Raw genomic sequence first — 72089 nt, 5'->3', positions numbered from 1 at the left:
AATCAAAATTAGTATGCTGATTTAAATAATCTATCAATTAAAACCAAGCCTATAAAGGACAGGCAGTTTAGAGATAAGGACCTCGATTCATGCCCTCAGCTATAAGCCAAAAATAGCCTTGGTTCTGTTCTGACTGGAGGCCAGAAATGCCAATGGTGTTTGGAGGCTCTGATCACAGGTCTGGCTGAGAACTGCTTTTAGCGTTTCCTCCTCAGCCTGAGGGGAGGTGAGGAGAGCCCAGTGAATCTGGTAACACAAGGCAGGGACCTCAAAACAGCAGACTTGAGAATGAATGTTCATGTAGGAGTCCAGGAATGTCTGCAGAGGGTTCTGGTCTTTGTGTTTTTCTTGTCTTCGAAAGATGTCCTCCTACCTAGAGGCTATGCACGGCCATGTGACTGAAACAAAGGAGCAGACAGCTCCTGAGGGTCCTGCAATTACACAGTCCGAATAACCAGCTCAGTCCTCTTCCAATGCTTTGCCACAGTTTCTGGTACCAATCCTATAAAATTTCCCGGGTTAGCAGCTACATGCTGTCCTGTCTCCTCGGACCCCTCCTGCCAGAAGGGAGGAGCTCTGATCACTAGCTCTGCCTCTTAAGATACCTCCTATGAATGAACAGCAAATGTCTCTCTAAAACTAAAAGCAGCATGTTAGTAAATGTTAACAATTTCTGTATAGGGAATAAAAAAGGCAAAGGAGCGGGCTTATGCGCTTTGTAAAACTGTGTTGGAGGCTGGAGAGATAAGAAAGAGAAAGCACAGGCATAAGGGGCCTTGCTTAGATCCTGGAACTACTTACAAAACAAAAACAAAGACAACAATAACAAACAAAACAACAACAAAAACAACAACAACAACAAAAAACCCAAAACCATCACCTGGCAAGACCTAACCTCACAGCTGCATCCACAGTAGCAGGACTGGGTTTGGAGGCAGGAGGATCACTGGGGTTAGCTGACCACCAGCTAGTTCCAAGTTTAACAAAAGACCCTGTCTCAAGGATAGTAACCGAGTAAGATACTGGACACAGTCCTCTAGCCTCTACCTCTGTGCACATATATGCAGACATCATACCTACTACCCCCGCCCCCTTATCTCCCCCATACTAAATGAGTAAGTAAACAGACTGTTTTAAACCATGAGTGTCTGGGACTGGAATGAGAGTGAAGAACAGCCACACCCGCACTTGCTTCTCTGTTCCTATTAGCAGGTCACTAATCCTATTTTGCAAGTTGGCCACCACCTAGAACTGCTTCTCTAAGACATAATGGACCTGCCATTACTTGTCAGCACCTGAGGCTGCATGAAATCGGGTTCCGCAAACCAGAGACAATTTCCTAAAATCCTTGTAGTCGGTATTTTTGCTACAATTTGTATTCTCTGGACTTAATGCTATCTCATCTTTATACACATTCTCTGCAGGACCACCACCCACATACCAGTTTTTATCCAGGGCAAAGTTCCCCAGTGTGACAGCTGGATGACTGTCACTTCTAGGACACTGACAAGGAATATAGATAATCCTCCTTCCTCCACTTGCTTTTTTTTTTCTGTCAATGATGCAATTTTTTTTTTAACAAAATGCAATTTGAAAAAAGCTTTGCTAATGCTATTTCATGTTTTGAGTTGAGTATTTACTGTGCTTGTGTTGATATCTGTATTCCAAATTCAGAGGCAGGGAGAAGTAATTTCAAAGAATTATCCAAATATTTTATAGACACCAATTGCAGAAGTTTGGTCCTAAATTCCAATGTTCTATCCACTAAGTCATAATGTGACTTCAGGTCTGATATTTTCACTGTATAAGGCAATTCAAGCATAGTTTACATAGTAAAGGAGTATGAATCCACAGTGATCTTTTATGATGAATCTAACATTAAGTGTGCAGGAAGGCCAAGTTGGCAAAGGATGCACCCACTACAAACCTTAGTATATTAGATCTTCTATGTTCACATACAACAGTTCATTCATTGGGTTTACAATTCTTTCTCCGAAGTTAGGAAAACACGGCCATATTTGACACAAACATCATATTGCCAAAGTTTCTTTCATGATGAAGAATACAAAACTTCATATAAAATCTTCAGAACCCACGAAGAGGTAAACACTTCATTTCCCAAATGGCTATGATGCTGAACATCACTAAAGGTGTGTATCAGCCACTTCTATCTATTCTTTTGAGCATTCTCTTCTCACACCTGCATTCCATCTTTACTAGTTACCTGTTTTCTTGAACTTATATGTCAGTTCTTTGTAGAGTCTAGACAGTAATCCTCCGATGACTGGATAGGTAGCAAAGATTTCTCTCCCATTTCGAAGGTTGCTTCTCCACTTAATTTACTGTTGCCTTTGCTGTACAGACATGTTTTCATTCCATGAGATCCCATCCAGTTCTTGCCTTACTTCCTGAGCATCTTATTTAGTCTTTCCTTATAAGTCATATAAATTCCCTGCCTTTTCCTCTGACAGGAATTATAATAAAATCATAAACAATATGATTTTAAATAAAGCCCTTTTCCCATTCAGAGTTGATGTTTGTGCAGGGTAAGAACTAAATATCTAGCTTCATTCTTCTACATGTAGACATCCAGGTTTCCCAATTCCACTTGTTAAGGATGCTCTCTTTGCTTCTGTGAGTATTTTTGGCATCTTTATCATAACTCAGTTGGTTGTATTTGTGTGGGTCTTCTAGTCAGTACCAATGATCTCTGAGACTGTTTTGTACTAATATCATGGTCTTTGTGATGGTTAACTTTGGTTGTCAACTTTTTTTTATTGAAAAACTTTATTTTAAAACACAAAAATAAATGTACAAATTTTAAAGCATTTTTGCATAGAAGTATATGAATACATTTTTAAGGTTGTAATTAAGTATTTGTGGGTACATATACATACACATGTATATATGTAACAATAATATAGGAAAAGAGGGTATTAATTTGAGGGAATAGGAGAGAAACTGGGAGGGACTGTAGGAAGGAAAGGGGGATGTGATACAGTTCTATTTTAATTAAAATATATTCTTTTTTTTTTTTCTTGAACTTCACACAGTCTGTGAGTTGTTTCTGGGGTGTTCAGAGCTTTTTGGGGTTAGTATCCCATTATCAGTGACTGCATATTATGTCTGTTCTTTTGTGACTGGGTTACCTCACTCAGGATGATATTCTCTAGATGCATCCATTTTCTTAAGAATTTCATTAAGGCATTGTTTCTGATAGCTGAGTAGTATTCCATTGTGTAAATGTACCACAATTTTTGTATCCATTCATCTACTGAAGGACATCTGGGTTCTTTCCGGCTTCTGGCTATTATAAATAGAGCTGCAATGAACATTGTGGTGCATGTGTCTTTGTTGTATGTGGGAGCGTCTCTGGGGTAAATGCTCAGAAGTGGAATAACTGGGTTCACCGCTCAGTTGTCAATTTAACACAACCTAGAATCATGCCACACATGGCCCTCCTCTTCTATTCCTGAGATACAGGCAAAGGATGATACTTCAAAGATACTTGCTCATCCATGTTTACAGCTGTCCTATTCCCTACAGATGGGAAATGAACCAAGCTTAAATGGCTAAATGAAGAAAGAATGAAAATGGAGGGGGGGCATACACACAATGGAACTGTATTCAAATGTTAAAAAATGAAAGTTTCAGGTAAGTGACAGGAACTGGAAAAAGTATGTTGAGCGGGGTAACCCAGGCACAGGGGGGAAAAGGTGCTTCTTTCTCTCCCTGCTACATGAATCCTACTCTTAAATACCTAACACTGGGTGTAGAGGCCAGAGAACTGGAAAGGGGCCTTAAGAAGCGGAAACATAGTAGGATGTAGGGAGTATGAAAGCAGAAAGTGGGATGCTGAGGGTGAAGAACATTAAGCAATGTGGAGGGTAGAGGAGACGGGGGGATGGTTAACTAAAAACAAACAATCTGGAAAAATCCACATAGGAAGCTCGTAACTAAAATTTTAAAAATGATTTATTATATTCAAACAATTTTAAGGGAGATACTGTGCATTGGCTGGGAAAAACTCACTGCACCCAGAAACCACGGGTTATTAAACAATCTCATTTCTATGTATGTGCTGGTTAGTTTTATGTCAACTTAATAAAGTAATCTGAGAGAGGAGGGAGCCTCAATTGAGAAAATGCCTTCTTAAGATCCAGTTGGAAGCAAGCCCGCAGGATATTTTCTTAATTAGTGATTAATGGGGGAGGGTCTGTTCATTGTGAGCAGTGCTACAGGCCGAGCCAGCCTGGAGGAGCAAGCCAGTAAGTAGCACTCCTCCATGGCCTCTGCATCACCTCCTGCCTGGAGGTTCCCACCCTGTTTGAGTTCCTGCCTTGCCTTCCCTCAATGGACTATGACTTGGAATATGTAAGGCGAATACACCCTTTCCTTCTCAGGTTGCTTTTGGTCACGGTGTTTCATCACAGCGATATCAGCCCTAGCTAAGATGTGTGCAACACCCCTCTATGAGTTGTTGGTCAGACAGGCTCCAGAGGCTCCTCTTAAAATAAAACTTCTCACCATTCGTTGTCCTTTCCCCTTCCAGAACCAGATAAGACTCTATTGCTGAAGATACCACAAAACAAGCGGGTACTGATCTGGAAACCTGCCGGCAAGCCGTCATAGCTCTGGAGGATGCTACGCAGGCTGCTAGGGAGAAAGGACATCAGTGGTCCTGCTCAGCTGTGAATCTTAGGAACTTCAGTAAAAACCTGCCAGGCAAGATGTGCCCATTTGTGAAATAGGGTTATTACCCTTACATAGTTACCCAGCTGTAAGAGTTAAGTTTCTGTTGCTGGGGCAAACGATGCAACCAAAACCAACTGGGGAGGAAAGGATTTGTTTGGCTTAAAGGGTACTTACAAGCACGCCACCAGGGGAAGTCAAAGCTGGGGCTCAGGGCAAAAACCTAGAAGCAGAGACTGTGGAGGAATGCTGCTTACTGGTTTAGTTCCCAGACCTGCTTGGTTTGCTGGTTTGCTTTCTCACACATTCTAAGGACCGCCTTCCCCGCAGTGGGCCCGCCCACAATGGGCGGGGTCCTCCACATCAATCATTAATGAAGAAAAGCCTTACCTGTGGAGGCATTTTTTTTCCTCTCTATTGAGTTTCTCTTTTCCTCAGATGACTCTAGCTTGCATCAAGTCAAGTTGACAAGACAAAACAAAACAAAAACCTAACCAGGACAAAAATTGTTCTTGGATTGGGTTTTATGCCTACTTCATATGCATGATTCGGTCAACCTGGTCAAAATCCCACGTCAGGGGAGATTATACGCCCTGGTGGGAAACTTCATATTGTTAGTTAGCTAAGTTGGCAACGGCAAGCTGCCATCTATAAATATATTTATTTTAATTTATTATTATTTTTTAGGGGGGGAGCAGGGTTGCTGCTGCTTTCTCTGAGCTCACTCTGTAGACCAGGCTGGCTTTGAACTCAGAGATCTGCCTGTCTTCGCCTGCAAAGTAATGGGATCACAGGCGTGTGCCACCATACCTGTAATACACATGGATTCTCATCCTTAATCAGAGAAGTGTCTCCTTCCAGTAAATAGTGGGGATGCGGGAACTTGTGGTTGCACAGGGCATTACGAATGAATGACAGATGAATGTACAGCCCTGAAGAAGCCATTTATGCCATCCCCTCTGAGGCTTAGGGAATATTGCAAAAGAAGGGGCAGAAAGAATGTAAACGCGGGAAGATAGGGAGCAAGGCTGGGTCTTGGCATCTTCTGGACAGGGTGCGGCCATTATTGCAGTCGGCCCTGCATCGATGGATGCCTGAATACCTACAAAGGAACAGCCAGTGAGCAGGAAGGCCCACGGGGAGGATGCGCTCAAGGCTTACAACTGATAGGCCTAGAGAGCAGGGCAATCGTGTTGCTTTATTTCTGTACCCATTGATGACCTCTTCAGACCCCAGTGAACAGGTGACACAGATGGCCCTAGTTAAGCTAAATTTGTCACAAAGCAAAACCGGAAGTCATAAACCTGGGAAAGGGACTGGGAGAAGATAAGTCTAATTGATAGGGATGAGAGAGAGATAGAAGGGTGTAGGGGAGAAAGTAATTTAAATTCTCTCTCTCTCTCTCTATATATATATAAATTATATATGTGTGTGTGTGAAATAGAGAAGACAAGAAAAATAAAACAAATTACTTTTTTCTTCCATTTAATTACATAGGATCAGATGTACATTCAAAAGTAATTATATGGTGTGTCTTAATGATCCTCTACAGTTTCTAATTAGATAGTCCAAACATCTTCCCTGTGAGGTAGGATGAGTAATATCCTCCTTGCCTTGCTTGCCTCTGAGGAAATAAAACACAGAATGACACCAGGACACACCCAGAGTCTTCTGGTGAGTCACGGTGAACTGATCAGAATCTACAGATCTGATTATGAGGCTTCTACAACCCAGTACTCTTCTTCCCCCATTTTATGCTAAAACATCACTTTTGTGATTTATAATTATTATTTTTTGGTTAAAGTTTTTTTTTTAATTAAAATCACTCAGTTGTATTTGTTTGCTGTTTTAATGGGTTGTGAAGGCATACATTAGAAAAGCTATGGTTTTATTTCCTTTTATTATTATGACCATTTTGTGACAGGCATGACCAAGGATAAAAAAAGAAAAATTACAGGTAAAATCTAGACTAAAAATAAAGTTTGCACTGTAGAATATATACCTGTGTGTGCGTGTGTGCACTAGTATTCTAGACTGTGAACACATGTATATATTCCTAACAGAGGTAGCCTATGCAGTATTCCACAATGTACTAATGGTTACTTTGATTTAAAATGATTAGAGACTGAAATGTAAAAACAAACTAATAAGAACTGGCCAACTACCTCTGTCCGAATGACACACCACTGTAAAAGCAGTTGTGTTTTGGTTTCAGTGTTGACATACTCTGGTAGCCTAGCAAACAGTAGAATGCCTAGCTACAGGAAGAGGTATTGCTTCTTTTAAGAACAATGCAACTGATAGATTCCATTATAGTCAGAGAAATGGCATTTATTGTCCTGCAGGGGAAACTCCTTAACTTCTTACTTTCCTCACTAAGGGACATATATAGTGTACTTGTCTTGCATAGTCTATGAAATCATCTCACCAAGGGAGCGGAAAGATTATTAGACTCCAAGGCAGTGGATGACAATAAACAGCTTTCCAGACACAGCAGCCCAGCTGGACATAGGCATGCCGGTGTTTGTAACAGAGTGTACAAGACCTATACAAGGCCAAGCCACTCCAGCTTGGAGAAGGAAGGTGGTAACAATGTTGCTATCTGTGGAGCTATCGGCAGTTGATAACCACTGGGAGAGGGAGAAGCTGCTTTCTTCAGGGAGTTGGAACCTGAGAGGCTATGTGTGTTCCAGTGCATACTCCTAAAACTTACACACACGGACAACACAAAGTAGATTCAGTGCATTTGAGAAACCAGACTTCATGAAATTGGAAGGGGGAGGTGGCAGAGCAGGAAATGGGGTGGATTTGATCAAAACACATATGAAACATACAAGCATGTGTGAGATTCCCAATCAATGGAAAAGAATAAAATAAAACAATAAAAATATGGAAATAAAACAGGCAGGAGGTTAATACACAGAATGGATAAGAAACGCAAATGTAAAACACCACAAAGTAAAATTCCCAATCCGCAATGACACGGATAATTGAATGAAATGGGTCTCATAGAAAGAAATGTAAATGCCGATGACCACTGTAATATGCAGTCAGCCTCCTGAGCCGCCCGGGAAGTGAAAGTTAAAACTACCTTGAGGGTTCTAGTGGGACCCATCACGCAGGTAAAAGTATTTGCTCCATGACCGTGTTGACATGATTAGCATGATCCTGTGGGCCTGGCATCTTCGTGCACAGAGGATGACGAAGACGATGATGAAGAAGAAGATGATGATCAAGACAATGAATGCATTATTAAAGTTAAAAACATCTCTTTGAGATTCTATCTCACCCCTGTCAGAATCCTTTGGGACCCGTTTTATTTAGTTATCTAGGTCATCTGTTGATTGGGAAATTTAGTTTGCAGTGTTTACCTCTGCATTTCCTATACATCCTGGCTACCAATCTCCTGTCCTGTATTTGACAAAGATTTTGCCTCATTCTTTGAACCACTCTTTGTGCTGAGATGCATTTTATTTTCCTACCATCCCATATACATGTTCTTGAGATTATTCCTTGTGCTACTGGAGCCTAATTCAGAAAATCCTTGCTTATGTCTTCCAGTGTGTTTTCCTGTTTGCAATGTAGTGCTTTCAAAGTTGAAGGAGACACATTAGGATCACCAATTTGATTTCAACAGATTTGTGTGCAGAAAGAGAGGCAGGGAGCTAGTTCTCTACTTCCATCTGTAGAAATCTACCATCTGCTTAAGAGGCTGCTTTCTCTGCCAAGTTATGTTTCTGAAGGATTTGTTTTGATTTTTTAAAATCAGGTAGCTGTGGCTGTGTGGGTACATTTCCGGGTCTTTATTCCATTGTGTACACTTCTAGCTCTGTGTCTGAATTGTGCTGTTCTTGTTGCTATGGTTCTAAAATACAAGTTGAAGTTAGGAATTCTGATGCCCACGGTGTTGCTCCTTCTTATCAGGGTTCCTTTGGATCTTTGAAACCTTTTGTGCTTTTATTTGAAATTCAGGATTGCCTTTTATAGGTCTGTGACTAGTGTCGCTGAAGCTTACGTACAATAGTTAATGTCTACCAGTTCCTTTCTTGGTGTCTTAAGGTTTTCACCACAGAAGTCTTTTATCTCCTTGTTGAACTTGGTTCCTGGAACTTTTAAAGCTAAAATAAATGTGAATTTAATAAAAAAAAAAAAAAAAAAAAACTTTATCGGCAAAATGAAAATCTTTCTTGGAGAATTCATCTCTGATATATAGGAAAACTCTTGATTGTTGTGTTCATTTTATATCCTGATACTTTTTGCTAGATGTATATATTACATTTTAGAGCTGCCCTGTGATGAAGACACCTGGTGGCCATAAGCTGTCGCGGTAAATATTAAGGGATTTCTTTGTCTTCTATAGCCAAGTCATAGTACATCGCTTGAGGGAAGCCAGCCCAGGTGATCAAGGCAAGAATTTATGTCTGAAAAATTCCATAAGTATAGCAAGTCATCTGGCTTTCAATATTCGAATTACTATTTAGAGATTTCTTTTAAAAAAATTAAAAGAACTGTTTATCTTTGTTTTACGAATATGAGTGTTCTGCCTGTCTGTACGCATGTGAACCACGTGTGCGCCTGTGCCCGTGGAGGCCAGAAGAGGGGGTCAGACTCACTGGAGCCGGAGAGTTTAGATAGTTGTGAGTTGCTTTGCAGGTGCTGAAAGCTGAACTGGGCTCCTCTGCAAGAACAGCAAGAGAGCTTAGTCACTGAACCATCTTTCCAGGCCCCATTACTGGGTGGGCATTCCCTTTTGCAGTGCATCGAAAACACGCCAATCAAAACACGTGCAGAAAAAACATGGAGCCCCTTTTGTGCTGGCCAACAAATCCCAGTTGGAGCCTCTAGAGTATGGTTGATTTATACAATGGCACTGCATTAAAGAAAACTGATTATCCCTTTCCCAGCAGGTATCAACTGCAAACAGCTTCTTAGTTAGGGATAAGAGCTCATGGCTGCTTCCCCTTCATTGCTGGGACCTGTGCTTGAACATGTGCAGGTCTTAGGTATACTCTTACTCCAGACTGCTCTATCAGCTTTGTTGTCTCTCGAAGAGGCTTTCTCCTTGGAATCATCCAGGACCTCTGGCTCTTACAATCTTTCTGAATAAACCCATGTGCCTTGAAGGAAGGAAGGAAGGAAGGGGTGTGATAAAGAATCGCCATTTAGGGTTGGATGCTCCAAAGTCTCTCACTCTCTGCATACCGTGAGTTTGTGAGTCTCTCTGTTAATTATTATATACTTCAAGAAGCTTCTTTGATGAAGGCTGAGCAATACTCTGACATGTGGGTACAGAAATATGTCATTAGGAGTAATTTTATTACTGTTTTCCTTTGGCAGAGTAATAGCAACAGGTTCTCCCCCTAGGCTAATGACCTATATAGTCTCAGGTTCACACCCACATCATCAGCATCACATATGGGTTCCATCTCTTGGAGCGAACCTGAGATCCAACAAAGTAGTGCTTCACTATTCCCATAACACTATGCCGTTATTGCATTAGTACATCTTGCAGGCAGGCCTCTGTTGTAAGATTTGTAGCTGGGGCATACTTGGGATAACTTTTTTCCCTCCAGTCACGTGCAAAAGTAACTTCTAAGACCATGAATACTAGTCAGTAGGAATAAAACTTCTATTTGGACACCAGTTCAATCTCTCAGTGTTTAGTGACATAAGGAAGTGGTGTTCTTTGCAATAGGGCTTTACCATCAGGGTTTGGAGAGTAGCCAATAGCCTTGAATGTAGCTTGTGATGTTTGGGGAGGTCTATGGGACCCTTTTTGGCGAATGACTCAACAAGATTTAACCAATTTCCAACACCAAAGGATTTATTGGTAGAATAAGTTATCTATCTGAGGCACAGGTTTGTATACTTCTTACCAATTCTATCAATGATGTCCAGATTTAATCTTTGGTGGTCAGATAGGATGTGTGGTGTTATCTTAATTCTCTTATAGCTTTGTGTCCAAATATGTGGCCAATCTTGGAGAAAGTTCCATGAGCCGTTGAGAAGAAAATATATTTTGGAGTGTTTGAGTGTAATGTTCTGTAGACGTCTGTTAGGGCCAATTGATTTATGTTGTTACTTAGTTTTTGTCTAGATAACTTGTCTAGTAGTGAGAGGGGAATAATCAGTTTGCCCATTTTTACAATGTTAGAATCAATTATGATTTTAGATTTATTAGTGTTTATTTTATGAAATTAGATGTGCTTGTGTTTGATGCATAAATGTTTAGAATTATAATATCCTCTCAGTGAATTTTTTCCTTCGATTTTTTTCCTTTTGTCCTTTCTTATGTCTTTAGATTACTTTTGATTTGTAGTCTATTTTGTCAAATATTAAAATAACTATACCTATTTGCTTCTTGAGTATATTTGATTGGAATCCCCTTTGCTGTCCTTTTATTCTAAGGTGATATCTGTTCTTGATGGTTCAGTGTGCTTTTTAGAAGCAGCAGAAAGCTGATCCTATTTTTTAATTAAATTTGTTACTCTGTGTCTTTTTAATGGATTTGAGACCATTGGTATTAAGAGTTATTAACAAACAATACTTATTGGTTTCTGTTACTTTGTTCTTGCGGTTTGGGGATTCCCCTCTCTTTTGATTAACTCTTCTGGGGTGATTTATTTCTTGAGTCCTTGTGTGTTCCATTCAGGTTGAAGCTCTCCTTCTAGTGCCTTCTGTGGGACAGAATTGGTGGCTATACCTTGCTTTAATTATTTACATCTTGAAATGTTTTTCTATCTCTGTTAATTTGATAGTTTTTCTGGGTACAATAGTCTGGCTTGCCCTCTGTAGTCTCTCAAAGCTTGTAGAACATCCACCTAGAACTTCTTGGTTTTCAGAGTCTCCATTGACAAGTCATATATTATTATAGCATGCCTGCCTTTATATGTTACTTGGTCTTTTTTTCTTGTACATCTTAATATCTTTTTGTTGTTCTTTGTTTTGGTTTTAAAAAATTTCTATTCTGTTCTTATTTGGTGTTTTGTCTGCTTGTGACTTTGTAGATATGTATTTCTTTAAATTAGAGAAACTTCTTTCTATGATTTTGTCAAAATATTTTTCTATAGCCAGGAATGGTGGTGGGAGCAGGTAGATCTCTATGAGTTCAACAAATGCACAATACACAACTAACACAAAAAGGGGTGAGAGGACAAGCCACCGTGTCACCACCACAAGCCACCAGTTCCACCATAACTGAAGCCAAAGACACAAAAGTAGCAGCACACTAGAGGGAAAGTCCAGGACGCTCTCTTTAAAGGCTCAACCCAACAGTGATGGTAATGGATGAGATCAGAAAATCCATTCAGGTTGTACACGGGAACGCTAGCAAAGTGGAAGAAATGTCCATGGTGTTGTAAGAAATACCAAATAGACTTTTCCTCTCAAATAACATACAACCTGTGTTTAGGACAAGGAATTAAAATTTTTTAAATCTCCCCTACCTTGTAAGATTTTTAGCATACATGTTTTAATCATCCTCACCAGAAAAACCTTTGTTTCCACAAAAGCCTACCTCTTTATTCTAGAAATTTGATGGCCTGGAGTAGTGACCTTTGTCTCCTTGGAGAAGTGACCTGTTTCCCTCCCTCTTTCATTTCCTGTCCTCCGTATCTTCTCAGACTAGCCAACTAAATAAGATTTTGAGGTTGGTCCCCAGCCAACAGGGAGAACCATACAGCCAGCCTCATACCTCTGAGTTGGAGTAAAAGGCCAACGCTCATCCTGCCTCAATGTTGGCTCTTCCCGAGCACACCCACCTTATCAAATGAAGTTTGCTTTGCTCAGACACTTCAGTTGCAACGGTGGTCTCCTTTTTTAATGTCCGGGAATGTATTTAACAACGTGGGGGAGACGTTTTAACCACGTAGAAAAACATCAGTGTGGAAATTGGGTAAAAAAAAAAAAAAAAAAAAAAAAAAAGCAAAGATCGGTGAGAAGTGAAATAGGTGACTCCCTGGAGCAGATTGTCTTGTAGAAACAAGACTAACGAATATAACAACTTCTCACAGAAGCTGGCATAATGATGGATGTGACAACACCTTGACCAGGACTGACTAATTATACTTATCTCTTGTCCTAATTCTTCTACTTATACCTAGCTCTTATCAGTACCCACACCCCACCCCAACACACACACACACACACACACACACACACACACACACATCCATGTACACAGCAAGACTAACCTGGAGTTTCTGGTCGCTTTATTTGCTCTTCTTCCAAGTGTGGTTGAATAAATCTCTGCTTTTCCCTAGGTGGGTGGTTGTCAAGGGCCAAGGCTTGTATCCTAAAAGCTCAAATATAAACACTGTTATGTCATGCATTTCCTCATGTTCTTGCATGGCCTGGGAACAGTGGGGTTGGCTTGCAGTGCAGGAAATACAACAGGGTGTATTTCTTTAGCCATACTGCCTGCAAGCTCACCAAGGCATCCTACCTATCTTCCCCAACACCCAGCACTGGGAGGCATTTTTATCTTTTGTTTCACTCCCATTTGTGATTTTAAAATTTACTTTCTTGATTGACAGGTTAGACCTTCTCACCCCTTGACTGAACATAATGAATCTTCACGCTCTCTTCTGTTACCTCTCTCCTTTACATTCGCTCTTCTACCTTCTTGGTAACTACCACCGCTGGGGCATGTTTTAAATTTACCACAGCTACGGTTAGAAGAACAACATCAGAATAGAAGCTACTGATAAATGGGTGGAGAAATGGAAAATGGCTCAGCCACCATGAGGCACAACAGTAAGGTTCCTCCAATAAATGAATAAATACAGTATTGTATGAGCCAGCAATTCTATCTTTGGGTGACAGGAGGCAAAGTCTCAGGAGATAAGTATGCACTTGCTTTGATGGCATCACGGTTCAAAAAGTTAACATGTGGAAGAGAGACCTTTAGTAAATGAGTAAGGAGAATGTGGTAAATACATCGAATTTACAGTAGTCACCCTTGAAAGGAAAATGATTCACCATGGATGCTTCCAAATGAACGAATCAACTCTCACTGCTCTGTGCTAAATGAAACAGCCAGGCACAAAAACAGAGATTTTTTTTCCCATCCCCAACTTGTCATCTAAATCAGTGGGAGCACAGGAAGTGTTGGCACAGGAAGAGAGAGGGAGATAATGTAACACACAGAGAGGGAGGGAGATGATGTAACACACGGAGAGGGAGGGAGATGATGTAACACATGGAGAGGGAGGGAGATGATGTAACACATGGAGAGAGAGGGAGATGATGTAACACACAGAGAGGGAGGGAGATGATGTAACACATGGAGAGGGAGGGAGATGATGTAACACATGGAGAGGGAGGGAGATGATGTAACAAACACATGGAGAGGGAGGGAGATGATGTAACACATGGAGAGAGAGGGAGATGATGTAACACACAGAGAGGGAGGGAGATGATGTAACACCTGGAGAGGGAGGGAGATGATGTAACACACAGAGAGGGAGGGAGATGATGTAACACCTGGAGAGGGAGGGAGATGATGTAACACACAGAGAGGGAGGGAGATGATGTAACACCTGGAGAGGGAGGGAGATGATGTAACACACGGAGAGGGAGGGAGATGATGTAACACATGGAGAGAGAGGGAGATGATGTAACACACAGAGAGGGAGGAAGATGATGTAACACATGGAGAGGGAGGGAGATGATGTAACACACGGAGAGGGAGGGAGATGATGTAACACACGGAGAGAGAGGGAGATGATGTAACACACAGAGAGGGAGGGAGATGATGTAACACCTGGAGAGGGAGGGAGATGATGTAACACACGGAGAGGGAGGGAGATGATGTAACACATGGAGAGGGAGGGAGATGATGTAACACAGAGAGAGGGAGGGAGATGACGTGACACATGGAGGCCATTAAGAGGACCTTGAAAACAACTCTACCAACTTTGAGAAGAATAAGAGGAAAGGAGCCCTCACAATGTTTGCTGGTTTTTTTTTCATATTGATACAGTTCTTATGAAGAACAAATATCTCATTAAACCCTGCCAAGATTGCTACAGAATCGAAACTCAAGTCCAGCTTAAACTCTACCCAATCTTCCATGAAAAGAAAAAAAAAAAGGCCTTCCTTAACAAGTTTCTCTAGGCCCAGTACGAAATGGAAGAAGGCATTTGTGATGAACTGTGATCATCTATTTCAGATTTAAGTTAGGATGTTTTGGGAAAATAACCCTGGATTTGATGATGTCTCTTGTAACACTCCCGATCTCCGTGGCTCTAAGCATATCTGGAATCCCGTGGTTATTGTGTTTATGCTGAAGTAGACTTTGTTAAGAACAGTTTCCTGACTACAGCAGAGAGATTAATATGGGGAGGCCCAGAATCTGTGAGGTGCTGCTGACCAGCTTTGGGTGGTACATAGTTCAGACAGAGGGTTGTAGGATGGGCTTCAGCCTGTCTATGGGACCTCTGAGCTATAGACCTCCTTCCTGTTTTGACCGGATTATTTAAAAGACCCCACATTTACTGTTGGGGGGTGTATGTGAATCTTTGTGTACACCTTGGGTTTTACCAGCCATGCATTCTGAGAAGTCTGAACATTAAATGCAGTCCGGGCCTTCTTAGTCTACCTGACAACCCAGCATGACTCCCATATTCCCAGATGGTGACTGGGGCCACTTAGATATCACACAGTCCCAGAGATGATCAGGAAGCATCACTCTCCAAAGCTTTGACTAGCTTATTTGGGGAAGATTGTTAACGGGTATGAGGGAGCAGATGGGATTGGAGACCTCAGGAAGTTGGATTAATAGGTGTCCCAGGAACATTTAGGGGGAAAGAAGCAAGAGTAGAAAAAATGGTGTTAGAAGAAAAAAAGGATGTTAGAAGAAATAGAAATTCAGAAGTGCAAAAAATTCCATCTAGAGGAAGAAAGTTTAGGAGTGTGTGACTGACACCTTAGTAAAGAAGTCAAGGAACCAAGGACTGTATGGTGAGAAGGCTCAGCATAGTGGCAGGCCTTGAGATGGAGGGGAAAGCATAGCCAATGGAACTTTCCAGAATGAATCAGCGGGAAAGCCCTTCTCTCATTCATTCAGGCCACGCATTCCGTTGCTGGCACAGAGCGACAACAAGCAAAACTAACAAACTTGACATTTGAAAGCGTGTTCTGCTTCCCCAAGAGTCAGAGAAAGACAAAGTAAAGTGATGTTAGGTGTGGTGGTGTATTTGCTTCTAAGCCCAGCTTCGGGAGGAGCTGGGTGTGTGAAGGAGGCGGTTGAGTACAGGGGTTTTGAGCTAGTGCAAGCAACTCAAGAGGAAACTCCATCTGGGAAAAAAAAAATAGTAACGACAACAACAGCTGGGTCTCATATTAGTTACTCTTCTTTTGCCGCGATAAAACATCATGACCCAAAGAGACTTATTTTAACTTTACTTAAGAAGTGAAAAAAAAAAAAAAAAAAAAAAAAAGATCTGGATTCCAGAAAAACAAGAGTTCATCGGGGAAGGAAGGCATGGCAGCAAGCGATCAACACAACAGCAAGATCAAGACGCTCAGAGCTCACCTTATTCATCACGTGTAAGAGAGAGAGTAACTGAGAGTAGGGAAAGCCTATGAACGTTAAAAGCTCACCGCCAATGGTGTACTCCCTCCACCAAGGCCACGCCCCCTAGGCCTTTCCAAACAGCGGCACCAACTGGGGACCAAGTGTTCAAATGTTTGAGCCTGTGTGGGGGCATTTCTCATTAAAATCACCACAAGTACCAGAGGTGCAGTCCCAGAAGGAATGCTCTGGAAAGAGACTTGGCAATACACGTTAGTGCTCTGATAGTAAAACTTTCCGTAGGCAGTAACCGTGTTGAAGCACAAAGATGTCTATCGTTATCTTCAAAATAGTGTAACGAATACGCTAGCAACATATCTGTTAACACTGGGACAGGTCAGCTACAGGATGGGCTAACCATTTCAAGAAAAAATACGAATAATTCATTAAGCAATTTCTAAAAGGTACAAAATGTATATGGAGTGAACAGTAAAAAGTAAGGAAGTTTCATAGGTACTGATATAAATATGAAGAAAGATGTAGAAAGACATTTAATTTGTTCATATGGGATGTGTTATGGGGTACAGTTAAAGAGAGGAGAAAGATTCAAGGCTTTTGCTGTATTTAACTTAATCTTTTTATCTATCGCAAACATGCTTTATTCTTACTATTGATAATAAAGCTACCGCGGCCCAGTGGGTAAAGGCACTGACTTGACTTCAAGTGTGACAACCTGAGTTCGGTCCTACATAATGAGCAACAGAACCAAGTCCCACAAGTGATCCTCACAGACATGTGCACACAGTGGTAACTGCTCCTCTTCGTGGCAAATAAATAGTGTAACACGTGAAAAGAACTGTTGTGACGAACAATGTACTTCCTCAGGAGAGCAATAAACAATAAGATAAATACATAAGTAGCACCAAGGAACAGGACAGTTTCTGAGCACTATAGGAAATAATAAACAAGCAGGCATATTCAAGAAAGGATCTGAACCAAGAGCTTCAAGAAGCTTTCTTGTATTTAATAATATTTTAAGAAAAAAAACTGTAATTAAAATGTTCATATAAAGGTTTTGCTAGAGTGAGATCTACATCACAGGAAAAAAAAAACCGTGTATACGTTTCCACATAGAAATATTTCCACATATGTTCTATATATATCTTTAGGAGATAATTCAAATATTTCTTTTAAAAGTATTTTTATTCGGGTGAGATTTTGTTTTTATTTAAGTGTGCAGGGCTTTTGCCTGGATGTAGTTCTGTGCACTGCTATAGGCATGCAGTAGCTCCCGAGGCCAGAAGAGGGCGCCAGAGCCTCTGGAAGTAGAGTTACAGGCAGTTGTTAATTGTTATGTGGGTGATGGGAATTGAACCCAGGTCCTTGGGAAGAACAATCCGTGTTCTTAATAGTTGAACATCTGTCCAGCCTTCTCAAATGTTTCTTAAATATTACTTGGTAGCTATTAATCAGTATTGGGGTGCTTATCTATCATATTAAGGTTATGGGTTCAGTCCTCATCACTGTCAAAAAATACTAGTAATAATCTTGTTTTTTTTTTTTAATGCCTGACTGAGAAATGCCATTTAAAACTATCCACCATCTCTAAGTACTGCCTGGAACCCAGTGTAGTGTTTTACCAAACACAGCCCATCCCTAGCCTTTGGCTATAGATACATTACTGCATGTAATGGAATAAAGAAAAAAAAAAAAAAAGAGCACCAGGTCGATATGAAGAAAGATAAAACTATTCTTCCTAAACAAACACGGCAAAGAGTCCCTTCCCGTGAAGCCCGTCCTTTGTGGAACCCGACACCAGGAATCACTCCTGTGCTTCAAACTGTTGTAGTGTGTCCGAGTTTTCTCTCCACCCCCACCCACTTACACTGCCGTGCCGGGCTAGAAGCCGTAAATCTGAGAGTCATTAGTGGACTCCACCCCTGACTTCCAGTTCCACGGGAACATAAGTGGGTGGATAGGTGTGCGGCAGGGTGGTGGCCCTGTCACATCGATCATGCCTCTGCTAGTCCGGTTGTTGATCCAGCAAGGGGTTGCAGCTCTGTAGAGGAAAGGCCAGCTGGATTCCAGCTTGCTGTCAGTGCTCCCAAGGTACGCTAGCAAGCTCGCTTCTTACGTAAGGTCGCAAGGGCCTTGACTTTGAACTTTCGAAAGTAACACTATGGTTTCAAACCTCTCCTTTGGGAATGCTGTTTTGCCCTGCCCTTTTCCCATTCTTGTGAAAATAAGACTCCGCAGCGTTTTTGTACGGAGTAAGAAAATAAAAACTCACAGTACACAGCCTGCTCAGCAAACGCTGATCTGTGGTTTCTTGTCTCCCTGATTCAAGCTGTCCAACCCTGGCCCCGCTTTGAGTTTTCCTCTTAATACCTGACTTTCTGTCTGTCCGTCTGTCCTCGCTGACCATTTGCTTCTGTAGTCCATTCACCCTGAGCATCCTGGGAACCAGAAACTTCAGGGCAATCAGCTTCAGGAAAACATCTATCCCACCTCCTAACTTAAAGATGGGAAACTAGATATTTAGTTTTTTTATTTCTTTATTGTATTAATGTTGAGTACACCATTGCTGTCTTCAGACACGCCAGAAGAGGGCGCCAGATCCCAGTTCAGATGATTGTGAGGCATCATATGGTTGCTGGGAATTGAACTCAGGACCTGGGGCAGTCAGTGCCCTTAACTGCTGAGCCACCTCTCCAGCTCCACACTAGACATTTAAACTATCAATAGATTTCTAATTAAAATTCTACAATTTATCTATAGGTAAAAACAAATCTTAGATCTCGTATAAATTCCCTCCTTGTTTACTATAGTTAAAGACAAAACAAAATTGGCTATCTTAAATCACTACATATAAGTTTAGTTTTTTTTTTTCTCAAAGTTTTCTCACGTGTGAACTAGCGTTTTAATGATTTATTTTGTTTTACATGTATCCGTTTTGCTTCACGTATGTCTGTGCTCCACATGTGGACCTGTTGCTTGCCGCAGCCAGAAGAGAGAGAGTGTCAGTTTCTCTGGAGCCAGAGTTACAGATGGTTGTGAGCTGCCGTATGGGAGCAGCAAACGGATCCTGGGTACTTGGCAGCAACAGCAAGTTCTGTTCGCTGCTGAACCATCAATCCAGCCTCCTGTAAGCCGTTTCTTCAAATGTGTGTTAGAACACTGGTTCTCAACCTGTGGGGTGTGACTCTGTCAGAAAAATAAGTGGCCCTTTCCCAGCATTATCCACAGACCATTAGAAAACACAGGTGTATAACAGTAGTGAAAGGACAGTGATGAAGTAACAAGAAAAACAATTTTATGATTGGGGGTCACCACAGCGTGAGGAACTGTACTGAACGGTCACAGCATCGGGAAGGTTGGGAATCACCGTGCTCGAGTAGAGATTTTTCTTTTTCAGTAGCAAAGCAAGCCTGTGGATTGCGTCTGCTTTGTTTTCTTTGAGGTGGGGGTCTTTCTGTGGTCAGTGCAGGCTTAGGACGAGTGGCCTATCTCCTCTGCCTCCTGCTGGGGATGCAGGCATGACCTAATGTGTCTGGCTCGATGAAACCAGTTGAATTCAATCTTCATGTTCAGTAAGGACACAGCACCTCTCTATGTGAAACATCTCAAGCCGAATTTTGTTTAAGTTTCAAAACATCACTTTACTTAGATCTCTGAGCTACTTTAAGTCTTACCCACGCCTTCACGTCGAGCGATCACGTCTTAAAATGCATGACTTGTAAAAGTGTATTATACCTAGACACAAATACAAACCATTAAATGGAAATATCCTGTACTGTCAAAAATATGGTTTGGAATATAAACAAATAAATAAATGTTCAAAACATAGCAGCTCACACCTGTAATCCTAGCACTCAGGAGGCAGAAGCAGGAGGATTGCTGTTAGTGCAAGGCTTTTCTGAGTTCCGGGTCAGTCAGGGTTTCGGAGGGAGGGAGTGAAGCCTTGCTTCAAAACATCTAAATTATCAAACAAGAAGTAGTTTAGAAAGAACACTATATCCAGCCTTTTCATTTATTTTTTGAGACAGTGTTTGATGTAGCCTAGGCTGGCCTTGGTCTTCCCACCTCTACCATTTGTGTTATGGGACTATAAACATCTACCAGCACATCTGAATAAAATGGGCACGTTTTGCAGTATTCCTTTCTTTTCTATTTTCTGGAATAATTTGAGGAGTATCAGAGTTGGTTCCTCATTGACTGTGTTCCCAAAGTCCGCATTGTATCTATCTAGACCTTGGCTGTTTTTCAGCTAGGAGATTTTTAATCAGTGCTCTGTCACAGTGGTTGCTGCTGGTGCATCCAAATCATTTACTTCGTCCTTATTTGACTGTAGTGGGTCATATGTTTCAAGGAATTACTCCATCTCTTTTTGGCTTTCCACTATAGTGGAGTATAGAATTAAAAAAAAAAAAAAAAGATTTATTTTATGTATATGAGTACGCTGTTGCTCTCTTCAGATACACCAGAAGAGGGCGCCAGATTCCATTACAGATGGTTGTGAAGCCGCTGGGAATTGAACTCAGGCCCCCTGGAAGAGCAGCCAGTGCTCTTCACCGCCGAATCATCTCTGTAGTCTCGTAAGATTTTAAAAATGTATGTCTATATGGTTCTCTGCATTTCCACAGTATTTGTGAGGTTATTTTCCTTTTCATCACCGGTTTTCTTCATTCAGATCAGCTGTTTCTTTTATTAATTTGGCAAATTATCTGTCAGTATTCTTAGTCTTTTCAAATAAAAACTCTTCATTTCATTGATTTTTTCATTAATTTTGCCTGTAACTTTTATAATTTCTTCTTATTGACTTTGTTGGGATGTTATTTGCTCTTGTTTCTTCAAGTCCTTTCAGTACAACGTTAACTTGGTCAATACACTCTTTCCAGCTCTTTGATGTAGGCTCTCAGTGCTGTAAACAGTTTCTCAGTACTGTCTTTTCATTGTGTCCCACAGAGTCGGGTAGGCTGTGTTTTCATTTTAATTCAATTTTAGAAAATCTTTAACTTCCTTCTTAATTTCTCCCTTGACTTCATTTTCATCCAATAGTCTGTTGTTTTGCTTCCATGAGTTTTGTACCTTCTGTAACTTCTATTTCTGATAACTAGTTCTATTTCTGATAACTAGTTTCCTTTCTTTGTGGTCAGATCATATGCAAGGTGTTATTTTAATTTTCCTAATTTTTTGAGACTTGCTTTATGTCTTAATATGTGACTGAGTTTGAAGAACGTTTCACGGGTTGCTATGTACCCTAGTATTTTGATGGACTAGATATCTGTGATGTCCGTTGTATTTTTATGATGCTATTCAGCACCAAAGCTTTTCTATTTAGTTTTTGTCTGGATGGTCTGTCTTTTGGTGAGACTGAAATCTTCCTCTCTTCCTGTGTTGGTGGTCAATCTGTAAATCTAGATCTAATATTGGTTTTATGAAACTGTGTGCTATTGTATCTGACACATAAGTGTTTAGAATTCTATTATGCTCTAATTGGATTTCTCATCCAATGATGATGAAATATTCTTTGTCTTTCAGAGAATATTCTTTCTCTTTCTCCTCTGTCTCATTTTTCTGGTTTTACCATGAAGTCTTCTATTTGGTCAGGTATTAGAATAGATGCACCTGTTGGGTTCTTTGACCATATGCTTGGAGTAGCCTGAGGTACTGTGTATCATTGATGGTAAAATGTGTTTCACGGATGTAGTAAGAACACAGAACCATTTTCTCATCCATTCTGTGTCCTTTTATTAGGTGATTGAGAATGCTAATACTATGAGATATCACTGAATAATTTTACTTTCTTTTACTTTGCTGCTGTTTTCTTAGAATTCCTTTGGTTACCTGTTGTGGGATTGTGTTTCTCCTATGCCTCCGAGGGCACGCTTAATTTTCCTTCCAGACTGAAGTATTTCTTCCAGTGTCCTATGAGGAGCTGATTTGTGAACACAGGTTTATTAAATCTGTCTTCATGATGGCACCTTTTTCATGCTCCATTGGTCATGACTGATCGTTTCTCTGGCTATGATGGTTTGGACTGGCAGACTATGAGCCCAGGTCCACCTGGCCTTCCAAGTTTCTCTTCAACAGTCAGGTGTTATTCCGATGATTCTACCATATTATGGGAGTTGATCTTTGACCCTCACGACTTTCAGTGTCCTCCTTTCTGTTCTGTACCTTTAATATTTTGATTATTGTGTGGCTCTGGAGAGTTTCTTTCCTGGTCCTGTCTACTTGGTCTTTGTATCCTTTGCTTCTTGTACTTCAATAGCAGTCTCTTCCTTTGAGAAATCTTTTATGATTTTTGAAGAAAAGAATTTCTGTGCCTTGATACGGTTTTCTTCCTGTTTTATATCTATTATTTCTATACTTGGTCTTTTAAAAAATGTGTCAGATTTCTTACATGTTTGTTACTTTATTATTATTTTTTTTAGATTTAACATTTTCTTTGCCTGAATATATTTATTTTTCTACATGATACAATTTGTTGGTGATATTTTGAGCTCTTTTTTTTCCTCCTGAGCTTTCAAGTTTTATCTTATTTTTTTTTTTGTTAAATCCCATATTTACATCTTTAATTATTTTAATTTTTTTCACTCAACTCTGTGTGTGTGTTTTCATGGCTACCATTCAGGAAATCTGTTCATATCTTCCTTGAGTTCCTTGAAAATATTAAAATTGCTGTTTTGAAATCATCATTCTCTCTATTAGCTAAATGTTTTTTTCTTGGAGAACATTATAACAGGAGTCATAATTTGTGAACGAGACATATTGTCTTGGTTATTTATGTTGCTTTTTATTTTTGTAATTGGACCTGTGCACCTGAAATTAGCCTTTTGATAGTATTTCTTGGTGTGGGTAACTGGTCTGCTTTTGTGGGTGGGTTGTTTGGATGCTTGTTTGGTATTAGGCCAAGTCTGTGCGGTGTGAGTCAGCTGGATGATGTTTGGTGCTCAGTTCTGGGACCACCCTTCTTAGTTTGTAAATGAAGTGTCTGAAGTGGTCTCAGCTCATTGGTTAGACTATGTTGTGTGATCACTGGGAGAGGTGACAGGTAGGGGGAGTAACAGGCAGGCAGAAGGGTTAGTTCTGGTAGAACTCTATGCTGAAGACAGGCTGGTGGATGGGGCAAATCAATATTGGTTGTTGATAGATTTTGGGAGAAGATGAATCACGGTTGTGTATCAACTGCTGAGCCCATCAAACTTCAGTGGATAGCTCAAATCCATGGTCAAATGCACAGCCCTGATTAAACTCAGTGGGTCACAAAACAAAGCAAATAAAAGATGAATGAGAGAGAGAGAAAGAGAGAGTGAGAGGTAGGGAGGTATGGAGTGAGATTGGTTAGTGTGCACTTCATACCCACACAAAATTATCTATGGACAAACTCAACTTTTACAAATAAATAACTTAAAAAAATTAAAAGCATAAAAAATTTCAAAAACCTGCCAGAAAGATTTGCGTTGCGGTTAGCATCACCTTAATTTAAATATGCGTGAATATATTCTCATGTTTGAGTTACATTTTACCAAAAAAAACCCCAAAAAAACAAAAAAAAAACACATGCAAGTATTCCATGCCACAATGTTTAAAATTATATTGAAGATATATAAACATAAAATAAGCCAAAAATCTAATTTTAACCGAAGAGAAGCTAATAAACATTGCCAATAGAGATACCCAAGCAACCACCCTGCCCCCTGGGGTGGGGGTGGGGAAGCAGGCTTCACTCTGATTAACAAGTGTGTGATGGAGACATGGGAAGACAGCATTGCTGGAGTAGTAGATGCCAGAGGCCTTGAACCAGACCAATGGCTCATTGCAATGAACATTTGCAAGCAAAAATGGGGAAAAAAAGGTTTACTATTGAACACAGCACAGCCTCTAAAGTCACTGTGAGGAAGAGGCAGGAAAGGCAGAGAGGAGCAGAGGGCGCAAGTATGGTGGATTGGAGACCCAACGGCTGTGACTGATGTGGGGTGGTCAGCTGTGTCACCCCACTGCTGTTGTACCTTCACGTCATGATGGACTGACTGTACCTGAGAACTACAAGCCAACGGACCCTTCCTCCAGTTGCTTTTGTCAGGGCCATGAAAACAGTAACTAATACGGTTGGCGACTGTCTCTTTTTTCATGGAGGCTGTGCTGATCTTGGCACTGACGGCCACATTGCCTTTATGACTTTAGCAGTGTGACCTCACCCTTAGCCGGCATTTTGAAATCGCTTAATGCTTCTACCTGCTACTTTCTCTGCTTCTTTACGACCCATTTGCTCATCTCTTCACTGACAGCTCTTTATCAACCAAGTCTCACTAACGGGGTCTTCGAAGTCAGATGGTGTTCTCCATTCTTGGAGTTTAGAATTTGCTTCTCATTGTGGAAAAATCATCCTGATTTATTTGTGGTGGGTCTTGGCTGTCTTTGTTGCCCTACCTTGATGTCACCTGAGAGAGACAGCGAGCTCTCTGCAGTTCTCATTTCCCAGGTACAAACTAAACTGTGTGTGGTAGTTAGCCTGGTGTTGGATTTGTAGTAGTGACTTGAGCTGAAATTAAAGTTGGGAATAAGAAGGTTATCTACTGACATGGAGTTAGATTGAGGTCCAACCACCATGGACCTTCAATACCATAAAACATCTTGTAATTTTCTAAAAAGAATTCCTTAAGCAGAGACTTGAAAATATGTTTCTTCAAAGATTTATATGATGGGAGATGGTGTAGCCCAAATATTAAGCATCCATATGTCTTAGAATGGCTGTTAACAAAGAGCTAAAACCAGTCAGAACTGGAAAGGCTGTGGGGGAGATTGGAAGCCCTGTGCATTCCTCATAGGAATGTCAAATTCTGCAGAGCCCTGTTGGGCATGAATCTGAAGGGACTTGGCAGTGCTTCACAAGAGCCAAAGGGGAGAAGCAACTCAAAAGCATAATATGTCATCATGTCACTAATCCATAAGAAGAACTCATCTCCCAACCAGTTATAACTTACTGACTGGAGAGATGGGTCAGCTGTTGAAGATCACTGGCTGCTGTTCCAGAAGACCAAGTTCAAATCCTCATACTCCTGCAGCAACTCCCAATGGCCTGAAATTCCAGTTCTAAGGACCCGGTGTCCTCTCTGCTCACCTCCAAGGGCACCAGGAACATAAGTGGTGATGAGTTCTTCAGAACATTTAAAAAGTTGCCTCATGCTGTTCTCCTTCATTGAACTACATTCTTAATGCGCAATAAAAATATTACCTGCCCATCACATGCTGCTAGCTTCAAACTTTACCTAAGCAGCTCATGTGCCACGTTAAGTGGCATGAACTCATCAACCTTTCTCTCTCTATTATCAGAGTTTAATTTATGAGATTTAATGAATTAACGTGTGTACAGGCAGTGCTTCATCTAGTTGGTAAATGACAAATGCAGTTACTGACTTTTCTTCTGATTAAAAATCTCCATTTCTCAGATTCAGTGGGTTTTGAGCTTAGAAAGGAGGTCATATTCATTCCTAGAGTTCAGCATAGAACCTGGCATAATAATTAATGGGAAAATTATTATTTAAATAACTATTTGGGAAATGTTGTGCAGTTTTGTTTTGTTTTTGTGATAGGATTTTATCCTGTAGCTCTGGCTAGATTTACTATGTAGCCCAAGATGTCCTCAGACTTATAGTGATCCTCCTGCCTCTGCCTTAATGATGAACTATGTGAAACTAAGATATATGTTCAAATCTAACAGTTACTCGTAATACAAAAATAAGGCATTTTCACGTCACTGAAGTAACTTGTAACTCCTCTGAAAACCAAAGATTTATTTATTTTTTTTAATGGTGATCCAAGAATTTGTCATGAACCTCATCATAGTTACTTTTCTATTGCCGTGAGAAGAGACCGGGACCAAGGTAACTAAAACAAGGAAGTGTTGAATTAGAGGATTGCTTACAGTTGCAGAGAAGCGTCTACAGTCATCACAGAGGGAAGCATGACAACAGGCAAGCAGGAAAGCAGGAGCTGGAGCAGTCACTAAGAACTTAAACATCTCATCTGATGAGACCAGGCCTGGAATGTGGGCAGTTTTGAACCTTTAAGCCCGCCCCCAGTGAGACACCTCCTCTAACAAGGCCACGCCTCCTACCCTTCCAAGACTGACCACCAACTAGGAACCAAACATTCAGACCTAAGAACCTCAAATCCTGTCACACAGACGTACGTGAGAGGATCATCATGTATGCACGGTTCCATTCTCCTCCAGCATCATAGAGAGGCTCACCACTAAAACACTTTTCCTGTTCACCTGCATCAACACAGCTCAAACTGAACGAAGGAAAATTGCTTCTGGAATTTTTGCCCTAAATGGTGAGATCCCTTTGCACCAGCACTAAGGAAGCTCACCAGAAGCGAGGGGGATGTGTGGTTTTGATTTTAAAAACACACATCCACCTGCCAACTTTCATGTGGCAATATCTAAAGTTCACACGCAGACTCTCAGCCATTGTGCATGGAACAATGTGCCAGGTGTGGGGAAGCGCTCTGTGCTCAATCAGGGACCTTGTGCCCACAGAGTAATGACACCAGAGGCATCTCTTTAAGCAAATAATTTAATATCTGTTACCACATTTGTCAAGTCTTAAAGCATGTAACTTCCTCAGGGTTCCAATGTATAGCATGCTCTTGAGGCGCACACAGTCAAAAACCTATTCCAAACACGGAGATAAGCTATGCCTTTCACAGATACACGCTTCTACTTGGAATCAGTGCTCCAGATAAAAACCAACACATTTATTTATACCTTTAGTGACACACCAAAGTTTGGGACAAAAGTCAAATTACTATCGAAGGGAAACCCTTCCTATGTAAACACAGGGCAAGCTGAGTTGGTTTTCAAGTAAGTTATCAACTTTGTGATTCAAGAGGACCTTAGTGATTATCTCGTCTACAAGAGGGAACATAGCTTCAGACTCACACTTGGCATACCATAGCATGCTGCAAAAACAGGATGTCATGACGCAGGTTATGAGTTATCCCGGCCCCTGAAATAATCAAGCTCCATAAATTTATGCCCTTTCTGAGAAAAAATAAGTAGATTGACAGCTGAAGCTATCTATACCCCGTTGTATTATTCTTTGTCCTTGTCAAAGAAGAGATCTCGGTCGTCTTTATGTTTCCAGAAGTATGCCTATCAGAAAATCAGCTCTGGTCACCTGTGGGACCACTCTGGAAAGAGTCAGATTATACACAACACAAATTCACATCAGATCCTTCCTCCAGGACAAAGGGTATTTGGTCTCAGAGGAAGCCAACTCAGAACATCAGTAGTTACCAAAGAGCTACTGGAAATTAGAAAGTTTGTCCTGAAACCTTAACATTTAAATTTCATGACTAGCGTTTCAGTATTGAATTTCAAACATCACTGAGCCCTGTCCACTGCATAATGAATCGTATTTCTTTTGACTCAGCTCATGGTAACATCTATTAGGCAAGGTTTAATCACAGATCTAGCATTGATGCTGGCATCCTTCGCACAGCTTAAAAAATGTAAGATATCAGGTCCTTCTCGGTGGTTTAATGTTTAAGTTTGAAAAGTATAATCTCAAATGCGAACTTTTAATTTTCCTCTTAAGCCTGTCAGGGCTAATATAAGATGCGTTCTTCAAACGTTTCCCCTTTAGTACTATAACCGGGGTTAACTCCAAACATGGTTGTTGAAGATTAGTGAGTTGTTTTTTTTTAAGTCAACAGTCAAATTTTGGTTCTATACTTCTGATAAACCAAATATGTAATTCTTGTCCCACATTTTTTAGTAGAAGTATTAGTAACAGACAGATAGAAAGGTATTAATCACGACCTTGTACCGCATTGCTTTGTGTAAGGTGGTTTACATTTACTGGTAATTCAAATCACATAGATTTTTGTGGAACTGAAAATGTGAAAATGCTGCAGTCTCTTACAACAGCCATCGTGAATGGCTTCCAGGGAGCCTGTCTGCCAAACAGTCTATTGTTACAAGGTACTGTCAGCTAAAGTGCTGCCTAAACACACAAACAAAATCTCATGCCCCTAAAACAGTTGATCTTGGTTTTCACAAAGCTCACCTGCACCCGAGAGAGGATGAGAGTAAATGCTCTTTACTTCGTATGACAGACTCGTATAGATTGTCCCCTGTCATCTCCAGCAGGTTGAAGCTTACCAGAAGAGCAGTGTACCGCCCTTCTGATTGCTGATGCTGCAGACACGTCGGGCGGATGTGCACAGCTGAGCCGTGCTGACGTTCTTGAATGATTTTAAGTCAAAGACTGATGGCCTTTGCATTTCTCCCTCAATTTTCATCTCTTGCAAAGAGCAACTAAGTGATAATAACAGCAGCATTGCCGATTTTCAACTCCTTACTATCTTTTAGATTTATATATTTTTAATGTGATGAGAGTTTTGTCTGCATGTATGTGCGAGGACTACATGCATGCAGGGCCCCTGGAGTCCAGAAGAGGGGGTCAGAATCCCTGGAGCTAGAACTAGACACAATTTTGAGCCACCATATGGATGTTGGCAATGGAAACTCAGGTTCCTTACATGAGAAGCAACTGTCATCCCTCCATGCCTGAATACTATTTATTTATCTACCCGATTTTCCCTTATGTCCTGTTTTGCCTACAATTCCAATTCTGGCCATCTACCTGGTCCCCATCATTTTAAGATGGACATTATATCCCAGTTAAGTTTCAGGGCCAACAGTGGTGACGGCACCTGATCAGGGGGCTATGAGACCTTTATTGATCTTTATAGCTCTTCTAAAATAAATCATGTGATTAAAGTAAATCTGAGGGTTGGCTCAGAAGAGAAAGGGACAAAAACTTGTATGCCTTAAAAGATTGCTTCGGAGACAGAGTTCATTAAAAGATAAAATGAATGTAGGAACAGTAACTATGATTTCCAACATCCATATTTACGACAGCAATCATGTTTTGAAAATGTTATTTTTTGGGGGGGGGGGGTGGGACACCAAACAAACAGTACTTCTGGATAGAAGTGGTACTAGACATCACTGCAGAGTCAAGCAGCAGACAGGGCAAGCATGGTTCGGACCCTCCTCTTCTGTATGGGCGATTCTCTTTTTAAAAAATAAGAGGGTTTGTTTTGAAGCAAATACAATTTTTTATTAATGTTAATTTTTTGTATCTGTATCAAGATGCTCAAAGTATGAAAAGTTTAAATACCATACTTTATACTTGTCTAGCCATGCTTGTTTCCCACCACTGTCATTAAAATACTTTTTTTTTTTTCAGACTGAAATGATGTATCAACCTGCCCGTTATTTTGGACAGTTTGAGTTGGCCCCTAGCAATGCTGATTATGGATTCCCTGTGCTGCACGTGTTATCTGCGTTAACTGGGTTGAAGGAACCCTCGAAGTCCCTATTCTGCACAGCTAACATCTGCCCAGCTGCTGCCCTTGCTGCTCTGTTTTGGGGGCATTCTCCCACATGAAGGGCCTCAGGCCACACACATTCTCCTATCCCTAGAAAGTCCGGCTTTACCAGTGAGTTAGCCTTTCACTGGGCACTAACCGGAGTAATGACTAATCTCAACTAATCTGTTTGCTTTTATTTTTTTTTTCCATTTGAAAAGTTGTCATGTATTTCCTCGGTGCTAAAATCATACAAAATACTTTTTTTTCTGGCTTATTTCCTCTGCACTTAGATTAACAGACCGCATGCAGTAACGAGAGAGTTTTTGAGGCTTCACCCGGAAGCTAACTTAAAACGTGTCAAGGGAATTTAGGATGTCTCCTCTGCCGTTTGGATTGTTTTCAGCACCGAGTCTTCGCCCAAAATTCTGCACAGTTCGTTGAGTCTCTGTTGCATTTTGGGAATTCCAGCAAGCTGCGACTCCAACTTCTGTTTCTCCTCGCTTAACGTTAAACGGATAGCAGTGTCCAGCTGTTCAAAGCGCCAACCGCCTTCGCCATCGAACTGTAGTAGGTGAGTGTGGTACTTCCTGCGTAATTAGAATGAGTGCTGTTAGTCATGATCTTACACGCCCTTTTAGCTATAGAACTTTCTAGCTGATGTTCAAAGGCAAGTTTTAGCAAATGTGGCTACTCTGCATTTTAATTCTAATGGATATCTGAGATAAATAGCGGAATTGCTAAAGTCCAAAGTCTTTCATCTCTAAGAAATTCTTCTGGATGTTCCTGAGTTTGTTTAATAATTGAGCACATATAATTTACAAAGTAAGACTATTTAAAAAAAATAGAATTACTTTATTTATATATGAGTACACTGTACTGTCTTCAGACACACCAGAAGAAGGCATTATAGGTGTCACCATGTGGTTGCTGGGAATTGAACTCAGGACCTCTGGAAGAGCAGTCAGTGCTCTTAACCACCAAGCCATCTCTCCAGCCCCAGGAGGACTATTCATGTAGTAAGTTACCCTCATAATATCTTCTGGATAAATGTGTGTTCTGAGTAAATAATGAAGCACACTTAGTAAGGAAAGGAAGTGGAGAAAGAGTAAGCCTTAAAAGATCACACCGAGAAAAACTAGAGAAAACGCAAAAGAATTGTATTTATGTACAATGTTCAGTGACAATAATTTAGAATCGTTTTTACAGGACCATGTTAGAAATCTTGTCTTCCTGCCAAATGGATCCATTCTGCTCTCATGGTTCAGCTACCTCGGAGCTACATAGAGGAACAGAACTGAAAGATGGGAGGCAAGCCATCCCTCTCCTAAGGGAAGCCCAGGCCACTCACTAGCAGAGGATTGTGGGATGGGTGGAGAGAGCGTGGTGGCAGAGTTGTTCCAGTTGTGAGTCATGTGTAATTGCTCACTTAGCTTAACTCTTACTGGCTGGTTTTGTGTCAACTTGACACAAACTGGGGTTATCACAGAGAAAGGAGCCTCAGTTGAGAAAATGCCTCCATGAGATCCAGCTGTAAGGCATTTTCTCAACTAGTGATCAAGGCGGAAAGGCCCAGCCCATTGTGGGTGGAGCCATCCCTGGCCCAGCCCATTGTGGGTGGAGCCATCCCTGGGCTGGTAGACCTCGGTTCTATAAGAAAGCAGGCTGAGCAAGCCAGGGGGAGCAAGCCAATTAGTAACATCCCTCCATGGCTTCTGCATCAGCTCCTGCTTCCTGACCTGCTTGGGTTCCAGTCCTGACTTCCTCTGGTGATGAACAGCAATGTGCAAGTGTGAGCTAAATAAACCCTTTCCTCCCCAACTTGCTTCTTGGTCATGATGTTTGTGCAGGAGTAGAAACCCTAAGACAACTGGCTCGTGATTCTTCACATCTCCTGTCTTCAGTTTTTCATCTTACTTTAAGTAATTATTATGGAGCTCAGTGGGTTGAGGTACATTCTGAGTGGATCATTCCCCTTTAAGAAGATGACACTGTTTCGTTCCCATTGTTTGAATGGGGATGAGAGATTTAATGCTTCTTCCTACCAGGTTCTTTTTTTTTTCTCAAGACAACCAACAAAAATGAACTGTTACTTTATTATTTTTTATTTCCTGTAATTCCCCTAACTTGATAGTTTTAGAAATACTAAGTTACAGAATTCTATCGTTCCTTCCCACCACTGGATTTGAAAGTAAATAGTGAAAGAATTTTTGTAGTCATATCCTAACCCTAAACCTAACCAATCCCATAATCTCTCACAGTGCATTCTAGTGTTATGATAAATCCTTTTTTGGTATGGACCAACCATCAGATTCCCTAGTAGCTTTTCCTAATGACTAGAAGGTGCGGTCCATTAATACGTAAGGCATTAAGGTGACATTAGGCTAGAGGGAGCTAAAGTATTTGGGGCAACATCAGAGAAATACAGGTAGAAAACAACTTTCATACTCTCCGTGGAAGAATCTGTCAAGATTCTCTACTAAGAAGAAGAAAAGACACAGCATGCATCACCAAAGAGGAAGCCATGAGTACCTACCACAGAGAAGGCCTGTGTGTTATCGACAGTAAGGAAATCCCAGCCCCGATGGCAGCCTGAAATATCTTCCCCTCCACATCGATGCTCACGGCACTGGTACACTCGTCCAGCAACGCGTACTTCGGTCTGAAAAAAAAAAACCCCACAAATAAGTGAGAAGATCTGCTCTGGAACTGTGTCTCTCTTTGGACAGCAGTCGGACCCTGCCAGCTTCGGAGGGGCTCAGAAGAATGTGACATTGTTCAGGTTGGGAAGTAATAAAGCAAAGGAGCAGCTGTTCTTTTATTCTGCCTGGCCAGCAACGCAGCCTCAGCTCAGGACTAAAGTCAACGTGGACACCGTACTTTGATGTTTTTGTGTGAGTTTTGAAGATCAGTGTCAAAGTGTTCCAGGGGACTTTTCACCATGACATTTACTCTTACTTATCTATTTTGGACGTTTCGAGATTTTGAATATAATTACATAATATAATTTCACCTTCCCATTTCCCCTCCATGTCCTCCTGCGTACCCCACCTTGTGCTATTTCAAATTCATAGCCCCCCAACACCAAAATCCATAGAAACCTCTCACTTTACACAAATGATTTCTTAGCCTCATACGTTTTCTTTTCTATCCTGTGCTTGCTTATTGACTGGACCCCATTAGCTATTCTGGAGATGCAGGTGAAGCCTGACAGAATCAAAGCTGGAGGCATGTCTGTGCCCCCTAGGATTGTGAAAGTCTCTCATCATCACTGTACTTCAGCCAGGACAACAGTGAAGTCACTTTGGGGTTGGTTATTATATAGCAAATATTGGGTTTCTGCAGGTTAATTATTATTTGTGATTTTATTTAGATAGGAAAGGTGAAGACAATATAGAAGAGAAAGAAAATTTAGGCAAAATTTTCTTTTTGTGCAAAGCTCTTCTCCACACTGTTCATTTGATTTTGTGTCTTCCTTTTCAGAGTGCTTTGAGCAAAAGAAGATTTTGGAAAAAAAAAAAAAAAGCATATTTGATATTCTGTTGTCATAGCAACTTGTAAGGAATGTAAGATGAGTCATACACTTTTGTTTCCTTGGCAGGGTTAGGCTGTGTGTGTGTGTGTGTGTGTGTGTGTGTGTGTGTGTGTGTAAATATACCAAACAATACAGCCAGAATTGGGCATTTGTAGAACTAATACTTACAGTATTAAATGACACATCATCTCTTAGACTTTTGCTTCTTTTTCTCCCTCTTGCTGAATCACAAGTACTGTAGAACATGTGAAGGAAAAAAAAAACTATCCCTTCAAGACAGGATTTTCCTGGTCATCCTTCAAATATTAGAATTATATATAAGAATCTCACAGAGCACATTGTTTTGTAAAGCTCTGTATCATTTTTGGTCAGGGTTCTCTGCTGTCGCCAGCTCAGATCTTTCCTATCAAAGCTCAGTGTGTGTTATAATCTGGTTGTCATGACCCCGAGGGCACGGGAAGAGGCAATGGCTCAGCATCACGCTTTTCCTTCGCTGGCTTTAACTTCCTGATTTATTTGGTCCATTTGCAAAGGTGCTGGCTTTTTACAGTTTGCTTGTCCTTAACCTCCAAGAAGTCACTTGGTCTTCACTCTTTATTACGGTCTATCTGATAAGGTCTTACAACCACAAATACTGATTAGTCCAATACTTGAAATATCCGGTTAAAAAATCCTTTTCTTTATTGGTGTCTTTTTGATGCAGAGACATGGAGAAACGGTCACATCTGCAGTTCACTACACCGCCCCTCCCAGGCTGTGTTGCTGATCATATTACTGAGTATTTATGGAAGAAACCCAAGCCAGTTCCCAGAGATGGGCTCACAGCTGGTCAGAAATGTCAGGCTACAGTGTGCCCTTGGGTCTCCTTGGAGAGAACAGCATTTCAAAGCACAACATGAAAAATCCAGAGCTGGTAAAATTCGGTTCTTTTTTTTTTAAAGTAAGTACCCTCTATCTTTAGACTAACATTGTAAGCTTATTATAAGTAATACCTATATTAAGATATTACTAAGAGAACAATTTTTTTTCTCACTAAAAACCACAGCTCTGCACAAAACTATATAGTGTATGATTTCACTCACCTGAGATGGCAGAGAAAATAAAACCAACAAGAGCAGAAGTGGGTATAAGCGGAACATGAATGAAAAGGCCACTGAGACCCCTTTCTCTGGGTAATAAAAACATTCTCTATCTTGGATGAGGCATCAGGTGAAATGGGCATTATGTTACTTTGGGCACCCACATTTGTAAAACCTTATTGAATAATATTCTTAAATATGCTTGGTATATAATTATTATACTAGTGATAATCAACTCTAGCCAAGCATCATATAATAACAGACTTGCAGCCAACCACTGGACTGAGGTTGGGACCCCTATGGAAGAGTTGGGGGAAGGACTGAAGGAGCTGAAGGGATGGCAACCCCATAGGAAGAACAACAGTGCCAACTAATCCGAACACTTGGGAGGTCCGAGAGAGTAGCCACAAACCAAAGAGCATGCACGGGCTGGTCCCAGGTCCCCAGAGGAATATGATAGTAGAGGGCCGCCATGTCTGGCCTCAGTGGGAGAGAATGTGCCTAATCCTCTAGAGCTTAATAACCCAGGCAGGGGGATGCGGGGCACCCTCTCAGAGATTTAGAGACCACTTAAACTTGATTTAGATCCAACTGAATAATAAGATATATTTTTTTAAATGTGCCAATTGGTCCCTCTGTCTCCTCTTCTCTTTGGTTTTAAAATGTCCCATGGATTTATGGACTCACTGTCATTTATTTTTATGTATGGTTTTTACGTGTGGGAGTGTTTGTGTGTGTGCATATGTGTGAGTGTGTGTGCCAATGTGGAAGGGACTGGACAATGTGCAAAAGTCATTGAGTCTCTCCTTCCACTGTATCTAGGGCAGCAGTTCCCAACCCGTGGGCTGTGATTACTTTGGGGAAAGTCACATATCAGACATTTACATTAGGATTCATAACAGTAGCAAAATTACAGTTATGACGTATCAACTCAGTAATTTTATAGCTGGGCATCACCCTGGCATGAGGAACTGTATTAGGCGACATCATTAGGCAGGTCTAGGGGATCCTTGGTGGAAGCATCTCTAACCACTGAGCCATCTGTCCAGCCTCCCAGTCAGATGTTGTCTAACCTAAGATGAGACTGCTGAGTACCCTCTTGTTCTGTCAGTGATAACTACGGCTCCCTGAACGCAGCGCACTTACTTATGATAAAACATTCGTGCCATCCCCATCCGCTGCTTCTCCCCTCCTGAAAGGACATCTTTCCAGTCCATGACTGCATCCCATCCTAGAAAAACAAACAAACAAATGTACAGGTTGCAGACACGTGTTGACTTGTTACCACGTCTGTTCTGGACAAGAGATTCCTGGCTTGTTCTGCTTGAAAATAGGAGGAGCCTTGTATTCTGTGCAGCACAGGGTCAGGCTTGAGAGCCGTGAGTATGAGTATTTTATTTTAAATATGATATTCTTTTAGGGGTAGTAATGCTTTATACTGGGGACATCTTGAAAGGGGTGTAAACGTTGCCAGCCAATAAAGTACGTCTGCTACTCAGTCTGTTGATGTACCTATGCTGACTTCTGGGGGCAGTGGCAGGAAAGGCTTAACAATAGGACAATTGCCAAGCCCCAAACAGCGTGGAAGGAACCAAGCTAAGAAGTTCCCACAAGTCTGGCACTTTCTGCAAAGTCCTCTCATTATTCTACAGCCTATGAGGAAGTTGCCTTTATTTGAGTTTTACAGGTGGGTTAATCCAAAACTCATGGAGACATAGAAACACCTGAGTTACGGTTATCTCTCAGAGCTAGGGCCTATATTTAGGTTGATTTAGTGTTTTCACAGTTTATGCAACACATCTCTTAAAACATTTCAATGACTGATTGCTTAATATCAATTTGCAAAGTGAATATACATACATACATATATATATATATATTTATATCTCCATCTCTCTCTATCCTAATGTGAAAATTATACCAGAAAAATTTAAACGAGAATCCAGAATGGCATATATATTATGGCCGCACTTCTGAAAACATGCAGACACATACCAGACACACATCTGGGGGGTGGAATTTTGAGAGTTTCAACTTAATGCTTTTGCAAAATTTTGCAAAATCTTACATAATTAGATAGAAAAGATTACTTGAGACCAAGACCACAGTTCTATTTTTGCAGACTCCAGTTTTTAGAGGAGAAGAAAGAGTGCTCACACTTGACAAACACACTAAGGGGAACATCTCCACGGCTTCAGTGTCCGGGTTTAACTCTCCCACTGGAGGAGGACCAAGCTTCACACACAACCTTCTCCCTTAGCCGCCTCCTTATTACCGTCTCTAAGTAAACCAGGCTTTAGGTACGGGAAGACATGGAGTCTTTGTCTTATTACCATGGGTACCTGAAAGAACAACTTATATGGTCAACTACTTAATTCTTTGGAGAATTAAAAGGAAGAACATGGGTTTATCCTTTAGCATGCAAAAGGTCAGAATCTTCGACAGAATAACGTGTGTTGTTGAATGAGGATTCATCTTTACGTTTTTGATGTTTTCTGCCTTTGGGAATTATTATAAACTCTACTCCATGTTTTAGAAAGCGTGAAATCAAACCAGGCTCAGTGTAACATGCCTGTAATTCTAGGACAAGGGCAAGGGCAGGAGGATCATGAGTTGGGGGCTAGCCTGGGCTATGCAGTGATACTCTGTCTTAAAAAAAAAGCACCTGAATTTATGAATAAGAAATTAAACAAAGAAGATGAAAAATTAGAGTGAAGAAGGATGGGAAAGATATTTTTAGGAATACATCTTATGTCATTTTTAAAATCTGAAAAATGTTTGGAAGTGTTCTCTGTTCCAAAAGTTAAAAAGGAAATACAATAAAAGTAATATATTTGAAGTAAATGCAGGGTAGGAAAAGATCTAGGAGGAGTTAGGGGAGGTGAGAGAAACAAGACAAGAAGATATAACACAGAAAGCAAGAGGTTCCCAGGACCCAATAGGATGACATTAGCTGAAATACCCAAGAAAGGGCAGAGAAAACCTGTAGAGACCGTATCCAGATGTTAGGCAAGGCCCCTGATAGAGGAATGGGGCCACCCATTCATACCCAAAATTTTAACCCAGAATTGTTCCTGTATTAAGAAAATACAGGGACAAAGAGTGGAGCAGAGACTGAAGGCAAGACCATCCAGAGAATGCCTTACCTGGGGATCCAGCCCATATGCAGCCACCAAACCCAGAAACTATTTTGGATGCCAAGAAGTGCTTGCTGACAGGAGCCCGATATAGCTGTACTCTGAGAGGCTCTGCCAGAGCCTGACAAAGAGGTGAATGCTCACAGCCAACCATTGGACTAAGCACAAGGTCCCCAATGGAGGAGATAGGGAAAGGACTGAAGGAACTGAAGGGTTTGCAACTCCATAGGAAGAATAATATCAATCAACTAGAACCCCCAGAGCTCCCAGGGACTAAACCACCAACCAAAGAGTACACATGGAGGAACTCATGGCTCCAGCTGCATATGTAGCAGAGGATGGCCTTGTCTGGCATCAATGGGAAGGGAGGCTTTTGATCCTGTGAAGGCTCGATGCCCCAGTGTAAGGGAATGCTAAGGCAGTGAGGAGAGAGTTGGTGGGTGAGTGGGGGAGCACCCTCATAGAAGCAGGGGGAGGGAGGATGGGATAGGGGGTTTCTGGAGGGGAAACTGGGGAAAGGGAATTTGAAATGTAAACAAATAAAATAGCCAATAAAAATACATTAGATAAAAAGAAAAAACAGAAACAAAAGGAAGAAGACATAATACCAGGACCAAAGAGATGATCCTTTGGTTAAGAGCACACACTGCTTTTGCAGAGGACCTGAGTTTGGTTCCTAGCATCCATGCTAAGTGGCTCCCAGCCACCTGTGCCGTCAGCTCCAAGTGATCCAACACTTGGCCCCCCCGGGTACCCGTAGTCATGTGCTCTTATGTCAATAAGCAAAGAATCAGCTAATCTAAAGAATTCCAATTGGCTCCTTCCAAAGGAAGAAGTGACTAGTAACTGGACGTGTGTGACACCACAGTAAATGCCACACACATAGTTTCATTTAGTATTCACAGAAACACTAAAAGAATGTATCCCCATTTTATCGTCGAGGACACAGAAAGCAGTGCTAATTAGGATTTGACTCTTAACCTCTGAATCCAAAGCTCATATTCTCAAGCATCTACTATATTATCCCCCTTCCCCAATAATGTAATTAGGCTGGGAAACAGAGCATGAGATCCATGCATGCACAAATCAACCTAGAGTTCTGGCTTGCTCTTTAGGAAGTTTTCTGTGCTGTAACATCATATGACTTATCAAAACATTTGAAAACACAGCTATTAGGAAATAATAGAATTGAAAGCTCCTATGTATACATATCTGTGATCGTTTGCATATGCTTGGCCCAGGGAGTGGCACTAGTAGACTGTGTAGCCTTGTTGGAGGAAGTGTGTCACCCTGAGGGTGGGCTTGGAGACACTCCTCCTAGCTGCCTGAGGATGCTCAGTCTGTCTGTTCCTGGCTTCCTTTGGATGAAGATATAACTCCCAGCTCCTCCTGCACCATGCCTACCTGGATGCTGCCATGCTTCTGCCTTGATACTGGACTGAACCTCTGAACCTGTAAACCAGCCTCAATTAAATGTTTTTATTTATAAGACTTGCCTTGGTCATGGTGTCTGTTCAAAGCAATAAAACCCTAACTAATACAATATCCCCTACTCTTTGATATATGTCTTATGCTAAAGGAACCTACAATGAACTTTCTATGCTCTGTAATCTCTTATTTGTGGTCTAAATGTGTGTGTGTGTGTGTGTGTGTGTGTGTGTGTTATAAAATTGTGGGACTAAAAAGAAACTAGTTATGTGAGATCTGCTTCCAAAAATTACATTTAATGTAAGCCCAGAGAACTTGGCAAGCGAACGGTTCGCTGCAGACTTTGCATATATCTAGAATGTCAGTGAACTCAAGACATTTGTACATTTAAATATCAAAGCCTTTAGATGCTAGATGTAGTGTTATGGTTACTTGGTAAAAGGACCGTAGTGTGCTGTATTAAACACAACACAAGCAAAACCAAGATATCAAAAAAAAAAAAAAAAAAACCATTACATGCTTATGGTCTAATAGTATCATATATTCAAACAAAGTCACAGACTTCATAGATACCTGGGACAGTCATCACTATTGTCAGTTTGACTAGAGTCACCCACACTGGAGGATGCCTGTGTGTCTCAGAAAGGATACTTCCAGAGAGGATTGACTGACAGAGAAGTCCAAGAAGGACAAAGGGGGAGAAGGAGAAACCTGATTGCTCTCACTGGTGAGACTATCACACATCCTCTATGCTATGCCAATCTGACACCGATGAACCATCAGCAAAAGGGGAAGCCAACCTGTAGGCTGCTTTTGTTGGGTATTTGCATATCTGATAACCAATACCAAACCTAAGTTTACTTATTTAATTAATTTTTTTGAGATGAAATTTTGATGTAACCCAGGCTTGTCGCGAATTTAACACATAGGGAACAGTGGCTTTGAGTTCCCGTTCCTTTTGCCTCAGTGTCCCAAGGGCTAAGATGACGGGTACATGGCATCATACAACCCAAACTTGCTTTGCATATAACGTTGAACCACACTTAAAAATAATGACATAGTCTACCTCCTTCTCTTTGAACTATGTGGTAGAGATGGACGCTGTGCAGAATTTGTTCTAGGTCTTGGTCTGTATAACCTTTCTCATGCATGTCACTCACAGAGTCAGGATAAATGACTTGATCCCGAAGACTTCCAAGAGACATGTATGGCCTATAAAACACCAAGCACATGTGAATGTTAGTGGACAGGTTTTGTTAACTTACCCAGAGTGACATTCTGATGTCTGGAATACAACGAGCTTTAAACACTCAATCTATAAAATTATATTATGTTTCTTAGATAGACTTCAAAATAATACCCGGTTTATGAAAAATTACTAAGATATACACACAGAAAAGCTTTTATAAGAAACCATTTGACATTTTCTACAGAAAAATATGTTGTTTTAACCATTGTGATGGCTATTCTTGGTTGTCAACTAAATCTGGAAGTAAGTGAAACTCAAGTGTCTGGGCACAGCAGTGAGGATCTTCTGTTCGTGATTCAAGCATATGAAGTGGGAAGACAGGCTTTCAATCTTGATATTTTGAGGTGGGAAGATCCATCTTTAATCCCAGCCAAGCCTTCTGGAGACAGCCTATATAAAGGACAGGGAAGGACGGAGCTTGCTCTTTCCTCCCTAGCAAGTCATTTCCTTCACTGGCATTAGAGGCTACTTCAGGATTCCAGTGAATACTGAAGACCAGCTGAGACCTCAAGTCTTACAGCCTGAACAACAACTGGATTATTGGACTTTCTGTTGGTGGACAGTCATTGTTGGAGTAGCTGGAATGTACTACCTTATACCACTCTAATGAATCCCCGTGTGTATATATAGTCTCTCTTAATAAAATCATTTTTCTTAATTAAATCTATGTATTATCTATCTCTTACCTATTTATCATCTATTTATCTCTATATATCATCGATCTATCTCTTACATATCTAGTTATGTATTATCTGTCTGTCTTTCTGTCCATCTGTCCATCTATCCATCCATCTATCTATCTATCTATCTATCTATCTATCTATCTATCTATCTATCTATCTATCTATCTTTGTTCCATCAGTTCTGTTCATCTAGAAGGCCTGGACTAAGGACTACTACAAGCATGTTTGACAATGACTGTTTCTGAACATCTAAGATTATTTGCATTAAATGAAAAACCTGGAGTTTTCGCAGCCATGTAAACAAACAAACTGAAAGGCAAGATATTAATAAGAAAAATGTAAAGGAATTGACATCAGTTTTCTTACCCATCAGATAGGCAAAAATTCAACAGCTTGATAATTCTGTCAGAATTATGTTCCAATACAATGCTGCAAATCCAACCTCCTTGATGTAAATGTGGCAAATTGACATGCCATTTGCTTTTTTACTTACTTCTGGGAATTTTCTCAGAGGATATGCTCCTAAATATGCCCCAGAAGAAAACATCCCTAAGCTTGCCCATTACATTGCAAAGGGCAGAGAGAATTCTTGAGTCAAATGTCTGTAGCTACTATGTTGGGCTACAGCGACTAGGCAGGCACACATGAAGTAATACAGAGTGAGTTCTGCGACCATAATTCAATTCAAAAGAAAAATGTGAAGGCAGACTGATCAGGATGTCTCAAAGTCAGGCTGGTTGTGGATGATCTGTCTTTGTCTAGGGTGCCCTGCTGTGGGAAGGTTAGTGGTGTACCTGGCTTCTATCCACTAGATGTCAGTAGCATCTCCTCAGACATGATCAAAGAATTGTCTACAAGTCTCCCCAAGGGGACAAATATCCCTAGGTGATGAAGCTGTCCCCAGTTGAGAACCACAGGTAGACAGTTTTCACCTTCTATGAAAAGAAAATGAAGGATAATATAAATGCATACATTTGGTTGCACCTATGGAAAGAAACAGGAAAAGTGACCTCAGAAACTAGTGAGAAGGTCGCCCAAGCAGGTGAAATGGCTAGAGTAGAACAGAGAAAAAACATCCTTTCTAAACATCTTTGTTTACTGTTTTTTTCTTTATTTGTTTCTTGGTCTCTCTCTCTCTCTCTCTCTCTCTCTCTCTCTCTCTCTCTCTCTCTCTCTCTCTCTTCCTTCTTTCCTCCTTCTTCCCTCTTTCTTTTTCTTTTCTTTATTTTTGGGGATAGAGTCTTGCTATGTAGTCCTGGCTTGCCTGACACTGTCCTTGTAGACCAGGTTGACCTCAAACTGATAGAAAGCTGCCTGCTGCTGTCTCTGAAGTGCTGGGTTTAAAGGTGTGTGCCACATCATTTCAATACAAGTTGCGATTGCACTGGTCTGGTTAAAATGTTACCATTTGATAGATACAATTAACTAAACAATTAGCTGAGAAGCAAGAAATTGGATACTGTTTATAAGTATCAGATAGATAAAATGAGCACAGAAGAGAGGAGGAGAAGGAAAAGAGCGGAATAAATTCACTCAAGTCCCAAACCATGAGAGAACGACTCTCCATTGCTTCAAACTACCGGTCTACTGGTGACTCTCTATAGCAGCAATGGGAACTAACACAGGCAGAGACTCCATACAACCCTGAAGGGCCTGGATGGCTCCGTGAGGAGCATCAAGCCATCCTAGTGAGGGTCTGTCTTACACAGACAGCAGGGGCTAGGCGCTGCAGCCCTGGCTGCCCTCCGCCATTTGGTTCCCAGCACCCACACAGCGGTTCCCAACTCTCTGTAAGTCCCACTGGATTTGATATCCTCTTCTGGTTTCCGTGTGCACCGGGTGCTCACGTGGCACACGGAAATACAGGCGGAGCACTTACACGCATCTAAATTTTTCTTTGAAAAAATTATACGCCAGCTCTATGTGTTTTCCTGAGCAGAAAGAAGGCTTTAAATACAAATATGTTTCGCAGACCAAATGTCCGCTTACATTTTTCACGGTATTTGTGGTGTTTCTTTGAGGGATACGTGGTGCATAATTATTTTGTAATACAGTTAATGAATATTTGAGATAAAAGTTTGTGTTTCAACTGCACACATACATAATACAAGGGGCTACTTAAGTATCCTTAAGTTTAACTTGGCATATGATTCAGATATTATATCAGCCTTTAGTATCTACAATTCAGTGGGGTTTTTAAGTACACCCACATATTCAGGTGGCCATCATACCCAACTTGAGGATAGTTATCTTGGCCTCTACCTTCATAAGCTCCACAGCTGGGACCAGACACTGTCATCTGGCTGCTTTGTGCAGCTAATCTGTTTTCTGTCTCCATGGATTTGCCTATTCTGGATTTTCCAAACACAGACTCACACAGCCTGTGCCCTCTCGTGACTGAGTTCTTCTTAAGGACAAGTGTGCTTGAGAACGTGCCACGTTCCCTTCTAGGGCTGAAGCATATGTTATTATAGTATCATATTTCGGGCGTGTGCCACATTTGCTTTATCCATTCATCTACTGAAGGGTATTTTAGCACTTCCTTTTTCGGGGCATGATGCCTACTGGGTGTAAACCAGTAAATGGAATTGTGGGGGCAAAGAACCACCAGGCTGCTTTCCAAAACGGCTGCACCGTTTCCAGTCGCGTTTCTATCCTGCCTTTCAGGTTTCTCTCCTCTTTACTTTCCTTTTTCCGTCCTAACCACAGTTTTCTTGCAGCAGAGCCGCCCGTGTTCATTTGCTTCTGTAATCATCTTGAGCAGTCGCACACGGAAGCATCTTAAAAATTCCCATCTACGGATGATAACAGAAGCTCTGGGGTTAAGTAGGGCCACTGAGCAGCTGGCACAAGGGTGCTCGCCAGAGACTCAGAACCTTAGGAAAGGGAAGGCTTACTGCTCGCTCTAACTTAGCACAGATCAGTAGAGGTAGATGTCCTTCCACCTTAGCCTCAAGCACAGAAGTTAGTGCAAAGAGCAGTCCTGTCCTGTGGCTCAGTGAAGACGCGCCGATGATCACACCACAGCGGTGCATCCAATCCCCTAGCGCCTCTGAAGGCTTCGCCACACAGCCTCGCGGAGGGCTGATAGTGTCACCTTTTACAACCATGTTTCGGCATACTTGCTACGCTTTATGCTATACAGTATAGAGCAACGTCTGTTGGGGGGCGAGCTAGAGAGAGGTGGTTCTGGAATATGCCCCCAGTTTCACTAGTACTGGCCCCTGACTCTGAACTTGACCTACCTTTGTTCGAAAAGCCACCAATTCCATTGCATTTGTTGTGGGTACCAAAGGAAACAACGGGAAGGAAGTGACGGGCAGGAAGTGACGTGGGGAGATTGTTTACGGGCACACAGGAAGGCACTCAATAAATGATGGTCATTCAACAGAAAGGTTCATGTCTCTTGAGTTCTCTAAGTGAAAGCAAAACTTGAAGGGGCAACAGAGGTGTAACTCGAGGAGGGAAAGTTTGCCTTTTGCCCCGTGCTGGTTGATCCCTAGCACTGAAGTAAAAAGTCTCCTGAGAAAAAACCAAAACCAACAGCAGGCGAATGTGAGATAAGTGACGTCACCAGAGAATTGTCTGCCAGCTCTCATCCTGTAGTAACTTTTACCAGACAGAATATGGTTAATGGATAAATGGCATCCGTGTAGACTTTAAAGACGGATCCGGTTGAGTATGCAAGAAAATACTTCAAGCTTATCTTGAGCCTTTCTTTTGCTAACATCTAGTTCACCGATGCAGTTTACAGGGCTTTACAGGGCTCAAAATGCTTGGACTCCTCAGGTGTCTTCATTGTTATAGAAGCAGGGTAAACACGTAACTTCACCAAAGTACTTGGTACTTACGATTACTTAGCTTTTCAGCATTGATTTCTTAATACTGTATTTCAGTAAAGCATTCGGATCAAGAATGAATAATTACGTTAGTAGTTAATGTACTTACACATTATTGTAGATATTCATAATCTATAAATCACATATTGGAAATAATTTGTATACATTTGTATAATAAATCTATACATTACATAATTATGAATAATACCACATTGTAATAATAATTAAGTAATTAAGTTCAGAAAACACCTAATTTTCTCTGAATGACAGAGGAAGCAAATAATTATAGTTTTTTAATGCTTGATTTTCTATTTACTGTTCAACTCTCTAATAGAAACATCTGAAATACATACTCCTGAAATAATTTTTGCTCCTCCTGGGAAGGGATTTGAGCAAGAAATTGTCATTGTTTTTCTGTAAAACCTTACATATACACTTATTTAAGAAACTATTAACTCTCATAGTAAGAGTATTTAAAATGAAATCCATCCCCAATAAGTATGGTTTATAGCTACTAGTTATTACAAGCATTTTAGCTATTTTAAAATTTATATATGATGGTCTCATTTTTTTTCTGCTGTCATTGGACTATCTATATTTCTTTTTTGATATAATTTATTGTTTGTTAGATTTTTCTGGTGTTTTGATTATTTTATATTTGAAACAAAGAATAAAAGGGGGAGAATAGTGAAAAAAACTTTCTATCTTTGTGTTCAGAGTCCCTGGACCAATAACCTCAAATGCCACATATTTCCCGGGTTAAACACCAACAGCTCTAAAGAAATTAAAGTAACAAGAACGATTTAAATAAACAGAGGATGGAAATTTAAAATTATATAGTTTAATTGGACAATATTTATTTAAAAAAATCAACCTTTTAAACTCTAAGCTATGGGGAGTGTACAACTGAAGAGATACAGTCTATTTCTGTGGTTGGCCAGAAAGAAGGCAGAGCCAATCGTGAATACTCGCTGTCAATCATAGAAAGATGCACAGGTTGAACCAATCATGTCATTGTGCTCTTTCATACACAACAATCTCAAGATTTGGGCTTTGCATGCATAATATCATTCCTAATACTCTTTATTTTATTTTTTTTTAGCAAAACAAGAAGTACTCAACTCAGAAGTGATGTTTACTATTATGAAAATTACATCATTCAACTTTTTTTTGCTTCTAGTACTTATAAAGCAAGGAATCAGCCTCAGTCTACTGAGCCCCTCTTCACTGGCTTCAGAAATTTCCTTTAAAAATGTTATGTATTTATCACAAAGAGGATGACAACATTCTCAGTGCAGGTAACGAAACAGACAGATGGTTCACAGTGTAAGATGCCGGGCAGATTTGCTGATAGAATGGAAATCTTTCAGCTGGTCATTGAGTTCTGGGATAACGCTCACTGGGTGTGTGTGTGCTCAGCAAGCCACGGGGCCTTCTCTCATTTTGCTGAACTTTTATCTCTCAAGACTCGGCATTATAGACGGGCAGATTGTATACAGATTTGATATATGATTGTAGGGGGACTAAAATCTCTCTCAGACTGTTTGATGGTTTTGAGTGGCGAGAAGATCTGTTAACACTTCTCTCCTGAGAGGTTTCTTCCCAGTAAGAATAGTGGCTACAGGGACATCTGAGGATTGTGAGGTAGGCCGCTGAGAAGACAGCAGGAAGTACAGAGATGACCCTATGAGGGTCAATGAAGGCAGCACAAAGAAAGGAGAGAGGTGGCCAGACAGCCGTTCCCCCAACCCTCCCCCAGCCTCTACATTTCCTGTATGTTTTCCGAAATCCCATTTTTTAATTTCCCACTTTGAGGACAGAGATGCATCGATAGAGTTGATGAGCAAGAAAACTCAACAAACACACGGAATTCTGGCTTTGGGGGCTACGGCAGCACAGCGGCAGACAGAAACTCACCAAGGCATAAGCGCATGCGCAATGGGCTATAGCTTAGTAGAGAAATGAAAGCCTATCCTTAGAGGCCCTGGAAGAAGAGGAAAACACACCCAGAACTGACAAAGGAGATACTCAAGTGGAAGACGCTTCCTGCCAGTCAGGAGAGCTGATCCAGCAGAGGGTGATGGGTATCAGTCACCTGGTGAGGGAGTGCAGTGACATTAAACAGGACATTCGGTCTCACTTGGAAATGCCAGATTCGGGGAAAAAAAAGTTCTGTCTTAAATCCTACAGATGTCTCGGCTTTTTCTATTCTGTCCCGGAAGAGACGGGATGAGGGAAAAGGGTTCGAACTCAAATTTTCCAGAACAGCTCTGTATTCTTATAGCTAGGCTCAGATTTCTAAAGATCTGGTTCTTCTTAACATTGCTAAAGCATTAGAAGACACCAACTGGGGAAACACTGGGGCGGTTTCACAATTTCTCAGGAATTCGTGTTTCCCAATTTACAACTTGAGCCAGAGGTGCGTTTTTGTTTGGGTCTCTGTGTGTGAAAGTTTGGGAAAAACCCAAGCGCTGGCTCCTCCCTGAATAATATTATTTTGCTTATTACATAACGTGAGAAACCCACTCTTATAAAACCTACTGAGCTCACCCCAGTGAAAGGAGGCATGTACTGTGCATTTAATCAATGCATAAAAAAATACAGTCTCTAAGGAGAAATACTTCAATGATAGCGATTCAGTGTAAAGTCTATTTAATGACATACAGGGTTCACACTTGGACCCCAATTCTATTTTGGTTTTCCTGCCAGACTAGTAGTCATCTTACATCCTGTTGCTAGAGACCGGTAAAAAGCAGTAAAATAAATTAATTATAGGAGTCACTTATGTGATCATCTAAGATGATTTACTGTCATATTTTAAAAGAAGTCACAGTTACCTTCTTTAACATAATAAACTCTTATATGATCATTTCAGAATTTGCTTGAAAAATAAAACCACTTGCTTTCAGAATACTAGAAACAAACGCTACAATTAGATTTTCTTAGTTTATGTTTGTGTTTCAAGTAAATGCTAATCAAAAAACGAAGGGGGTGGGACTCAGTAAAGCTGTAAGTGTAAATTTCATCCCCCCCCCCCCCCGTGCCTCTAAATGCAATAATAACTAAGGTGAACTGATTAAAGACAAGCTCACTTAAAAATTAAAATATAGCCTTCTCCTGCTTATGTTTTTTTCTTCACTGGGTTGGAGTTGACATTTTTTGCTTAGGCAAAACTACATTTCATAAGACAAAATTTCCTAATGATTTCTGTCGATTGTAAAACATCATGGTTAGCTCCCTCTGAGGGTAGAGGTCACTTCCATAAAGTGTCCCGTCTCCTGCTACCGTGTATGTATTCAAGGGCTGTTTCATTCATATCATATATGAAAGATCTCAAGGGTAAAATGTAAGCTTTCCTATACACCTTTACTTTCATTAGAAGTATGTTTTGCCATAACCATTAGATTTAGAGGCATTGTTTGTTCAGAGTGTGTGCGGAGCCCATCCCCCACACCTTTCAAGTGTCTTCTATCTTTATCATGAATTCCCTTTTAGTCAGCTGTGGGTTATTTAAAATAAACTCCTACAACTTAACGGGGGTGGAGGGGGTGAATGAGTTTCTCAGAGACCATTTTCCCCCTCACGGTTCTATATGTTACAGCTTAAGTGCAAAGCTGGAAATAATGCTGCCTACCACATTCATCTGTACATGGTCTGAGGCGATAAAGCCAAGGTTTCTGAAAGGGCAGGGAAGAAACGGCTGTTCTGCCTTCCCATGCTGCTTGTACTAAACACAGGCACCAACACTGTTCCTCGCCTTTAACACTTTCGGCTAGCACGTTTCTGAGTCTTCCTCTCCCCTGGACAGAGCATTCTGCTGCCTCCACCAGGTGCTCCAACATGCAATAAGGACACATGTTCCACCATGTTCATAGCAGCCCTATTTATAATAGCCAGAAGCTGCAAAGAACCCAGATGTCCTTGAGTAGATGAATGGATACAAAAACTGTGGTACATTTATACAATGGAGTGCTACTCAGATATGAGAAACAACGACTTTATAAAATTCCTAGGCAAATGGATGCATCTAGAGAATATCATCCTGAGTGAGGTAACCCAGTCACAAAAGAACAGACATAATATGCAGTCACTGATAATTGGATACTAGCCCCAGAAAGCTCTGAATACCCCAGCAACAACTCACAGGCCATATGAAGCTCAAGAAAAACAAAGGCCAAAAAGTGAAAGCCTCAGTCCTTCTTAGGAAAAAAAATAAGTGTATAGCACCCTTTCAGAGTGTGGTACACCTAAACCTTAAACCATTAATAATCCAAGAGCTAAGAGTATAGCCTTGTGGCAATTTCTGGTATTCAAAAATTATTATGTTTAATCTATACACACCAAGAAAACTTTTGACTGTTTCCATGTTACATTCTGTTCAACATGTACTTTATGCTTATGGTAACTAGTAAGAATTCAATGAATATTATCAAACCTGTTAAAGAATCAGGTACTGACAAAAATATATTCATATAGTTTTATGCCAAAATGCTTTTAAAAATCTGTACATGTATCTCTCTTTTTAAAATAAAGTTGTAAGAAAAAAATACATCTTACAGAGTGCAGCTTAATTACGATGATGATGATTAAAATTGTAGCAAAGATAAGACCTATCAGGGTTTTTTTTTTTTTTTTCTGAAAGTATTTCATTGTTCCTATCAACTGTTTGAACTTGTATAATTTAACTGAAATATAAAACTGCAAATAAATGATCATGGTGTCTATAAAAAGAAAATAGGAATCTCATTTGAAAGAAAATAAATTTGCAGAGCCCGGTTGCTGCTTATGGTCTAAAACTTAGGCCAACTGAAGAACAGTAGCACCATGTATCAACAAAGTGGGGACTAATGTGTGTGACATGTACTTCTGTTCCAGCTTTACATTCCCATCCTAAATGCTTGGGGACACACCCCAGAGCAGTCCTCTGATCCAGGTGGAGCACTGTGACTGTCTGTCTGCTCAACCCCAGTAACACGCAAGATGACCCAGCAAGAATACGAGTCTCTGGACCAGAGGAGTTAATTTTTCATTTACAGCTTATTTTCTCTCACCACAACAAGTACTCCAGTTCTCAGGCATATAACCTTGCGTTCAGATACTTCTGTGTTTTGGCCATGAGGGAAGATGGCCAAAGATTTTTGGGGAAAAAAATGTGCTTTTCAATGCTTGTCTTATTTTTAATGCAGTTTTAGTTAAGGTAGTTAAGATTATTCATTATCAAGCATGATCACAGTAGAGACCTTAAGAAGGCCCCGAGGCATGAATGGACAATCTTAAGACACATATGTACATGGAGCACAAAGGTGAGGCCTGAATAGAACCGGAGCACTATATTTTACCTGTAAGAATGCGATATGACATTGAATTATTCTTTGGAGCCATTTAGTCTTTCCTAAGATGTCTGACATCTTTGAATGTTCTTAACATGCTGTCAGACCTGAAAGCTACAGGACGTGGCATTGATCCAGAGTCTGTTACGGTCAAGGCAGTAAGGTGGGACTCAGGGGAGAACCAAGTTCATCCTGACTTCCTCCATGGTTTCTCTAGAAATGCCCTTTCATGAGCGTAACCCGAAGAGCCCAAAGATGAACACAAGTTAAGAACAAAAAGCAATCGTTTTTACTTGATATAAAAATGTCTTACCTCTGTGGGATATAGAACATATGTTGGGGAGGCGGTTTATAAAGGACTCCTTCATACACAGGCCACAGGCCACTTAAGATTCTGAAGAGAGAGCTTTTCCCACAACCGTTGGGACCAGTTATCAAAAGGTGCATCCCTTCTTCTACCTGAAGTCAGAAATAAAAGTCTAAGTTGCAATATTTAATAAGTATGCCATTTGGGTAGCATTTAAAACTGATTTTTTAAAAAGAAGTATTCAATCATATGATAGTCTTAGATAGTAAAGACAGCAAATAAAACATATCAGGACTGGAATCTCAAGTTTAACTTTGGTTATCCTATGAAGCTAGAAGTACCATAAAATAATTAATTGCAAAAAACCCTGAATCTTTTTGGAAAGAACACCAGCTCTCCAACACTTCAACTGAGATATTTTAAATTGCCCACACACAGAGAAATTAACTACACATGAAAAAAAACCTAATCTTAAGGTTTAAGTTAAAATTAGTTTTTATTTTACTTATATTACTATCTAATTAAATATAAAGTCCAATGCAACTGAAAGTTGAATATACTAAAAAGCACATTTATCCAAGGAGACAGCTGGGTTCTTAATTTTTTTATCTTAGTGTCCGAAATGCTGAAAAAAATCACAAAAGCACATAATAAGAAAGAAAATATTATTCTAAGTCTGGTTCAGTCACAGATGTAAAAAAAAATATGCTTATGAAACCAAGACAGAGGAAAGCAAGGGAGCTGTGGTGTAGCATATGCTTAGGGTTAAGTTTAAACACACAGACTCAAGTCTCCAGAAAGTCAGAACCCCACTTCTGAGGAGTCAGCCAACTGAAGATGAAAAATACTTCAGGAAAAGAAAGGTTGCATCTGTATCAAATATGTACAGAATCTTTTCCTGTTATTAAGTTGCTCAGTTGAATGTTATCAGACTTGGATGTCATGAAACCCATCCCTTAAGGATATTTAGGAAGAATGTATACATATAAAATAGTCACCTTCTTTCTGTAAGTGGAGATCATATCCATATATTATTTGTTTATAAAGCAAGCTTACTTATTAATCACTAATCTGAAGTGTCCCTTTATCACTTGTCTTAGTTATCCATTAAATTTCAACAGTTAGAATTCATAACCTACATTCAGTTTGGTAGTGTGGAGAGGTTGCCGTCCTATCGAACTTGCAGGGGGCCACATGAGCTAGGAGCAGGACACAGTTTACAATTGATTTATTTCATAATCATTGGTGCAAAAATGAAGATAAGGTGAGGGAAAGAGAGATAGAAATCTACAGGATATCTATGCATGTCTTTTCATTGGATGAGGATGTCTATGCACATGTGATTTCATTGGATGAGGATGTCTATGCATGTGTATTTTCATTGAATGGATACAAATATCCATGTTTCCAAGAAGTAGATGACACCACAAGTCAAAGACAAAGGTGAATTGTTAGTATTTTAGAATGTTCTGGGAGAAGCTACCAAAAATGAGCTCTGCCTTGCTTTTCTTTTTCCACTTTACTTTGTGATGACAGCTGACTAACTTGATAGATGCCTGAGGACTATCCAAAAGAGTTTAGGGAAGTACATTGCACAGGGAGCAGTACATTCATAAAACGTTTTTAAAATATCAATTCCCATCAAGAGTTCTTAGAAGTTTAACACTTTTAAACCGACAACTGAAGACTTTTTCATATTAACATTTCCCTAACATAACTTCTCAGTAAATTCTGATTATATTTTCTTAAAATAGTTTCTCAGTAAAAACTAAGTGTGAAGAAAAGAAAAATATCACACTTTGGAGTCCTAATTTTAATTTCGAAGACCAACCAAAGGATAAATGTAATTTTCCTTAAAAAGTGTGTATTTCCCAACCAATATTGAAGAAACAATTTTTTAATGCTATTCGAAGGAGATTAGAATTGAAATACACATTCTAAAGACAAAAGTAACACCAAACAGTATGTTATAACAATGTACACCCTTGTGGCACATTAAAAATCTCTAAGGCTCTCCCACTGGGTTATTGCTTAGTTTATACAAGAGACTTAGCTCTGAGTTTTTCTTCAGTGTATGATGTTTTTATAGAGACATGGTTAGAAGATGGCAACATTGAAGCTCTGTCACCTATTTTTATTTTTATTTTTTTAGATTAAAAGCAATGAGAACTTGTATTTTACCTAAACTGACCGAAACAACAACAAAACCAGAGTTTTATTCCTTTGTTTTTCAGGGTCAGGACTGAACTCAAACTTGGCACACCAGGCAAGCATTTGACCACTTAGCTGCACTCCTGGCTAAAAGGCTGAACTACTAGTAGAAAATAAAATATTACATATTTGCAAGAAGTAGCTAATTGGTACATATGTCATATCCTAATAATAAAACCGTTGTACAGGTTTATAATTGAATAATTCCTTTTCAATTTATTAACACAATTTCACTGTGTATAACACAGCTCCGCCTCTCTTTTCAGCTTCCAGCAAGCCTATACGATTGCCAATATATCTCAAATAATTGAGCCTGGGCTAAGATCTACTCTGAAACCATTAGTATTATGATGCTCAGAATTTGAATGGGGATTGATCCTGCCTTTGACTGAACATAGCTCGCCTGCCCTTATAGCCCATACCACTTAAATCTGAAATGTCTTCCAAAAGGATCATGTGTTGATCACTGAGCCTCCAGTTTCTGCTACATTTTGGAAGGAGGGGGAAAGCCTCAGACATGAGCCCTACTTGGAGGAAGAAGGTCAGTTGGAATGTGTCCTTGGGCTGTACCATAGCCCTGACACAATTTCTCTTTCTGTTTGCTACCCAGCTTACAATAAGGACCCTTCTCTGAACATGCTTCCTGCCAACGTTGAGCTCTGTTTCACTCCCAGATAGCTCAATCCCAAATAAATCTCCCAAAAGCAGGAGCCAACTCAACCCTTCTTTTTTAAGTTCTCAGTGTACAGGTACAACCGCATAAGTGACTAATACGGCACGGTAGCCATTTTATACGAAGTGTAATGTGCACGTTTCCATCTCACGAAGCTTTAAAACCAGGGCCTTGGGTTGACAAACCATTTTCCTCATCTTCTTTTTGTAATTAAGATGTGGGATGTTAAATAAACCATTTTCATAGAACTAAGAGCTACAGTTGAGTCCATGTATCTGCCCATCATTTAAAGTCGAATTTAAAGTTAGAAAACATGTGTAAGACTAAATTTGACAATGACCTCTGGGGAATGGTAATAGTTCAGAAAGCATATGAAAGTATAGTCTGACATATGTTTCTTATCATCCCCAGACATTAAAATTCACTCCCAGATATTAAGTCTTTGAGCTTTGCTCCTGTTCCCCAGAGCTGTGTCACATGTCTCTTCTGTGCTCTGTAATTTGATTTTCAATTTGTCACCGAGGCAGCGGCGACTACGGCTCTGCTCACACTCTGCCTCCCGAGGAAGCTACGGCATCGGCAACTGAACCACTGTGCATACCTTGTCGATTTCCCCTTTCCACACGCTCCTCTCCAAGCATTTAACATAAGGTACATGAATTCTGAGTTGTTCTCTATTAGTGTGAGGCCAACAATCAGAAGGTTCTTGAATATCATCTTACTTTGAAGTTCAGCCTGGAAACCACCACTTCTCCTGCTGGTGTAATTATGGGAACATTTTCACAAATGATTTCATGATCCACATCAATAACTGTTCCTATAATCAAAGAACAGTTTAAGTTTGCAAAGGCTGTCTCATTGATTCTGATTAACTGGAAAAATAATGCAACAGAATGGGAAAACTCAATTATAAAGATAATTCACACCAGTAAGTCACAGAAAAAACAAATATACATGAAGTCAATTTAATATCTCTACATTTTTAATCTATTTAGGAAATCTTTATGATAAAAATAGTTTCTTAGTCAAATATCAATATCTTTATCTTAGTAGACGTAAACCATATCTGACATAACAGCCACACAGTTTAGACTTCTCTTGTTCCCCTAGTTCTAACAACAACAACAACAAAAGTACACTTCTGGGAAAGGAATCAAGAAGTGATATATTTCAATACGTGACAAACATTTTAGAAACGCAGAATGATGAGGAACATTATGGCACTAAAGCACTAATTCTATTTATCAGGTCAAAACGTAAAAGTAGACAGTTCATTCAGCCATGTGTGTGAGTAGAGCACAAACAGTTTCCTGAGATTAAGTGACTTCTGTCCTAAGGGTTCTGCTCACTATCACTGCCCTACAACTGTGACACTAACACAGACTTCTGTCCCCACAACTGTGACACTAACACACAGACTGCTGTTCTCACAAGTGTGACACTAACACACAGACTGCTGCTGTCCCAGCAAATGTGACACTAACACACAGACTGCTGTCCCCACAACTGTGACACTAACACAGAGACTGCTGTCCTCACAACTGTGACACTAACACACAGACTGCTGTCCTCACAACTGTGACACTAACACACAGACTGCTGTCTAACACACAGACTGCTGTCCCCACAACTGTGACACTAACACACAGACTGCTGTCCTCACAACTGTGACACTAACACACAGACTGCTGTCCCCACAACTGTGACACTAACACACAGACTGCTGTCCCCACAACTGTGACACTAACAAACAGACTGCTGTCCTCACAACTGTGACACTAACACACAGACTGCTGTCCTCACAACTGTGACACTAACACACAGACTGCTGTCCCCACAACTGTGACACTAACAAACAGACTGCTGTCCTCACAACTGTGACACTAACACACAGACTGCTGTCCCCACAGTGACACTAACACACAGACTGCTGTCCCTACAACTGTGACATTAACACACAGACTGCTGTCCTCACAACTGTGACACTAACACAGACTGCTGTCCCCACAAGTGTGACACTAACACACAGACTGCTGTCCCCACAACTGTGACACTAACACAGAGACTGCTGTCCTCACAACTGTGACACTAACACACAGACTGCTGTCCCCACAAGTGTGACACTAACACACAGACTGCTGTCCCCACAAGTGTGACACTAACACAGAGACTGCTGTCCCCACAACTGTGACACTAACACACAGACTGCTGTCCCCACAACTGTGACACTAACACACAGACTGCTGTCCCCACAAGTGTGACACTAACACAGAGACTGCTGTCCCCACAAGTGTGACACTAACACACAGACTGCTGTCCTCACAACTGTGACACTAACACACAGACTGCTGTCCCCACAACTGTGACACTAACACACAGACTGCTGTCCCCACAACTGTGACACTAACACACAGACTGCTGTCCCCACAAGTGTGACACTAACACAGAGACTGCTGTCCTCACAACTGTGACACTAACACACAGACTGCTGTCCTCACAACTGTGACACTAACACAGACTGCTGTCCCCACAAGTGTGACACTAACACACAGACTGCTGTCCCCACAACTGTGACACTAACAAACAGACTGCTGTCCTCACAACTGTGACACTAACACACAGACTGCTGTCCCCACAACTGTGACACTAACACACAGACTGCTGTCCCCACAAGTGTGACACTAACACAGAGACTGCTGTCCTCACAACTGTGACACTAACACACAGACTGCTGTCCTCACAACTGTGACACTAACACACAGACTGCTGTCCCCACAACTGTGACACTAACACACAGACTGCTGTCCTCACAACTGTGACACTAACACACAGACTGCTGTCCCCACAGTGACACTAACACACAGACTGCTGTCCCCACAACTGCGACACTAACACACAGACTGCTGTCCCCACAACTGTGACACTAACACACAGACTGCTGTCCTCACAACTGTGACACTAACACACAGACTGCTGTCCCCACAGTGACACTAACACACAGACTGCTGTCCCCACAGTGACACTAACACACAGACTGCTGTCCCCACAGTGACACTTACACACAGACTGCTGCTGTCCCCACAGTGACACTAACACACAGAATGCTGTCCCCACAACTCTGACACTAGCCCAGAGACTGCTGCTTAAATGCCATTTGTTCTTTACACACTAGCTTCTTGTAATTAGTAAAGCTGTTTCCTAAAGAAGAGACCTTTAGTTCTTCATCGTAAAATGACAATAACCTACAAGGAAAATGGAAAAACAACGAGCAAACTCTGGGGTTAATCACCTTTGATTGCCAGGGTGTCACTGAGGGGTAGCTCCATGTTACCTCCACTCGTGCTCTGGCTTTCAGGCTCCTGAGTGACGGTTCTCCTATAAATGCCTCTCTTCACTTCGTCGAAGACCCAGAACATGTTGTACACTCTGGCAGTGTAACCTGCTAGCTCAGTGATCTAAAGCCAACATTTAAATGGAAAGGCTGAGTTAGTAGAGCCAAGATAGACGGTTTTAAGAAACTGTGTACAGTGTAAACTTCTTGATGTGTTGCTAAAGGTCCCACTTTATTGTGCATGACAGAAACAATATGTCAGGTGACTGAAGAGAACAACATTAAGGGCCTTATTGGGGGCAAGACAGGAAGACATTGGTATCGATGTCATTGGCGTTGTAAAACAAAAATATTGATTTTCCTTAGTGTTCAAAATGAAATGAGAAGCCTTCACAATGTTGATGAGTCACGAGGGTCTTTTTTTCATATAGACGGTTTTGTTTGTGTTATTTTTTTCTTTAGTAGAAATTTACAAATTGATTGTAAACTGTTTGCACAAGAAGAACAGAAATAAAAACACCAAATGAATTTTCTACAGTTTTAAGGTACTTCTTGAAATTTATATCCTGTATACGAACACATTTAGAACATGCATTTGGTGAGATTTTGATTATAGAGTAAACAAAAAGTTCCAGAGATCAGGGCTGCTAATTGATTTTTTTAACCTACTTAAAAAAAAAAAAAAAAAACCCTATAACAGTCCAGAATAAACTACATAAACTTTGTAATAAATTTTGTTACATAGATACAGTTCAAACCATGAACTCCAACCCACTTTTCACACCTTTACATAACAATGAAATAAAAATAGGTAATAGGCCACAATTGAGAAATCTAATAGAGTTAATAAAACTTGATAAAGGAAACAGAAATACGTCAGAACATGGAATAGTTTCATGTGACAAGGCACTTTTATCAAGAATATAAATACAAAAGTTAGTGTCAAACCTAAATAAGAAAGCCAAAGAATCTAACCAAAAATTTTCTAGTAATCTATACAGTTTACACAACAGAAATCAATTATGTAAAATAGGCAAGCAGCAGATATAAATTTTAAACAGAATTTGGTACCATTGGTAAATGACTGGCAGATAAACTTCAAAAATGTTTGTGTATATGGAGACGGCTGTATGTAGTACCAACTGCTCCCAAGGGTGTGGAGGAGTAAGCCTTCTCATACGCTATTGGCAAAAATGCAAACATTGTACGCTCACATTGAAAAATATTTTTTATTGGATAGTCTCTGTATTTACATTTCAAATGTTATCTCCTTCCTGCCACCCCCACTCCCATTCCCCCTCCCATTCCTGTTGCTTCCATGAAGGTGCTCAGGAGGGTCTCTTAGTTACATTTTTGATCTGGCCTTATTTGTATATGCTTTTGTTGGTTAGCTTCTTTGTTTTTGAGTCAGAGTCTCACTATGTAGTTTGGCCTCATGCTTACAGAGATCTGCCTGCCTCGCCGCCTCCAAGTACTGGGATTGAAAGCATGCGTGGCCATTACCACCCATCCCCTTCCCCCATTTCAAATAGATTATCTGGCTGTGCATCTGTCTGAAAGGTGGAACATTTGTCTAGCATACGAGAAGCCCCAGGCTCATGCCTCCAGAGTAATGCATATGTATTCAAAGATGTGGAACAGAACAGTGGCACTAGCTCTGATTCTATGTGCTAGTTAAGTTTTCAAAAGCGAACGATCCATTCAGCTATGTGTGTGGTCTCCAGATGTAATCTGAAGCTTCTTTTTTTTCTAGGCATAAGCAGCCTCAGTGAACCTGTGTGTTTAGACACATGTGAATATGGATATCTTAAATAGCAGAAGAGCACCCCCTTCTTATTTATAAATGAATGTTTCTAAGCCAAATATTGCCAAAGTTCCTGTTTGAGCAGAAGATCATATGTGCTAGAGGGCACAGGTTGCGAAAGTAAGGCAGCAAGAGGCTCCTGGATCTTCTCAGTAAGAGTCCCACACTCTGGCTTCTTTACAGGCCAAATGTGATTGAAATGCCCAAAGAAAACTATAAATACACGATTTCTTTCTAGCTGAGATTATGAGACGCTTTAGTTCACAAAACTCCCCAGAAAAATGCTTTGCTCTGGTTCTGGCAGCTGCCCATCTGGGTCAAGCGCCTGCTGTTTCCCCATTATGCCAGAACAGCTTGCTTTCAGGGGGGCTGTGAAAGGTGACCCCTCTTATCCATATCATTTGCCTCAGGGGGAACAGAAAAACCAAAAACTGGGAAGCTGACACCGATAAATATGCATGTCACAAGAGATGTCTTCTCCTAGCTGTCGCATGTAGATTAACCCACCCATGCTGACAGATGGCTGAGATCTCTGTGCTGAAAGCTTAAACTATAATGAGTAGGTGTTAGTGTTCATAGGCCTTCCACTGAAAGGAAAGCTGTAATTTGACCATTTGTTGATGTATTTTGATGTTAGAGCTACCCAAAGGATGACTTCTGAGATGTTATCTGAAAGAAAGTCTTGAGCTCTTAAGCAGGGATGGTTTAACAAAAGACGGATTTAAAAGAAACCTGGGTGTCTTTGCATTTCGACTGATGTGGTAAAACACCATAACTAAAGGCAACCTGAGTGGAGGGTTATTTCATCTTATAGCTCATGGGTCACACCACTGAGGGAAGTCAGGGAAGAAGGTCAAGGTAGGAACTGAAGCCGAGGCCATGAAGGAATGATGCCTACAGGCTTGCTCGCATGACATACTCAGTGTACTTTCTTACACAACTTAGGGCCACCTGTTCAGGCATAGCAGGTGCCACTAACCACTCAGAGTGGTTAATACTTCCACACCAAGTATTAACCAATATACTTGCTAACAGGACAGTCTTATTAAAGGCATGGTTTACATCAAGTTTCCCTCTTTCCCGTTATGGCTGCTTTGTATTGGTTAACATAAACCAAGCAGCACATTGGACAAACATAAATATTGGTATAGGAAAAAAAATAAAACAAAGAGTACTGGGATATTCGAGAAGAGCAGGAGACAGTGGGTAAGTTGACTAGGAGGGACAAAGCAATGTCTGTGGAAACTAAGAGTTTGCAGTACACAGAACGTTTGTGGTAGAATGTCAAATCCTGAATGAGAAGGAAGCTTTGCTCCCCTGGAACTAGTAGAGAAGACACAATAATTTCTTTTCCTCTCTTGGCAGCACAGGGCTGCTAAGAATGAACATTCTTAGACTCAGAGCATGCAATGTCAGAATCAATAAAGTCATTTTTATCCTTGGAGATAATCTAGCAAGGATTATCCTTTTGTGACATAGCATGTTTTGATGTAAAATGGGTAATGTTTTTGTCCTTTAATGTTAATAATAATTAAAATAATAATAATAATTATTATTATAATTATAATAATTTTAATATTAAAATGAACTCATGGAAAAAGTTTTCCCCCAAAACTAGGACTCCAGATGATTAGGATTTCTGTTTGAATTTTTAAAATGTGAGCACTTTCAATAAATGGTATTGAACTACTGGATTTATGGGGAGAAAGTGCAGAAACTTTGAAATACTCTCATACTGTGTACTTTAGTTAATTTGAGATAAATTTACAATGGTACTCTAGCAACTCATTTGGCCTTATTATTTACAAAATTAATGAATAGAATTGTAAATAAGTGGTAGAAAGATGAGTATGTTGGCCCCTGCTCTCAGAGAGAGGAAAGAACCATATCGAAGTTATGTGAGAGAGACAGAGAAGCCCATCCGGATGCTTCAAAGATGGCGGGACTAACAAGGTTTGCAAGATATAAATCTGGTATCATTAACTACCAGCTATCGAGTGTTGGAATTCATTGACCTAAGTACCCCACGTTATGAACTTTCAACACCCTACAAAATCATTGCTGTCACAACTCCATGCAAGTGTGGAATCAGGGATAGGCCAGACAAGAAGCTTGAGATCACGTGATTTGTAAACCATGAAGTCTGAATGTAAATGAAGCACAGGCTCTCGAGGCCACACAAGAGCATTTCCTCTTGGTTCTCTTCATTTAAAAGCAAGTTAAGTCCAGCTTGTAAGTGGGAGTAACGGAACACCTACCTCACTTCAGAGTTACTTCCCTTGACATCAGTTATATCCTTGGCAGTTTTGAGAGAGGGAGGGAGGGAGGGGGAGGGGTAGGGAGGAGGGTAAACTTGTTTCTAAATTTGCTGTGCGTGTTCCATACTTTACACTCTGCTTTATTTCCAGATGCATTCATATTTTAAGCAAGTATGCAAAATACCTCTTTGTATGACGACATAATCCTTTCAATTGCATCAGCTCCAGAGGCCAATAAATTCCGAGCGGTGGTAAAGGCCTCCGTCCGATCGCTAACCATAGCCTGCTTTGGACCGTCCTCCAGATCTACGGGAAACATCACAGAACTATTGAGGTTTTCCTCCCAAGTTGCTGTTTCAGTTTACACCAATTCAATAATGGCTAAAATAACAATGTTTTATAGCTACTAGCAATTTCCTAGAACTATATTTAGCCATTATATTATTAAATATAATAAATATTGTATGTGCACTCACTTTTATTAGAAGTTTCCTTTTGAAGTATATATATATATATATATATATATATATACATTTTAGAACAAGAGTTAACACAAAATAAATCTATTACGTGATTTCCATTTAGCTTCCTTGTGACTTTTCCTGTATCCACCCTCCTGCTAACTGTTCCAACTGTGTGTGTAACAAACTCCCCTGCCAGTCTCAGTAAAAGTGCTCACTTGAAGGGGCTGTAACAGTAGTACCTCTATGTGGGTGTGAGGATCCAAGTTTGAATTTCTTGTACCCCTACCGTTTTTATAAAAAATCCAGACATGGTGATCACTTTAGCACTGGAGGAATAGGAGGGTTTCTGGAGCTCACTGGCCAGCTAGCAAAACTCAAAGGACCTCAGGTTTAAGAGAAGAAGAAAGGTGGGGGACAGGTTGCTGTTGTCCAGTGGGTAAGGTCACTTGCTACCAAGCCTAATTCCTGAGTTTGAGCCCCAGAACCTACACGGTAGGAGACAACCAACTCTCAAAAGCTGTCTTCTTACCTCCACATGTACGATTCGGTATACACGTGTCTGCACTCACACATACACAGGGACACACATGGTAATAAGTGTATGTATATGCATTGATATTTTTAAATGATAAAAATATTACTTTAAAAATTAAAAGTAAGTAAACAATAATAGTGGAGAGTTATCTCAAGAAATGTCTGACATTGACTTTTGATCTTCATACACATGCACACACGCACACATACACACATGCACTGGTTCATTCAAACATGTATATACACCATGTACCCATACACTTAACACCAACCTATTAATAAGAATACAAAATATATGGTATGGTTTCCTTAACATGAATTTGAACAGCTCTGGCCCTAATAATTTTGCTATCTTTCTACTTTCCCAAACATTTGTCACTCCGTAGTTCAGCTGATTCACTAACATGCCCCTCTCTGTCAGTCCTTTGGAGTTTACACATTTTGATTCTTCTCGCTCTGTAGTCCAAACTGGCCTAAGTCTCTAAGCTGTGGTTCTCCAGCTTCAGCCTCTGGGTCCCATGGTTACAGGAATAGCACACGCTTGACTCTACTTTCAAAACAGAGTAAAATGCAAAATGAGAAGCACTTAACGGCAAGAGAAGTCCTACGGGATTCTCAGCCAGGCACCAAAATAGTGAGTTCCTCTTGAGCTAAAGCTAAGCAAAGGCTTGGGGTTTTTGACCATCTGGCTAACCTGACTGCTGGATTTTATGAATGTGGGTTAAAAGGGGTTTGACCTTTCACTGGCAACCTCTGTCAAGGAAAAAAAAAAAGAAAAAAAAACAATTGCGCAGAGGGATAAAGGTTGATATGGAATTATAGCTCCTGTGCTGCTTTGGCAGATTAATGTCTTCTGGGTTTTTTTCCCTGCTTTTGGCAACAAAATAAATATTCATCTCACAGTGTGAAGCTTTTAAACTGCCTTGTTCTTTCGTAGGAAACATGGAAGCAGGCACCAGTAACGGCAGTCCTGCATGTAGCCATCAACTGCCTGACCTCTCTGATAAGGTCAGCTCGCTTACTGTCACATATGAAGCCATGACCTAAGCTGCTCACCTATTCATTTCTCAGCACAATTTGATTCCTCGCGCTGAACAAAGTTGAAGAACAAAGTTGCCATTAGCATGGTTTCCTCTGTAATCTGTCTTTCTCATAGTACAAAGAAAGGGACATAGAGCCTTAAAATAATAGACAGAAGAACCATTAAATCGTTGTACATTTCCCTTTCAGTGACTGGCCCATCAGTTCCTTCTGTCAGTTTATAGAAGAAGATTCAATGTGGTGACTGTGGGCAAGGAGGAAAGGCAGAATACCAGGTTTACATGGTGTCTCCCATTTCTAGTGCCCCTATGTGAATTTAGATAACCCAGGAGCTCTAGATCAGAGGGTCCGAGGGAGAAAAACAGCATGCTTCTAGAAGTAATTTTTGTCTTCAATATAAATAGTCTATCCTAACTAGGAACATTCACCTGACACTGTAAAAGGGTGGCCCAGCAGATCTACAACAGAGCTGTTCATCTTTTTCTCCCACTGACAGAAATTCTACAGCTTCTTTCTCCAATCCCAGTGATTCTCAACCTTCTTTACATTGACAGCCTTCAATATAGGTTTTCATCTTGTGCTGAACCCTCAACCAGAGAATTACTTTTGTGGATACCACTATAATTTTGATAGTTATGAATCGTAGTGTAATTATTGAATATGCATGGTATCGGATAGGGGACCCCTGTGAAAGGTCACTCAAGTCCCAAAGGGGTCACATTGAGAACCACTGACGCAAACAGTTCCCACTTCTAACTTCCTAGGCACCTTCAAACCCTTGCGACTTTCAACAGCAGCAATGATAGCAGGAAATGTCTGCTAGTCATTTCACATAAGGAGACACCACAGTAAGCTTAGCATGGATCCTGAGTCCAATCCTGCTAACCTCCCTAGTTTGGACACGAGGGATTTGAACCACAGGAAGGTAGAATGGCTTTCTCAGGGACACCCGTAAGCAGAATTTCCTGGGTTTAAACCCCAGCACTCTCCCTGCAGAGCCCAGAGGCTGGGAATAAAATCAACACTGACAGGTGCCTACACTTGACTCTTTTACTACTCACAAAGCCCTACTTCAAAGCCTACTAGGACACTAGAATTCCACAGCAGCACTGAATGGTATGTCCTGTCATCCACACAGTTATGACAACTAAGGCCTGGAGCTGGAGAGATGGCTCAGCGGTTAAGAGCTCTGACTGCCCTTCCAGAGGTTCTGAGCAAACCCCAGCAAACACGTGGTGGCTCATGATCATCTTTAATGAGAACTGATGCCCTCTTCTGGTGTGTCTGAAGACAGCTACAGTGTACTTATATATAATAAATAAATAAATCTTAAAAACAAACAAACAAACAACTAAGGCCTATACATTTATACAGTTCCCCCAAATCTTGGTTAATTATTCCACTAGGCCAAGGTTCCCCTCCCTCTTTCTCTATCCCCATTCCATACCCATTCCTCCCTCAATATTATTCATCTTCTTTTTCTCTTTGAACCTTTTATTATATATTTTAATTATGTATGTTTGTGGGGGCAGGCAGGTATGTGCGCGTGAGGAGAGATGCTGCCCATGTGGACCTGAAAAGGACCCTTGGCCCTAGGGATACAAACACCTGTGAGCTAATCCATGGAGGTGCAGGGGTTGAGAACAAATCTCCAGTTCCCTGGAAGAGCAGCAAGTGCCCTTAACCATGGGTAGGCCCTGTCTCAGTCTTTGATTCCCTCACACCCCACTTTCTTAAAATTTGAAATAGAGTATCATGCAATTATTTTATCTGTAACACAAGAGGCAACTAAGTGATTCAGTTTAAATCCTATAGATTTTCTGAGACTGTGTCTTTTCTACACTGCCCTAGTTGTCCTGGAACTCCCTTTGTAGATCTAAGATGTCCTGGAACTCCGAGAAATCTACTCGCCTCTCTCTTCAGAGTGCTGGGATTAAAGGTTTGCACCACCACACCTGGCTAAATTAAGATTTAAGATGAGATTAAAGAATGTGGCCTATAATTCCTAGACTTGAATCCTGAAACTGATATTAGCATGTGAAAAACCATTATTTTCACCTAGTGAAGTGGTATTTTCACTTGGTTAGGTCACCAGAAGTTAAATCTATTTACGAGCCTGAGCACGTGTTCACACTTTGAAACATTCTCAAGTATCCTTCTGCAGATGGGTCCTTTTGTCTTCTGTGGGGCTCTTCGGTCGCCCACATCTGCAAGATGGTCTTTGGAATGAGCTTTGCATGATACTTTGTTTCACTTCCAACTGAATCATCATATTTCTGTTTTGTTTTCCCCCTGGTTGGTATTGTGTTTGTAGGATTTATTTTTAGACAGCTCATTACCTCTTGGTAACTGAGTTAGTTTCATGGCATACATGTTTACTTCTTACTAACCTCTGTGGGGCTAATTTGTCACCATTAATAGCTGCATCTTTTTTTTTTTCTATTCTATGTGGATTACACTAGGGTTTTCTAATAAGACCAAACAGTGCCAATGCATTGTACTATAATCTTCTTGAGGGTATTATAGCTAATATATATTAGATGTGGAAACTTTAGATGAATGTGGTTAGTTTAAGAAATAACTTTTGAATTTATATTTTGCCAATTTCTTAGCAAGTCTTAAGGATATAAATTTTCAGTGTCTTCTTCTTCTTCTTAATTATTATTTCTGTAAATACTCCTTTGGAAATGCAGTTATTTCTTTACAAAAGGATTTTTGTCCTGAATACTATTACTAAGAATATCTTTATAATAGGAATTTAAAGTGATTCCTTGATAAATTTGAACACATAAAACCAGATAAAACTCAGTTTCCACAGTTCCTATTTGGCAGCTTACTTGTGGAGTATGATCCTTATGTGTTTAGCGCTGTCCACAAAGAAGTACCAACAGGTCACACAGTTCTCCTAAACGAACTTAGCTTAATAATGACTCAAATAGACATTTAAAAAATAAAGATGAACTAAACCACTGAAGTAACTTTAAAAATAAAAATGTTATATTTTCACTTGCTTTCATTACCTTAATTTAAACAATAACCATCAAGACTGAACTATATATAAATAACTATAAAGACTCCAAATTCTCCTACATTATTCTAAGTGTTATTTTGTATTTTCTAATAACAACTACCCCATGTCAGGCACAACAGCTCTATCCTTCATAAGCATCTCTGTGCAAAGTGTCACAAACCCTCTGAAGTAGCCTTTCCTGTTTTATTTTTCCAGAAGAGGAAACCAAGTTTGAGGGTCTCCGTAGGAATCACTGGGGCCAAGTTTGAAATCAGTCTGTTTCTCTCAAAAGTCTGTTTTAGGCTCATTCTTAAAACTTTTGATCAACTAGTTTTTAAAGAGCGGGGGATATTTGGTTTTTGGAGAAGAGAAAATACTTCTTCATTAATTAGAGTCATTCTTTCATATCTTTCATGGGGAATGGGGGGGCTGGTTCAGGGTCCCTGAAAAGTCTGAGATTTATCTATGCCAAGTTGCTTAGAGAAACCACTATAGTGATTATAGGGTTTATATCACCCATGTTCTCTAAATATCTCCAATGATGTAAATGCTATAGAAACAGTTATTATAGTGAATTCTGTAGAGAATAAAAGGTCATTAGAAGATTTTCCTCTGCTTTTGCTTTAGACTGATTTCTCCTCTGCACTCGGCTGAATTCTTCCTATGGAAGCTAAACTCTAACTGTAACCCCTTCATTCCTGCCAGTAAAGACTCAAACTTTCATACAGAAAGGGCACTACACCACTGTCTCTCTTGCCCTTATGTTTCTTGGTTATACCAAAAGAAAAACCTGTAGAGACAGGGATAGGATCAGATTAGGCAATGGCAGCTTGATAAACCCCACCCCCCAAACGTCACCACATCACGTCTGTATTCCTACAGACAGAGAACCCATTCCACGATGCAAACATGCACCCTGAAACAGCATTCCTGATTATCTAACGTAGCCAATCAGCTTCCAAATCACCAATCAGGGTGAATTCAGTTATAGAAAATGTATATGCTTAATCCTATGGGTGTTAACAAGCCAGGAGGCATGCTGATATCATACTCTTTCTGGAGATACTGATTTGATTTGTGGTTAAATGGAAACTGAAAAGTCGTTCGATGGCCTAATTGAAATTGCTCCAGGTAGACTTCCAGAGATACTGTGTCAGAGATCTCCTTGGTAAGGTCCCTTGAGCTACCTGTTGCTTCTTTCATACTGATTATTGAACACTAAAACCTGTCACGGTTTCTGAGTACAAGCAACAACAGGTACCAGCTGTCTACACAGTAACCCATGGAACATGCAATGGCACCCTCAAGAGAAACAATGTTAAACGTATATTTAGGATTAAGTATGAATGTTATTACCACCGTCTGCAAAGCCTGTTGCTGTGATTATGGGTATAGCCACCATAATGAGTCCACAGCTGCTCCACACATACTTCATCAAGAATTGTTCTATCATGATGTACCATAAACGTTTGGATAAAATGAGGTTCATCTGGTAAGCTAAAGCCTTGTAACATTTCTGCAGTTGCTTCATTTCTACCTAAAAGGGGGAAAAAAGATAAAAATAAATCCAGCATGAGCTATGGAAATAAACATTGTCATTGATTAAGATTCTCTTTCATGATGTAGATATATTATCTTGCTGTACTTAGTACAGCCATTGTTGATACATTTCTACAACTGATAAATGTAACTAGATATTAGAGTTAGTCACAATTTAGTATTACTTATGAAAAAAATGTTATCTGGTAAATATAGTATTTGAAATACACATGTGTGAGACAGGAGCATAGCTCAGTGTTAGAACACTAGCCTATTGCTATCATAAATAAGGCATAATGCCTTATAACCAATAAGAGAGAGAGAGAGAGAGAGAGAGAGAGAGAGAGAGAGAGAGAGAGAGAGAGAGAGAGAAGCAAGAGGGAGGGAGGGACTTGTAATTATGATTTAAATATTTTAAGAAGTTAAGATTAAATAATATTTTATGAAGAAACAAGTAAGCATTGTTAAACTCATATCAGTCTTGAGAACATGGAAAATATCTGAAAACAAACAAAATGTATATAATTAGAACATTTTGAATTGGCTTAATTTTGCAGATTTTTGTCTTTTAAGTGAGGAGTCTACTAATTTACACAGAGTTCAATGGTTCAAAAAATAACACGTCAGGACACATCACACAAGGCAAATTCCAAGTAGGAATAGAGGTCCTAAATAGTTTGCTTTCCTTTGGATTGCTTCTGCTTATTGAGAAAGAAATGATAATTCTTGATGCTTTCAAAGGAGCACCATTCTGCTTGGTAATTAAAAAATGTTTCTAGATACGTCAGTATATATTGCCAAACCATTAGTATTATGTTCCAGATGTCTCTACCGCCGATTTATATCATATTCAGCATTCTGAAGCCACTATAATTCACCGGAATTTTACATAACTGGGCTACTTATTCAACTGTTGAAGATTCATAGCATTTAAAAATAGCACCCCGGTGCTCCTTCCCACTCCTGCCCTCGCTAATCTCAGTTTTTACTCCTCTCCTAGGCAGAAATGCAATTCTCTCTGTCAAAATTATGTCCTTGGCATGAGCTAAAAGTAAAGAAAATGCCACTTCATTAGACACCCCTCTGCATTTCTTAAGCTGCACGATCTCATTGGTCAGTCTAGCAAAAACTGTCTGAACTGTTTTCTCTTTGATAGCAGTTCCCACCCCCTCCCCTTTGAACACAGAAGGACAACAAAGGATCCTACTCTAACTTCTCTAGCTCAACCCAAAGAGCTTTACTCTCAGTTCCCCATGCGCATTTTCTTCACAATGGACAGAACCCTTCACCAAGTTAAGTACTTATGCTTTAAGGAAACACCTCTGAGTCCATTCATTGCAAACATACTGGAGTAACAGAGGCTATGCAGACCACTTAAAAAAAGAACAGGCATTTTATTCTCCCGAAACTTCAGAAAAGTTTGGACCCTTTAATTCTCTAATGGCTGAAGATTTAAAGGGCTAACGCTATTTTAGCACGGTCTCGCTACTAGAGGACTGTAAAAGGCCCAGAAAGTGGGTCTGTCAACAGGACAACAGATGGCATCTAGCAGTGCAGTGGCTGCTTGAACAGGTCTCACGTTTCACCCAGAGCTGTAATGTCTGTCTTACCTTGTGTCCTCTGTAGAAGGCAATTTCTTCAACGTTGGCTATGATTCTGGAGTGAACGTACCGCAAGTAGCCTTTCCTGTGAGCTTCTTCGGCCACCAGAGTACCAAATTTGGGCGAGCAAGCTTTTAGTACTTTAGCAGTGGCATACACCACAAGACCCGCTAACAGGGTGGGCCCAATGGGGCTTGCTCCTCTGGATGTAGCTGTCCGGATGAGAGTATAGGAGGTTAGAATTACATCTAAAATGGGTTTGGTAAGGTTGGAATACAGGTGAGCCACAGACTGCGAGAACATCATAATGTCTTCAGTAAGAGACTGGTCAGGGTTCGCCAGCCTCCCATCCATATTTATCACCTTGTAATAAGTCTGATTGGCGAAATAGGTCTCATAGGCATGGTCTACTAAGCGAGTTCTAAAGGCTAAAGCCAGTTTGCACTCCAAGTACCTGATAGCGCTGTTGACAAAGGTAGCGGGAATAGCTATCATAAGCCACTTGATTAGTTTGATGATGAAAGTCCGAGGCTTCTTTTCCACGATGCTCTTCACGATTTTCCCATCCAGACCAGCCACATAGATAGACAGAAATGTTCTTGAGATTAGAGCCACCGAGTGGAGGCAGAGCCACCCTGTCTCAGTGGTCACAAGTTTTGGAAAGAGGATTTTCCGAAGTTCCAGTAGCTGTTTGAAAAAATCTGCATTTAGTCCCGGCGCAGCTTTTTTACAGATGATCTCTGTGCAATGCAGTATCTCTCTGTTCTCTGCAGGCGGGTCATTTGCTGCTTTTGCCTTCCTGTGGCCAGGCTGCTTTAAACGCTTGCCAACGATGGGATAGAGGGTTTTCAGAGCATATGCCGCAGCCACCAGGCAGGCAGCCCTTTTAGCAGCACCGGATCTGGTCCATTTCACCCGATAGGCTGCTGCATTTAGCATGTGTATCATTTTTCCAGCTACACAGATGGAGTCTTTAAAAAGAATTCGTTTTAAAGGCTCATGCTCCGCGGAGAGCCCAGCAAACGTTTCAGAAAACCACACAGCCTCCCATGCTCTGCAGCTTGTCTCCTTTACTCTTTATTTCTGTTCTTCGGTGGTGACCGATGCAGCAAAGCTCAAACTCCACCGCATCCACCAGGGGCGAGTCCCTCAGCTGGTCAGGCTCCACCCACAGGATTCTCATTGGCTGCGTGGGCGGTGAGACCCTGGACTCCTCGCCTCTTCCCTTTGAACCTCAAAAATGAAGAGAGAGCCAAAGCAAATCCTATACTTAAACAGGAGTTCCGAGAGTTAAATATCTATTTCTGGAGAGGTCGAATAAGGTCAGCTGCTGGAGAACAAACCTTCCCTCAGAGCTACTGAGCATGCTCAGCGTCACTTAGACACCCTCAGAAGTTTCAGCACATACTCCCGTCTCTAAGATTTCTACAAAGGGGAAGGGCAGAGGGAAGGCTTGCAGTAGTTTTAATGAGCCCAGAGAGAAAGAACCAGGGAGAGGAGGGTGGAGTCTCAAGAGGATTAACGGAACCAGCCAGGGAAAGGGAGTTAGAGAGTGATAAGAGCTAGAGAGCCATAAAACAAAATAGCAAACACACATCCTTGAGAAGGTTTTGTTCAGAAGATGTTGCCCCTGCACCCCCCACTCCCGCCCTTGTTTCGATTTTCTCAGATATTCGCAGAACCTATTAGCTAGGTTGCTATCGGGGGTGTCCCTTGTAAATAAGCTCGTGTATTACAGAAAACAGTCACCCGTTACACCCAGAGCTCCTCCCCCAGACTCCGCTGCACTAACTTGTCCTGATAATAAAATTTCTTTCCGTTCCATGATTGTAATGTTTAGCAATGTTCATCAGACACATTAATATTTATTTACAAAGTGACTTAAAAAATCCCCCCCCTTTTTGTTTGTTTGTTTGGAGGTAATGTAGTCCTATAATAAGAATTTAATCAGCTGGGAATTGAGCTGGAATTCGATGATGGAACACAAATCTTCTTAAGATCCATTTCTTCAAAACATTTTTTTTTTTCTTCAAGTTTTTTCTTAGGCTCAGAGATAATCTGCCGTCTTCCTCTTATGAACATTTTTGCTATTTGATAAATATCAACAATGTTTAAAAATTGAAGATTATTTTTTTCTGAAGGCAAGGCAAAAATGATTTTGCATGATAGACCCCCTTTCTGCTCCTCTCTTCTCTCTCCCCAACGGCTGACTTATTCTGAAGGTCTGCATTTAAGCCAGAGCACACAGAACAGTAAGTTAGAACAACCCCCTTTAACTTGCTAGTGTTATATGACCCTTAAGCTAAGAAGAATTTTATACTTGGGCCTTACTAGCCACAGACTTTTTCTTTTGATCCTTCCATAGGAGTTCCAGGGAAGAATCAGCACCCCCATCTCTGTCCTGATTCAGCTTCACATGGCTCATGTCATAATATAATAAGAATGAAAGATGGCTACATGGAAGTAACATCAGGCAGTTGCTCAGTTCTGTTTAACAGTCCTCTCGCTGCTTCAGCTTTGCTATCTGTAAAATGAAAACAATGGTATTCTATGAAGTGGGTGTAGGCATTAAATAAAATAGTTAAATTGTTTCCTTTTTAAAACATTGTTTATAGAAGTCTGCAACCTATGTGCCCCAATGTTGGATGATCTTGATTGTTTGTTAGACAGGAGTCAAAGAATTGCCTTCACTAAGAATGTTTTTTAAAAACAGTATTCTTTTAGCTCTTTGCTATATTCAATCTAAGAATTGTTTGTTATACAGAGATCATTTATTTGCACTCAACTCAACAGATCTACCAATATACGGCCAACAAATATCTTTGGTATTTGGTCATAATAGCGCGCTCAACCAATGCTGTTAAGATTTCCCAGGATGCCAATTAACACATCTACAGCACATCTCCTGTACCTAGGGCTCAAGGAACATCAGGATAGAGTGGTGGGGAGATTGGAAGAGCCAGAAAACCAGAAAATCTGCTGTGAGAGTATGTCTTCTAGAATTAACAGGGAAGTTTCTTGCATAGCTTCTTAAACAGGACCAGAACACACATGATACCAGAAGACATGCAAATATGGAATGGTACTCTTAAGAAGATTCTCCCCCAGGGGAAAAACTGTAGGCAACTAAGGAGAGCTAAGAAAGGGAGAAATAGGCTTCCTCAGTGATGACTGAGCCCCCTAACTGGTCACCCCATACTAAGCGCTCACCCATGAAATCATACATATGCAAGCAATATTAAATGGACACAGTAGGTTTTACTGATATACATATGCAGGTGTGTGTGTGTGTGTGTGTGTGTGTGTGTGTGTGTGTGTGTGTGTAATACAATAACAATTAATGAAAAAGAGGCCATGAATCTGAGAAGCAATTGCAGGATATAAGAGGGGTTGAAGGGAGGAAACATTTGGTAGGGATATAATTATATTTTAACTTAAAA

The 72089-nt window shown here is 40.6% G+C and overlaps 1 protein-coding gene across 2 annotated transcripts; it reads right to left on the bottom strand.

The window, feature by feature from the left end:
- Positions 1–26775: 26775 nt before the first annotated feature.
- Positions 26776–69852, bottom strand: ABCD2 (ATP binding cassette subfamily D member 2). Of its 2 annotated transcripts, none has more exons than XM_080939891.1 (10): positions 68659–69852; positions 66866–67046; positions 60645–60766; positions 56357–56522; positions 53790–53884; positions 50190–50335; positions 39842–39987; positions 35357–35441; positions 32133–32258; positions 26776–30186 (listed from the first exon to the last, which is right to left on the bottom strand). In XM_080939891.1, the coding sequence occupies exons 1-10, from the start codon at positions 69595–69597 to the stop codon at positions 29967–29969; spliced, it is 2226 nt and encodes a 741-aa protein (XP_080796017.1). In that variant the 5' UTR covers positions 69598–69852; the 3' UTR covers positions 26776–29966. The 2 variants fall into 2 exon arrangements, with proteins under 2 accessions (XP_080796017.1, XP_080796018.1); XM_080939892.1 differs by having other exon boundaries at positions 56399–56522.
- Between the last annotated feature and the right edge of the window lie 2237 nt (positions 69853–72089).

This window comes from Micromys minutus, assembly GCF_963924665.1.
Source record: "Micromys minutus genome assembly, chromosome: 27".
Classification (NCBI taxonomy): domain Eukaryota; kingdom Metazoa; phylum Chordata; class Mammalia; order Rodentia; family Muridae; genus Micromys; species Micromys minutus.
The sequence above is the reverse complement of the archived record's forward strand: the minus strand, read 5'-3'. Positions and strand labels throughout refer to the sequence as shown.

Excerpts from the sequence above, each read along its gene's own strand:
- ABCD2 (XM_080939891.1), bottom strand. The coding sequence starts at position 69,597 with ATGATACACATGCTAAATGCAGCAGCCTATCGGGTGAAATGGACCAGA. Across the intron at positions 35,442-39,841 it reads CATAGTTCAAAGAGAAGGAG|GATGGGATGCAGTCATGGAC; the intron begins GTAGACTATGTC and ends TTGTTTTTCTAG. Across the intron at positions 32,259-35,356 it reads GCACGAATGTTTTATCATAA|ACCGAAGTACGCGTTGCTGG; the intron begins GTAAGTGCGCTG and ends TTTTTTTTTCAG.